Source organism: Aquarana catesbeiana, linkage group LG02 (genome assembly GCF_042186555.1).
Source record: "Aquarana catesbeiana isolate 2022-GZ linkage group LG02, ASM4218655v1, whole genome shotgun sequence".
Classification (NCBI taxonomy): domain Eukaryota; kingdom Metazoa; phylum Chordata; class Amphibia; order Anura; family Ranidae; genus Aquarana; species Aquarana catesbeiana.
In genome coordinates this window covers 180,954,942-181,019,751 of record NC_133325.1, presented here as the reverse complement: position 1 = coordinate 181,019,751, position 64,810 = coordinate 180,954,942, and the positions used below count along the sequence as shown (strand labels likewise).

Sequence of the window (64,810 nt, the reverse complement as noted above, 5' to 3'; positions counted from 1 at the left end):
GCTCCTCCAGGGTTACCTTAGCTCTCTGTGCTGCCTCTCTGATTAATGCCCTCCTTGCCCGGTCCGTGAGTTTTGGTGTGCGGCTGTCTCTTGGCAGGTTTGCTGTTATGCCATGTTCTTTCCATTTGGTTATGATTGATGATCCCTAGGGACACCATCAAATCTAAGATTTGGATTTTTTTTTTATACTAAGACTTGTACTGAACAACATTGTCCCTTACTTGTTTGGAGAGTTCCTTGGTCTTCATGGCAGTGTTTGGTTAGTGATGCCTCTTGCTTAGGTGTTGCAGCCTCTGGGGCCTTTCAAAAAAGGTGTGTATATGTAATGACAGATCATGTGACACTTAGATTGCACACAGGTGGACATAATTTCACTAATTATGTGACTTCTGAAGGTAATTGGTTGCACCAGAGCTTTTTATGAGCTTCATAACAAAGGGGGTGAAATACATACGCACGGCTCTGTTCCTGTGTGTCCCTTCCCTCCAATCAGCTCTGAGCTCTCCTCACTGAGTTCTTCAGAGTATAACTGCAGCTCTCCACTCCCTTTTTTTTCTGAACTCTCAGACAAACTTAGAAAGTCTGCACTTTGAACAGATGCAGAGAAGAGAAGACTGCAGATAGAAAAATACAACTTACAGTATGTAGGATTTGTTAGATCTCTGTATCACCTGTGGTCAGTCCCTTCACTGGGTATATGTAAGGGTTTGCAACCACTTTTATTTACTTTATCTGAAAAAAAAAATTGCCTTTCTTGTATAAATTAGTTTAGCTAGGAGGGTATCAGAATGAACAGCTTTTTTGTGCAAGCCCCCTCCTTTTTACATAAAGATAAGGTGGTTGTGAGAAGAAAAAAAAAAAAAAAAAAAAACTTTTTCTCCAGTAGTAAAAGTAATCTCAATCTTTCAACTTAACTTAAAGATCCATCCATCCCTCTGTTTGGACCCAGACACATGCAACAGAAGCTGCGATAAATATGCTGGATGTGGTGAAGGCCATTAGGATTGGCCATCCTACATAATACTTTGACCTTCAGAAAAACAGGCAACTTGTTTTTAGTCACAGACTGTCCCCCATAAAAGGGATCTGCTACTGTCAACACAGCCTGCCAACAAATGCCCTAAATACAGTCACTGCTAAAAGTGACGTCACCATAAGGCAGTGAACATTCACTCAGTGAGCAGAGCTGCTGCAGCATCCAGGCAGCTTTCAAAAACAGCAGGGCGGGGGGGAACTGGGTGAACCTTTCTGGACTGCACATAGATATAGGATCATCTACAATTCATACAAAAATAAAAATATATTTAACAACATATACTGTATAAAAGGAGGTATGTAATAGGAATTTTTAAAATATTTTAATAATTGACTCAACATACATACAAATATATACTAAAAGCATATACTACATAAAAAAAATCCATCACATAAAATATGTCCATTTATATAACAAGGTGCAGCATAAACTCTGTATATATATTTCGTTTTTTTTTTTGTTTTTTGTTTTTTTAAGGCATGTGCGATTATCAAAAAAAAAAAAAATAATAATAATAAATGTTCCTTCCTCAAGTTGACCAGTTTGTAGTATTTGTAATGGTTTAAAACTTCAGGTAAGGATACCTGTAACTGCCTATGATGGTCCTTGCTGCAGTGCTTTAGTGTGTTTTTTGGGGGGATGACAGTCGTTTTAGGACAAACAAGCCCTGGTTTATATGGACAAGTTTTATTCTTATCAATTTAGTGTAAACCCCTCTCTGAAGAGCATCCTGTTCAGCAAAAATTCACAAAGCACTTGAAGTGTTTCAAGCTCAGCTATTAGGATTGGTATTCAGCACTTCTACAGTGGAGCGGTAGGGTGCTTTAATGAGTTCAAGACAACTCTTTGACCAAAATTTTAAAAAAGCCTGTAAAGGAGGACTTCAAATCTAGAGAATACTTCACAATGCTTTCTGCAGCTCAATCTCACTCTACATTTTCTTCTCATACAATCTGACACAGGACTACAGGCCATGCTAATGAAAACTGATTGATTAAATCTTTAAGTGTATCTGCTGTATAGACAAAAACTTTATGAATACCTGACATGTGGGCAGGCTTAGCTTTTTTCCCACTACAGGGTCACTAAAAAAAAAAAAAAAAAAAAAAAAAAAAAAAAAAAGTTTTGGATAGATTTTGTAAGGCTCCATTCACATTTGTGCAACTTGTCATGCAACTTTGGCCATCAAAGTCCCTTGAAAAGTCACAGCCCATTGTTTTCAATGGCACATGTTTAAATTGGTGCAACTTTGAAAAGGTGCCTGCACTACTTTGGTGCGACTTTGGTCCAGGGAATGTAAAAGTCATATCAAAGTCACACCAAAAGTCACTCCAGAAGTTGCACTGCAAATCAAGAGAGACTTTGGAGATGCGCTAATGTGAACAGAGCCCAATTGTTTTTTGAAATCTGTGCAGTGTTGGGGACTTTATCCTTCACTTGCTTTCCCCAGAGAAAAAAAAAAAAACAAAAGGGAAATTCCCTTAGACAGATTTCGCCAGAACAAATGTCTGTTGGTAGGATTTACCCTCACCTTCTGCGACAACTATCATTTGGGACTTCCCATTGCTTTATCCTGGTGACAATGGTCTACAGCAGTGGTCATCAACCCCATCCTCAGGGCCCACTAACAGGCCAGGTTTTATGTATTACCTTGGGGAGATGCAGACTAGAATACTGCAATCACTGAGCAGCAAATGATATCACCTGTGATGTATTTCAGTTATCTTGCAAACCTGGCCTGTTAGTGGGCCCTGAGGACAGGGTTGATGACCACTGGTCTACAGGACACCAATAGAGGGGGGGGGGACAACACTTCCAAATTAGGACGAAGGCCACAATAAAAATACATGGGTAAGAACTATTCCCCATTTCACCCAAAACTTTCAGATATAGTCTTCGCAAGAATCACAAAAGCTGTGTCTGCGGTCTGCACCTTCTTTGCAGCATTACATTTACTACAAAACACGAGGTCAACTTCAAGAAGGAAAGCTGCACATACACACAGTTTCTTCTGAGTTTATCATTGGACTGAACAGCAGGAGAACACTAACTGCAGGAAATGAGTCACATAGAAATGCAAACAGCCATTGTCCCAGAATCTGACAAATATGCAGTAGCCTTAGACATGTGAACCTCACTCAGACTTCAATATAATAAAACAGGAACCCACATTTTCTCTAAACATGAAAATTCAAAACTACAAGCAAAAATTAAAATAGAAAGATGAGTATGTCTTGTGATTTATCTACAACGTTGGCCCAAAAGATACACAATAAATACAAAAAGAGGACAGCTCTCATAATGGCTACAGTAAATCCAACTCAACTGTGTCATGTAAATATACCCAGAAACGGTAAAAATGACTGTTGGCAAAGCACCAAGTTGGAGAGTTGGATTCCGAGAAGTAGCATAAACTGGTTTTGCCTGATTTTTTTTTCCCCCTAGTAGATTTGGACCAAAGGTGTCTGATCAAAAAATTAAGGTGCTGTACTATGACCACAAACGGAACTTCTAAGTTCACTTGTTTAATATCTTACTCTACCCCACACAGGTATTAAATAGGTCTAAACAGCTTAAATACACTGTGGTATTTATAAAACATTCGCATAGCAATTCGCCCATTGAGAGTGCATGTACATTCATGTGCCAATGGGGCAAAAAAGGATTGGTATTAGGCAGTGTGCGGGTCAAATGTTTTCATCAATATAAAGCTGAACTCCGGGCAAAGTTTTTTGTGCCCGTACGGCACAGTTTAACTGCTGTTTTGTTCTAAGGGCCCTTTCACACTGAGGCGGTTTGCAGGCACTATTGCGCTAATAATAGCGCCTGCAAACCAACCCGAAAGTGCCGCTGCTGTGTCTCCAGTGTGAAAGACCCGAGGGCTTTCACACTGGAATGGTGCGCTAGCAGGACGGGAAAAAAAAAAAAAAAAGTCCTGCTAGCAGCATCTTCGGAGCGGTGAAGGAGCGGAGTATATACCACTCCTTCACCGTCCTGCCCATTGAAATCAATGGGACAGCGCAGCTATACCGCCGGCAAAGCGCCTCTGCAGAGGCACTTTGCGGTGGTATTTAACCCTTTCTCGGCCGCTAGCGGGGGGTAAAATACCGACGGTAAAGCGCTGCTTATAATAGCGGCGCTTTACTACCGACGCCGCCCCCCCGCCCCAGTGTGAAAGGGCCCTAAAGGAGAGGACAGCAGAGATATACTTAACTGATCCAGCGATCCTCCCCACACAAGACCGTTCTGGCACCACTACGGTCTTGAAAAAGGACTGTTCATGACCTCAGCATGCTCCCACACAGAACAGTCCACCACTGGACCGTAGGGGAATGTGGTTTTCCGAAGGATTGGTCGATCAGGCGAGTATGAACGTTGTGCTCACCCCTAGAATAAAACAAGCAGTTCACCCATGCAGTGCAGGCACAGCCCCACTGCATGGAGAAAAAAAAGCATAAATACCACATCTGGCCACTCGATACTTGGAGCTTTCTAGTGGCCAAATGCGGTATTTTCTGTTTTTTAGCCATGAAAAACAAACAAACATTCGCCCCACACAGGTAATAAGCCTTACAACATTTTTTTTTTGCCCCATTCGCACAGAATGACAGTGCACATGCACTGTCATTGGGCAAACTGTTATGTACATTTTTTTTTCTTTTTACAAATACACCCAATGTCCCCAGGGCAATGAAGTTTGTGGTACATTACATTTTTACAGTGCAGCGCTGTTACAAGTTAGTTTACACAAATAAAATGCACAGAGTTTTAGGAACAATAAAAAGTCTGTATTGCTCAAATATAGGAAACAACATGAAAAACAGTTGGAAGTGGGAAGGGGCATATTAGCAGTGTCCAAAATACCTTGTCAATCTTCTGTACAAAAATCTGTCCTTCCAATGGCCGTTTGGATGGAGACTGCAGCATAGGGTAATAAATAGCAGGGCATGACACACTGTAACATTCAAATTAAGTCTTGTTTTACATGTCGAAGCAACCAATGCCTTGCCATTACATCATTTTTTTTTTTTTTTTTATATGCCATTAGTCTAATTAAGGTGTGGAGCAGGCCTGCTGACATCACGGAAGAAAGGATGTGATAGGGCAGCCTTAGCAGAGATCCGCTTATTGGAATCATATTGGAGCATTTGCTAAAAAGAGAAAGAGAAAAAAAAAAAAAAAAAAAGCGATATTTAGAAAACAAGCCACATTTTAGAGGACCATACACTACTTATTACTTAAAAGGGAGGGGGGGGTCCAGCCTGGGTGAAAAAAAATAAATAAAACTCAGCAGCTACAAATACTGTAGCTGCCAACTTTTAATATTAGGTCACTTACCTGTCCAGGGAGCCCGCAATGTCAGCACCCCAGCCGATCTTTGGATCGGCTCCCGTTGTCACTAAAAGCGCAACAAAACAGGGCCACACACACACACACACACACCCCAGTCAGACTATAGACACTAGCCAAGCCTCTCAGATAGTAATCAGCGCTAAAGAGCAGAGCAGACCTTAGGTCCAGGAAAATACATGTGTACATCAGGGACAATGCTGAAATTGACCGCGCAGTCACCTGAATCACAGTGTCTGTGTATTGGGCTTTTAGTGACAATGTTGTCATTATTGGGCTTTTAATATTTCGGGCGTTTGGAGGGTAAAGACCATTATTTCCACATATTTTGCCAAATATGGCTTGTTTTTGAATAAAGCTTTACCGTGGTTGGTCCTCCTTATACATCTCTTTATTGGGGCAGTCCAGCCGATTCCCCTCGATGCTGCTTTTTTGTAATATTGTTCAGTTGTGGAGGCACCCATTCGACAGACGAATCGGTAACTGCACTGCCAATTAAGAATATCCCCAGATTATGGGTTTAGGCCCCTCTTTATTTTTTATACTATACAGTTTCTTTTGGTGGAATTTGATCACCTCTGCAGTTTTTATTTTTTGCACTATAAACAAAAAAAGACCAATTTTGAAAAAAAAATATTTTTTTACTTTCTGCTATAAAACATAGCCAATAAATAAAAAAAAAAAATCTAACATTAACACTAATTTATAAAATTTAGGCCAATATGTATTCTGCTACATATTTTTGGTATAAAAAAAAATAAAATAAAATCCCAATAAGCATATATTGATTGGTTTGTGCAAAAGTTAGTGTCTACAAACTATGCAATATATTTATGGATTTTTTTTTTTTTAAACTAGTAATGGCGGTGATCAGGGACATAGCAGGACTGACATTGCGGTGGACAAAATCGGACACCAAGCCCAGTTTCACACTTGTGGGAACACAGACATCACATGCGAGATTCGTACCCGCATTGCAGGGCCGATTGCATGCAATGTCTGTGCAATGCAAGCTTAGCCATACAGTTGTATGGCTGAACTCGCATTGGATTTGCAGTAAAATGGTGCAGGGGGACACCCCCCCCCCCCCCCCTAGTATCGGACCGCATGGGTGTTCTCACCCATGCGATCCGATTCCTGTGCGAGTTCACAGTTCGCACTGCGATCTGTGAACTGATCTGCGGGTGTCATTAACATTGTATTGACACCCGCAGAGGGCAACGTGAACTGCTTGCGGGAGAGATGTGATGCTAGAAGCGCATTGGTTCCCGCATCGCATATATGTGTACCTAGGCTTAGTGACACCAATACATGGATCAGTAATAAAAAACATGAACTGTTACTGTACTAAAGACACTGGCAGGGAAGGGGTTCATATCAGGGGCAATCAAAGGGTTAAATGTGTGCCTAAAATTGTGCTGTGGGGGAGGTGCTTGTACTATTGGAAGGCAGAGATCAGTGTTCCTGCTTTGCAGAAACAGAGTATCACTACCTTCCCTACTGACAGAACAACGGTCAGCCTTGTTTACATAGGCAGACTGCAGTTCTGCTTCTTTCCCAAATGATCGGTGGGTCCCGGCAGACAGAGTCCGCCGGACCCGCTGATTGGCTCCCACTGTTTCCAATCAACCGTCGGTGCGCATGTGCCCCAGACCCAGAGGTGTCAGATTACATACTAGGTACGTGATCTGGCACTGAACGGCTGCCCTGACACAGTAAATGTACATAGGGCAGCCGCTAAGCGATTAAATAAAAGACATACATGAACAATAAATGGCACAATGGAGAGAATGCATTTAGCAACCCACTGGAGTGGACATCAATGTACTTTGTTCTACAAAAGCAGCAGAGGTATATACTGAGACATCCCTAGTGATAAGCCATATTTGTACAGCGATATTACACATTTTCTGGGAATGATTTCTGAAGTATTTGAAGTTTCTGCAATGATAACTAAAATACTTCAGCAACAGATAGTAAATTAGCACTCACACTAGAAAAGAAACAATTGCATTTTGTAGAACATGATAATGGCTTTTGGCACTTACAGCTAAAAGATCTCTGCCATCTTCATCCAACGGTGGAACCACTTTGCTGAAGTCTTGTCGAGCCCACTTGGGGAAAGTGGATTTATAATCTGGCATAGAAGTAACGCCTGGCCAGGAAGCCTCATCTGGAGTTCCCAGTGTGCGAAAAATACGGAAAAGCTGGTCAATTTCTGAGTCCCCTGGGAACAAAGCTCTTTTGGTGATCTACAACACAAAAGCAGATCTACTTAAAATTTGGAGTGGCACTGCTGTATTCCAAACGCAGGTCAATTTGCCAAAGCATTAATTTTAGCTGTTAAAAAGGTGCTGGAAAGTTAAGCCGCCTTACAAATTTTCATGTCTCCAAGGAATTCTGGTGGTGAGATCGCTACACTGGTTGTAGGATTTTGGTTGAATCAAATACGGGTTGTAGGACTTTTAGCTTAAAGCAGAACTCAAAAAAAAAAAAAAAAAAAAAAAACACCCACTTTTGCCACAATATTCACCTTTAATCCAGAGCTGTCCCCCACAGTGCTCCTTTTAACCAGTGACAGAGCAACTCCAAGATAGGTAGTAACACAGCCAGAACTATGATCTTAGCCTATCAGTACAAACTTTTTTTTAGCAGCACGTAAATAAACTCCTGGATGGTATATTTTTTATAAGCCCTTGTCATATATTTTGTAATAAATACTGAAACTTTTTAAAACTTTTCTGTATTATGCCTATAAAGTTCATCATTCCAAACTTCTTCCCTCGTCATATATGTTTATAAGCCCCTGTCATGTATGTCCCATTGTGGAGATTTCCCTTCACTTACTGACCGATAGCTGAAACAGGAAGCAGAAAGAAATTCATCCAATGTGAGGGAATACCCGGTTTCCAGTGCCATCAATTACCTCTATTACTGTTCAGGACGACAACAAAAAAACTCCGTTAGACGTAACAGTATTTCCATGAATCTTCCAGGACAGCTACTTTAGAGATGATACAGGAAACACAAATCAGACACAATTTAAAAGGCCCTTCCCTCGCCTCTGACCCGTTAGTTGTTTGAAGATCAAGTAAACCTTCACCAAAAGTGTACCAGGCAGAGGAATAACAGAATCTCACTAAAAAAAACACCAGGTTAAATAAGGAGACCAGTAAATAAAGAGTAGGGTTGGAATATAGACACTGTCCTGGAAGACTCATGGAAATACCGTTACATCTAACAGGGATCCCCCCCACATCTTCCAGGACAGCTACTTGAGAGGATACGCAAGATTCTATACCTTAGGGAGGGACGACAGCCTGAAGTACTTTCCTTCCAAAGGAGAGGTCCTGGCTGGAGAGCATCTGGACTCTATAATGCATGAGAGAAGGACCAGACAGTGGCTTTGGATATCTCTTCCCTTGATGCGGCCAGAGATCTAGTAGACTGAGCTCTAATTCTGGTAGAAGGGGTCTGACCCGGCGACCTGTAAACTACACAAATGGCTTCCCTAAGCCATCTGGAGATGGAACCCTTGGAAGCTTTGGACCCCTTTTAGGGGCCACTAAATTAAATTAAGAGTTGGGAGTATTTCCTAAACTCACTAGGCACTTCTAAAAATGTAGAAGACATCTCTTCACATCCAAAAAACTAAATCTTTCCTCCTCTGAATTCTTGGGGGAGGAACAACAACTAGGAAGAACTACCTCCTGGGATCTTAGAAATTTGGATGAGAATAAAGGATGGATCAGGATTAATCACTACCCTGTCCTCTAAAATTCTCAAGAAAAGGTATTTACAAGGGAGAGACTTCACATCAGAAATCCCTCTCCCAGAAATTATGGCCAGAAGAAAGGTAATCTTTTTTTTTTTTTTTTTTTAATTTATTTTTATTAAGATTTTTGAGACAAACAAAACAGTAACACTTGGTTGCTACAGTACATCAACACCACACCTGGTTAGATAGAGCATTTGACAACGTGAGTTGCTAGGTTACATAGCAGTACTATATGTATACAAATGGTCCTCCTTAGAGGGAATTAATCAATTTAATACAGTAACATATACAAGCCTGGAATTGCAGACAGTTGAGCCTAGAAACACGATATTCTAATCAGTATTTTAACCTGAAAATTACTGTAAATCTGTGTTTATTGTGAAATATTCAAAGTTTCCATCCATTTACGCCAGACTTTGTCAAATTTCAAAGGACAACCTCTGTTAGCATATGTGTCTTTGTATAGCGGGAGGTTCTCATTAACTAGACGTTTCCACTGCGTAATTGATGGGGGGTTAGGTTTTTTCCACTGCGTTGCGATATTTTTCCTGGCATAAAAGAGTAGCAAACTGGTCAAAGTGCGTTTGGCTATGGTTGGAACAACATTTTCTAATAAGCCCAGTATACATATCTCCATCAGCAGAGATAGGTTGGTTGAGGCCACCTTGTTAGTTAGATCAAGTACCTCTCTCCAGTATTGTTGTAATCTTGGACAGTGCCAGAAGATGTGTGCGAAGTCCCCTGGAGATGAGCCACATCTCCAGCATTCCAAAGAATGCTGAGGGTTCATCAAGTGTAATCTATGTGGGGTAAAATAGGCCCTATGGACAATTTTAAATTGTACCACTCTGTCTCTTATGGAAACGAGTGACCTGAAGGGAAAATACCAGACGTCGTCCCAGTCATCGTCATCCAACGCAGGGATATCGCGTTGCCAACGGGACCAGAGCCCATCCAGAGGTGGTAAGGACACAAATATCAGATGCGCGTACAAACGCGAAGTAGGTTTTTCAGCGCAACCAGATCGGAGCGTCCTCTCCAGCTCGGATTGAGTCAGGATGCAAGAGGAGTGAGGAAATTGGGCAGCAAATGCATGTGCTAATTGAAAATAACGGAACTGGTAGTGTTTCGGTAGGTTGTACATTGAGGATAAGAAAGGTAATCTTTAAAAGTAATCAATTTCAAAGAGGCCTCATCTAACGGTTCAAAGGGAGCTCTGGTGAAAACATTCAAAACCAACGATAGATCCCGGGGGGTAACCATTACACAACTAGTCTTATTACCATGAACAGAGACAGGACAGTAACCTGAACCCTAAGGGTGCTGACAGAAAGCTCTCTTTCCACCCCTTGCAGCAAGAACGCCAGTATACAGGTGATAGAAAAGGAATCAACTCCTGCTTTCTTCTGCCAGGAAACAAAAAAAAAAGTCTTCCAAACTTTCCCATAAATCTTTCTAGTGACTTACAGCTATCTAGAATAGTCTCACTAACTTTAGCTGAACACCCCTTTAGTTGTAGGATGCGCCGCTCAGCCTCAAGGCCCTCAAAAAACGGTAAATCTAAAGGGAATGGATGGAGTACTGGCTCTTGACAGAGAAGGTCCCTATGCTCCAGCAGGGGCCAGGGGGGAACTATCGAAAGTGCTCCCAGTGCGGAGAACTCTTCCTGGGCCACCAAATCCTGGGGCAGATCAGGACCACTTCTGCTTGTTCCTGAATAATCTTCCGAATTACCAGGCGCAACAGAGAGAATAGAGGGAAGGCGTAGGCCAGAGTGAAATCCCGCAGGAAAGAGTGCATCTGTCCCTAAGAGCCCTGCCTCTCTCCAGTGAGAAGAAAGCTGGAAGCTTCCTGTTGAGACTGGATGTCCAAAGATCCACCTTGGAAACACCCCACTCCAAAATGATCTCCTGGAAAGTTTCTTGGCACAGTTCCCAATTGCTGCAGCAGATACTTATTCTGCTCAGAAAGACTGTCATAACATTTGCAGTCCCATTGATGTGAACTGCCCTGACCGAAGAAACATTGTTTTCTGTTAAGGTAAGGATCTGCTGGCTCAACAATAGAAGCCTATCCGAGTGAGGGCCCCCATGCTCATTGAGGTATGCCTTGGTTTTGGCAGTGTCTGAAAAAAACAAAAAAACACACACCGCCACACTCAGGTTTCTTGCATTGGCCCTCACCTTCAGAGCTACTAAATCCTTCCCCATGGTGAAAGAATATCTGAAGTTTGACGACTGGGCTGCCGCCTCTGGCAGCCAGGAGCCCTGAGCCTGCCAGTCTTCTGAATTAGTTCCCCACCCCCACAGGCTGGCATCTGTGGTAATTTATATTGGGGAATGCTGTGCCCAAGTTTTCCCTCCCTGCAGATGTTCTGGCCGCTCCCACCAGGACAGATTGAGAAAATCTTCTCCTGGAAATTGAACAAGCTGATTCAAGGAGTCTTTCCTGCAATCCCAATGATGCAGAAGACACGCCTGAAGGGCCTGGAATGCAACTGGGCCCGTGGCACCACTGGAATTGCCACAGACATAAAGCTCAATAACTGCATTATTTGATGAAGGGATGCCTGCGGGAGTAACCCGAAACTCTGCACGGAGTGAAGAATGTTTCCCATCTTTTCCCCCTGAAGAAAAAAAAAACCTTTGGGCGATTGAGTTTATCAGATAACCAAAAAAGAGAGAACATTCTGGGAGGGAAGCAAGCAAGACTTCTTCAGATTGACCTTCCAGCCCAACTTCCGAAAGGTCTGCTAAATCAAGTGTAGATCCTGTAAAAGGTGAAGATCAAAAAATCGTCCAGATACGGAACGATTGAGATCTTTTGTAACCGAAAATAGACCATGCTCTTGGCCATGATTTTCGTGAAAATTCTCAGGGCTGCTGAGAGACCAAAAGGAAGGGCTCTAAAACTGGCAGTGTTGTGGTCCGTTCTCCGTGAGGATCGTAAATCTCAGAAATTACTGCAGATTCCAGTAGATTGGGATATGAAGATAAGCGTTCTGAAGATCCAGAGTTACCATGAACACTCCTGGAAGCAACAGATATCTGACTGAGTAAATACTTTCCATTCGGAATTGTCTGTAAACTAAGAACTTGTTTGGGATGCCTAAATTGATGACCATTCGAAAGCCGCCAGACATCGGTCTTAAAATTAGCTTTGTTTTTGAAGCTATGAAAAGTCCTCTTACCCTGAGGCCTTCCAGAAAACGGGAACCGTTTACTCTTCTCTGAGGAACGAGCCAAGACTTCCTCCAAGGTGGAATCGAACGAAAGCTTGCCCTCAAAGGAAATCCCACATTTTATCCTTGGAGGTTAGATTCCCCCCTCCCAGGTTTACAACCAGATGACTTGTCTTGTGCAATTAATGAGTGCTGACTAACTGTAGCTGCTTCTGCATCAGCCAGAAATGCGACCGACTTGGCAATAAGGGGGAGAGACTCCCTGACCTCCCCCACAGGAGTGTCGGAGAAAAGAAGTCCATCCAGCCTTTGAACCCACACCTCCAGATTCCTAGCAACACAAGTGGACACTAGGGCTGAACCAAGAGAAAAGGCTGAGGCATCCCAGGCTTTACGTTCTTTGAGAGTAAATATGTACTGGAAAAGACCTAGGTTTTACGTCCCTGCCGACCCGTACATTTTATCCTGAACAGACGGAGTCTGTTGGGGCATCTCAATCTGATCAGAAGTATAAACTGCTTCTAACAGATCATCAATATCTTCAGTAGGAAAAAAGATATCTAGCTGAGCTAACAGTCTCTTCTACATCCAACAAACTCCTCGTCAGATGCTCATACTGAATTCTCTCCCTATTCCAGGTCAGAAACAGGCTGTGAACTAAAGGTTCCTGATACTAAAGGGAGGTAGAGACCCAGCCGAGACGGAAGGCTTCTGAATTACAGTAACAGACTTTGACGTGGAAGGACCTGGGGCTGCTAACATATTGTTAAAGAACTGAAAAGAAGCCATCGATTCCTTTAAAGAGGCAACAGCTTGCACAGAAAAGCTTCTTACAGCTATCAGGAAGCCTAGACCTACAGTTCCCAAACTTTCTTAGGAGGATTGTCAGCCAAGGAAAAAACAGTGAAGGAAAAGCATATAAAAAAAAGGAGATTACTTTTTCACCGAATGTAATAAAACAACCAAATATCCCCTGCTCTGTTAGCGCTCATATATGGTAAACAGGAGAGACACATACCTTAGGAGTAGCATTGGAATTGGATCCAGCTGCTGGATCAATCTGAGCGGGTGCTCCATCTGCAGGGATGTCCTCAGCAGCCATGAGGGAAAACCCTTAGCAGACAGGGAAGGATGCTGTAAACAAGCAGCGCCGATCCCTTGTGCCATGCTGCTAGGCCAAGAGCTTGCCTGTGTGTAGCAGCAAAGCTCCCTGTGCCTCTAGCAGCGGTCCCCCGGACAGCTTGTCCTCGCATGGCTACTCGGCGTCCAGAAATGCTTCCTGCCACTTCCGGAATCATTTTCCATGTCGCCGCAAGTGTGTCATTCAGCGTCATATTGGTACACCCGGTGAGGAGAATCGACACTAGGAAATCAACTCTCGCTCAACTTCATCACCTTAGTCCACCCTGGCAGGACATACTTCAGATCCAAGGATGCTGGGGAGTGGGAGTCGCCGTTTTAAAGTAAAAACGTCATGTAACCCAAAATAAAACAGAAAAAAGGGAACCCTTTTGGTAAAAGAAAAACATATAGCAGACATAGCCACAACTTAGTCCAGCCATTTACCAAAAGTGGGTCCGCCAACCACAGTTACTAGACCAATGGAAAAAAAAAAAACAACCGTTTTGGTGCTCATTCCTGGAGGGTCTGGAAACACAAAACAACTGAGGGTCAGAGGCAAGGGAGGGGCCTTTAAAATTGTGTCCGATTTGTGCTTCCTGTAGAGGGCGGAGCCAATCATCTCTGGAGTAGCTGTCCTGGAAGATGAAGGGGGAAATTTGGGATTTTCTTTTGCTTTCAATGACAACGGTGGGGAGAGGGAGAGAGTGAGAATCTTCCTAACGTGGGTACAGACAACAATAAAAACTGACAGGTGTTCTAATCCATCTTCACCTTATCCAAAAGTTAAAAAAAAAAAAAAAAAAAAAAATGCCTTTAGTTATACTTTAAGCTATACAGTGCATTATAAAATATATCAAATTGAGCTTGTGACTATAAAAACAAGACCAATGCAAACAAAGACAACAATGCAAGGCCGGAACACTGCATACAAAGCCTCTAATTCCTGCACTACAGACAGAGTTTCTTGAGGGGGGGGGGGGAATTATGAGGGGTGTTTCCCAACGCTGGCAACTTTCTGAGAGAATGTTTGGACAATACACATGAGGTCAGCAGACACACTGTCATAGCCCTAAACTTCCCCCATATTTACACACAACAAAACATACCACCTGATGCCCCAGAGCTCATAGGATGTGGGTTGAATGACTCTGGGCAAGAACAGCAATGGATTGGTGAGGGAGAAAGATTGGGGGCACAGAGCTGTAGGCAGAGCAAGTATAGCAGTTGGAGTTGCTGTACTTTATTTGAGCTGCTGGAAAGCGATTTTTTAAATGAATGTATACAACCTACAGGCTTTTCTAAATATACGGTGCCTAAAGCAGTCAAGAAAAATGTAATATCCTTATAATATACACCAAGAACTAAATTTTTCCATGAAAACCAAAGAATACCATCTGTACTGTACAACCACAGGTTACCTGCACTATTCATAGCTCGCAACCAGTGAAAATTACACAGCCTTAAATTGGCTGTAAACACGATTCATGAAATTTAGGCTGGGCACATAGCCCTGTAGTGTTTTCTTATCTCTCTTCAAAGCACTATGTTCCATAGCTTTCTCCTGATTAGTAGCTTTGTTATCAGCCTGATAACTTCCGACAAGTTCTCAGAGACTGCAGCCTGAAGTGTGTTAATTAAATATACTAATGCGCAAACAAAGTGACTATAAATATAAATAAAACTGGAGTAGCTGCCAACATGAATGGAGTGTTCCCACACAGTGACAATTTGAATAGAAAAATCTTCAACTAAATTATGTGAAAAATATATAAGGTGACATTGCATCAAATACATAATAAACACGGACCATAAAAAGTGCCACAGTGTTCAAAGTGGCAATGCGATTTAAAAAGTGCTTAAAACAAAGAAAGTCCATAAAGTGCTGCAATCTTCAAAGTGATAATGCGATATGAAAAAAGTGCCAGAAGAAAGTTCATAAATAAAGTGCTTGTGTGAAGAAAAATTGAATCCAATTAATCCAGAACAAGGTTTCCACTATCCGTAGTGCGCCTGTGGTTTAACCCAGCCTCTTACCTCAGGTAAAGACACCTACAGGTCTATTTGGGCTTGTTACACAATAAGTGCGTGTCTTCAAGATCCAGACAATGGGCATTCCTGGGGCTTCCAATCAGATGGGACACGATTTCCACGAACACCACCAATATCTCTAAGCAGGTCCCTGCATGTAATGTTCACATGCAACATAAAAGGAAACTCCATGGTGTAGTAGTCCAAAAAATATTTAATAAAAAAAGCAGCAGACTTACAGTTTAAAATCTGAAAAACAGCTTCACATGTAGTACTTCCGGTCTCGGCCATGACCAAAAGTGACGTCACCTGGCTCCTCCCGACGCGTTGCGTCACTGATCACGTGACCTCATCAAGGGTATGGAGTCAGGTAAACGATGTCAGGCTTTTATACAGTGCCACTGTCATAGCAACATCAGTGGTCATTAGAACATTTCATATATGTTTCAAAGTCCTCTCCAAATCTCCAAAAAAAGGGGGCATCACATATACTGGCATCCCATTAAAAAAACTCAAATATATAATAATAATCTAATACAGCACCATCTGTTGATTAATAATCTAAATGGCATATAGCAATGGAAGTGTTCAGGGTGACATCTAGTGGACAAAAATGCGAAATGCACCTTTTCAATATAAACTAGATACTCTATATCGGGCCAAATAGCACAATCTAATGGTTAAAAGTAATATCTACAAAAATAAACTAGAAAATAAAGCGACATCTAGTGGATAGATAAAATAATCTATAAGAATTAAAAATTAGATAAAAAAACAGTTAAGATCAAAAATTCTACGTTGTGTCCCAGAGGGGTTTAAGTAATTCATGGGTCTATCTTGATGCCGCCAGACTGAGTTTAATCATTTTCTTATAACTCCTCCAATGTGGTTTATAGTTTTCTATACCACAAACTATCAGCAATGAGGGATCTTTATTGTGAACCTGAGTATAGTGCCTACCCTGTTTCCCCGAAAATAAGACCTAGCGTGATTGTCGGTGATGGCTGCAATATAAGCCCTACCCCGTTTCCCTGAAAATAAGACCTACAATGACTCTAACTAGGGCTTATATTTCAGCCATCACCGACAATCACGCTAGGTCTTATTTTCGGGGAAACAGGGTAGATAGGCTGTGTTAAATAAATATATATATATATATATATATATATATATATATATATATATATATTTTTTTTTTTTTTAATGTTTTGTGCGTGCTCTCTCAATCTCTTCCATAATGGTCTTTTGGTCCTCCCCACATACTGGATGCAACGCTGTATACTGGCCTAGGCCAACACTTTGCAGGGGGGGCAGCACAGAAAGAGTCCCTGTCGGCTTGCGCTACACTGTTAGCGTAGCACCAGTCTTATGGGGCGGACTGGGCTGACTGTCTTCTCATCCTGGACCACAAACCTATCTCACACAGCTATATGTTTTCTGCTGCACCATTGGCATGGTTATATCTTCTTAGTCCTCTCCATAAAATTATCAGAAATTTGTGCTTAAAGTGGAACTATAGGCAACAAATTTTTTTTTCATTTTGGATAAAGTAAGGGAGGGTTATAGCCCCTGTCAGTTTATTTTTTACCATCCCTGTGCCATTGCAGAGATTTCCCTTCACTTAATGCCCCATAGCCAAACAGGAAGTGAGAGGAATCCATTGCCCCCCCCCCCCCCCCAGGCCCTCAGAACTAGTGTCCCCACGCGAAAATTTCAGGGTGGGTCTTAAACAGCAAGGGGTGTGGCCTTGACAAGAACGGGTGGGTCATATTTAAATTAGGGGGTGCAGGAGTTTAGTGAGGCCTAGGGCAGCACAAAACCTAAATACACCACTGACTGGATGTGGCAAGGACACTCTAAAAGGTAAACCACGCCCTCAGACTTGTACGATATGAAATCAATTACGTATTCTTTCCCTGTTACTACAGATTTAAATCCAGTTTTCTTTTGTATAGTGTTTTTCTACCGGTGTATCAGTTTTTACATGGGTAATCTAACTGTTGCCACTATGCACCCTGGCTCACAAACATACCGAAAGGTCAATTAATTAGATTGAGGAGAAATTGTACGAGAGATAGAGTTTGGAGAACAGGCCAACAGACGACACAAGAAGTAGCAGAAATGGAGAGAGAAAAAAAAATAATCCAGGATTCAATAAAAAAAAAAAAATGAACAGAAATATACTATTCCCTTGGTAATGGACTATAATATCCAACATAAACAGGTTAAGCAAATCTTAAAGAAATACTGGAATATAATAAAAGCAGACCGTCATCTGGGAACAATTTTAATCGGAAATGCCAAGATTCACATATATGAGAGCACCCACTCTGAGACCGGATTGATAAGAATGTACGTGACCCTCCATATAAACCTAAATTTTGTTTTTTTGAGGCAAAAGGCTATTACCCATGTAAAAACTGCTACACCTGTAGACATACAAAACAAAAAAAAAAAAAAAAAAAAAAAAAAAAAGAAGAAAACTGGATTTAAATCTATAGTAACAGGGAAAGAGTACGTAATTGAAGATTTCATATCATGCAAGACTGAGGGTGTGGTTTACCTTTTAGAGTGTCCTTGCCACATCCAGTATGTGGGGAGGACCAAAAGACCATTATGGAAGAGATTGAGAGAGCATGCACAAAACATAAAAAAATGTTTTTTTTGAAACACAGCCCATCTAGGCACTATACTCAGGTTCACAATAAAGATCCCTCCTCGCTGCTAGTTTGTGGTATAGAAAAGTATAAACCACATTGGAGGGGTGATAAGAACATTATTAAACATGAATTACTTAAACACCTCTGGGACACAATGTAGAATTTGATCTTAAAGCGGAGTTCCACCCAAAAGTGGAACTTCTGCTCATCTGATTCCTCCCCTCTCCGGTGCCACAATTGGCACCTTTCAGGGGGGGAGGGGGGTGCGGATACCTGTATAAGACAGGTATCTGCACCCACTTCCGGGAACAGACTCCTGCGGGAGTCACGCCCCCTCCCTCACCCCCCCCGGCTGTCTCCTGGGAAACACACAGGTCCCAGGAGATAGCGGGGACCACTTAGAACGCGCAGCGTGACTCACGCATGTGTAGTAGGGAACCGGCAAGTGAAGCCGCAATGCTTCACTTCCTTATTCCCTCACCGAGAATGGCGGCGGTAGCAGCCGAGAGCTGAGCTATTGCTCGGCTTTGGCTGCCGACATCGGTGAACTCCTGGACAGGTAAGTGTCCGTTTATTAAAAGTCAGCAGCTGCAGTATTTGTAGCTGCTGGCGTTTAATAATTTTTTTTCAGGTGGACTCCCTTTTTAACTGTTTTGAGGGGCAGATGTGAATATTATAGATTTATTGCCATTTTATATATCCACTAGATGTCGTTTATTTTTATGGATATTACTTTTAACCGTTAGGTGCTATTTGGCCCGATATTGAGTATCTAGTTTATATGGAAAAGGTGCATTTCTCATTTTTGTCCACTAGATGTCACCCTGAACACTTCCATCGCTATATGCCATTTAGATTATTAATCAACAGATGGCGCTGTATTAGATTATATAGAACAAATGTATATTATTATATTTGAGTTTTTTAATTGGATGCCAGTATATGTGATGCCCCTTTTTTGTAGATTTGGAGAGGCCTTTGAAACATACATGAAATGTTCTAATGACCGCTGATGTTGCGATGACAGTGGCGCTGTGTATAAAAGCCTGACATCGTTCACCTGACCCCATACCCTTTTTGAAGTCACGTGATCAGTGACGCAACGCACCGGGAGGAGCCAGGTGGCGTCACTTCCAGTCGCGGCCGAGACCAGAAGTACTATATGTGAAGCTGTTTGTTCAGATTTTAAACTAAGTCTACTGCTTTTTTTATTAAATATTTTTTGGACTACTACACCATGGAGTTTCCTTTATGTTGCATGCGAACATTACATGGAGGGACCTGCTTGGAGATATTGGTGGTGTTCGTGGAAATCGTGTCCCATCTGACTGGAAGCCCCAGGAATAGAAGCCCATTGTCTGGATCTTGGAGACACTTATTGTGTAACAAGCCCAATTAGACCTGTAGGCCTGTCTTTACCTGAGGTAAGAGGCTGGGTTAAACCACAGGTTCTGGATTCATTGGATTCAATTTTTCTTCACACAAGCACTTTATGAACTTTCTTCTGGCATTTTTTTCATATCGCATTATCATTTTGAAAATTGCAGCACCTTATGGACTTTCTTTGTTTAAGTACTTTTTAAATTGCATTGCCACTTTGAACACCATGGCACCTTTATGGTGCGTGTTTATTACATATTTGATGCACTGTCACTTTATACATTTTTCACATAATTAGCTGAAGATTTTTCGATTATGATGTTTCATTGAGTGAGCGATACATTCATTTCTATTCAGCCTGAAGCGTGTGTTGTGGGAAGTTGCTATAAATAGATTAGCAGTCAGCTTGCCTTCTCACAGCAGAGCTCTGCACAATCCTTTTTTCCTTTGCCAATGTGAAGTTGGGGGTGTGTGTGCGCCTTTCCTCCAATCAGTCATCTGTCTTGGCTGTATATCAATAATCCACTCCCAGTGCTAACCAGGAAGAGAAAATCTGTAACACTTTGTGCACTTTCTAAAGGATAAATACAGCTGAAGACAGCAGATATACAGGTAAAAGCCAGTAAATTAGAATATTTTGAAAAACTTGATTTATTTCAGTAATTGCATTCAAAAGGTGTAACTTGTACATTATATTTATTCATTGCACACAGACTGATGCATTCAAATGTTTATTTCATTTAATTTTGATGATTTGAAGTGGCAACAAATGAAAATCCAAAATTCCGTGTGTCACAAAATTAGAATATTACTTAAGGCTAATACAAAAAAGGGATTTTTTAGAAATGTTGGCCAACTGAAAAGTATGAAAATTAAAAATATGAGCATGTACAATACTCAATACTTGGTTGGAGCTCCTTTTGCCTCAATTACTGCATTAATGCGGCGTGGCATGGAGTCGATGAGTTTCTGGCACTGCTCAGGTGTTATGAGAGCCCAGGTTGCTCTGATAGTGGCCTTCAACTCTTCTGCGTTGTTGGGTCTGGCATTCTGCATCTTCCTTTTCACAATACCCCACAGATTTTCTATGGGGCTAAGGTCAGGGGAGTTGGCTGGCCAATTTAGAACAGAAATACCATGGTCCGTAAACCAGGCACGGGTAGATTTTGCGCTGTGTGCAGGCGCCAAGTCCTGTTGGAACCTGAAATCTCCATCTCCATAGAGCAGGTCAGCAGCAGGAAGCATGAAGTGCTCTAAAACTTGCTGGTAGACGGCTGCGTTGACCCTGGATCTCAGGAAACAGAGTGGACCGACACCAGCAGATGACATGGCACCCCAAACCATCACTGATGGTGGAAACTTTACACTAGACTTCAGGCAACGTGGATCCTGTGCCTCTGTCTTCCTCCAGACTCTGGGACCTCGATTTCCAAAGGAAATGCAAAATTTGCTTTCGTCAGAAAACATGACTTTGGACCACTCAGCAGCAGTCCAGCTCTTTTATTCCTTAGCCCAGGTGAGACGGTTTTCGCGATGTTTCTTGGTCAACAGTGGCTTGACACGAGGTATGCGGCAGTTGAAACCCATGTCTTTCAAGCGTCTCTTGGTGGTGGATCTTGAAGCACTGACTCCAGCAGCTGTCCACTCCTTGTGAATCTCCCCCACATTTTTGAATGGGTTTTTTTTTCACAATCTTGACTAGGGCGCGGTGATCCCTATCGCTTGTACACTTTTTCTGACCACAGTTATTCCTTCCCTTTGCCTCTCTATTAATGTGTTTGGACACAGAGCTCTGAGAACAGCCAGCCTCTTCAGCAATAACCTTTTGTGTCTTTCCCTCCTTGTGCAATGTGTCGATGGTCGCCTTTTGGACAGCTGTCAAATCTGAAGTCTTCCCCATGTTTGTGTAGGCTTCAGAACTGGACTGAGAGACCATTTAAAGCCCTTTGCAGGTGTTTTGAGTTAATCAGCTGATTAGTTTGTGGCACCAGGTGTCTTCAAAATTTAACCCTTACACAATATTCTAATTTTGTGACACACGGAATTTTGGATTTTCATTTGTTGCCACTTCAAATCATCAAAATTAAATGAAATAAACATTTGAATGCATCAGTCTGTGTGCAATGAATAAATATAATGTACAAGTTACACCTTTTGAATGCAATTACTGAAATAAATCAAGTTTTTCAAAATATTCTAATTTACTGGCTTTTACCTGTACATGTAAACCTTCTCTAGGGAGATTTGTTTCATCCCTGTGCATCATCTGAGGCTGTTCACTTCACTGGGTACATGTGAGGGCTTACATCCACTTTAAGGCAATCATATCCTCTGTGTAAAACAGAGTAATGAAAGCTAGTTATACATCACCCAATGCATGCAAACAATTAGTGGACAGTGTATGGGATCAACTTACCCTCATCCTAAACCAGGGGTAGGCAACCCCCGGCACTTGAAGCTTCTTTTGACGGCACTCGACTCCCTCCCCATCAGCAGAGCAGTGCAGAAAAGTGTCAGTGAGACACTAATGCACTCCAATTTCAGAGTTCCCCCACGCCACACCTGCACTGAGGGGGAGGCACTGTGCCCTCACACATTGTAAAAGATGGGGAAACTTTGCTGTAGCTGTGATCATCAGCTTTTGTGATGGGGAAGAGATTGGATGGAATTCTGCTGGGGGGGGCGGTCCGTGTTTTCAGGAGGAGGACTGTCTTGGCCACTGCTAAAGCCAATCACAGTCCTGCTAGCCCTGTCCACCATCTGGAGGAAGATGACTCGCTTGGTTGCCGCTACCAATCTCAGAAAGAAAGGATTTCACTGTGATTGGGAAAACCACAAACAGGTCACAGTTTGTGGAATTGCTGTTGAGCTTCTGGGAACTTTGTTGAAATTATTCCTAAACCTTTGCGCCACTTACTACTGAACCCCTGCGCTCTGTGTCCCTTTAAACAGGGTGGGGCAGAAGGTGGGACAGAAAAGCAAGGGGGTTAGGTTACAGCGGTGGGACAGAAAAGCAAGGGGGTTAGGTTACAGCGGTGGGACAGAAAAGAAAGGGGGTTAGGTTACAGCGGTGGGACAGAAAAGCAAGGGGGTTAGGTTACAGCGGTGGGACAGAAAAGCAAGGGGGTTAGGATACAGCGGTGGGACAGAAAAGCAAGGGGGTTAGGATACAGCGGTGGGACAGAAAAGCAAGGGGGTTAGGATACAGCGGTGGGACAGAAAAGCAAGGGGGTTAGGATACAGCGGTGGGACAGAAAAGCAAGGGGGTTAGGTTACAGCGGTGGGACAGAAAAGCAAGGGGGTTAGGTTACAGCGGTGGGACAGAAAAGCAAGGGGGTTACAGCGGTGGGACAGAAAAGTGATCTGAGGCGTGAGTGCAGGGTGTTAATTTCTCACTACTAAAGTAATTTACAGCATTTACTTTATAAAAAGTCCTTTTTTTGATCGAGAGTGTGAAGTTGACTTTTTTTGGTATAAAATCGACATGCTCAATTTCTTTGAAAACATTTTTCGGCACACTGTGCTCAAAAAGGTTGCCTACCCCTGTCCTAAACTAATAGGAAGCTTTTTTGTTTTTTGTAACAACACATAATCAGGATACATTTAGGCATTTATCAATGGCAACAAAGGACAATAGACTTCCTGCTGAAGCTGATGACACAATTGCAAATTTATGGCCTACTTATCTATCTTGACAATGTAAAATATTTAGTATGCCATATTTCATTGCAGCCACAAGACTGCCCATTAAAATGATTTCACAAAATCATAAGACACTATCCTTTAAGGTGCATCACAACTGCCTGCTACAGGCACATTCCTTTATCAGCAGAGCTTAGTACGAAAGCTTGATCACAGTCGGGTGAGCCCTCCCAACCCTTAGGCAAAGGAAACATTGGGTCACTGCTAGAATATAAAAGCCACATTCTAGTCACACTATGTGGAACAGACAAGGCCTTCATTCTGTACCAACATCTTTCAAATCTCAGCAGATTGCAGTCCTGCGTTTTTTCATCCATGGTGATCAAATATTTGCCTAATTTTAGATCCATCAGCTGCTCATTTGTAAAGCGTTGACATGAAGTATAAAAGCCAATAAGTACATACTGCTATAAGATTTTTATTATAGAAATCAATTCATGTGACACTTGGGGTTGTCAGGTCACTAGCAACCATATAACTAAACATGATGAATTGTGACAAATATGGACAAAACCTTTTAAAAATACAATTTGTACATTTATATGAAGTCATATCTTATCCATCGAAGAGAAGCTCAAGTGCTTCAAAACATAGTACACTGTAGTACAGCAATGAAGCTGTGGCCTAATCAGCTAACCACTATACAGCTCTTTCATTGCTTTAATACAGGGTTATATTCTCTAAGGCATTAGCACACAGAAAGTCACCTACACAGAATGGAGACTCTCGTAAAGGTATAAAAGCACTGGAGAAGCAATTTTGCAATAGAAAGGGGAGGATTTGGAAACATACATACCATTTCTGCAAATATACAACCCAGACTCCATATATCTACAGCTGTTGAGTAGTACTTGCAGCCAAGAAGAATTTCTGGAGCTCTGTACCAGAGCGTGACCACCTGATAAAAAGGACAATTGACAGTCATTTCCACAAGTACAATTTAAATAGCATTGAAGATGTGAACAGGCAGGCTTTTTAATACAGAAGAGACATACTGTACAATGTCTTCTGTTTTAAAGTGTTCCAAACCTGGGAACATACACTCAAGTTTTTTGTTTTTGTTTTTTTTTTGTTAAACCCAGCACGCTAAAAACAAAAATCCCCCCCAAAAAACTGACAAATCACCATACTAACACAAACAATGTTAGTGTGGCAATCTCCCCCGCTGTGCCCCCCACCAGAACACACCGATCAGCACTGGTTTTCCAGCATGCCTGTTTAACAGTAGCTGGTTGTAAGACTGCAGCTGTACGCACTGACTGAATGTTAGCCAGATAAACAGGTTTGTGTGTACCCAGCTTTACCTGCCTGTTCAGACTTTACATTGAGCTGTGCACTCATTAAAGCCTATGTAAAGTTCATCATCTCTCCCTAGACCAGGGATATGCAATTAGCGGACCTCCAGCTGTTGCAAAACTACAAGTCCCATCATGCCTCTGCCTCGGTGTGTCATGCTTGTGGCTATCAGAGTCTTGCTATGCCTCATGAGACTTGTAGTTCTGCAACAGCTGGAGGTCCGCTAATTGCATATCCCTGCCCTAGACTGACATCAGAGAGTGGAGTACACAAGTGCTGTTTCAAGCCTATTAAAATAAAGGAAAGTAATGTAACAAATACATCACATTTTTGTTCTTGTTACTGCTACTAAGTTACAAACTGCTCCACAGAAAACCTGCGCAAAAACAAAAGCCTGCGAACCAATTCTCTTTAGGTAAAAGAAAATAGATTTTCTCTATATGGCACTGTGGTCATAAATAGTATCTGAATAGTAGAGGTAGTATTAGATCAATTTTCTAATCTTCTGATGAACCTTCTTAGACAAAGGATAAACAGTACTTACCTCATGTGTGTAGGTTCTCACAGGCACCCCAAAGGCCCGGGCAAGGCCAAAGTCTGCAAGCTTTATAGCGCCATCTGAATTGATTAATAAGTTTTGCGGCTTCAAGTCACGGTGTAGAACACGGTGTGAATGGCAGAATGCCAAGCCTTGCAATAACTGGAACAGGTAACTCTGAAAACATCATAAACATTTCAGAATAGAAAGCAAAAACATACCAAATCAATTGTAATCCTAACTAAAGAAAACTTGCAGGCAGTGCAATAAAAGTAGACCTAAACCCTTTTACTATGAAAAACTGGTCATGCCAGCAATTTAGTACAAGGCCCAGCTTTCATGTCCTTTTTCTGGAAATGTTTAAATTACATGGAGTCACTAACCAAGAACTAGCATGTAGCCACTGATTTCCCTAGATACCCAAGAGGGCATATACACACACACACACACACACACACACACACACACACACACACCAAGATCTTGATTCCTAGAGCATTATGGGTTTTTAAAGCTACCACAGTAGATGTTTCATGTCTTGGGAATCAGTTTGTCAGACCAGAAGCTTGAATGGAGCAGTCTAATAAGGGATCACTCCCTCCTTAATTTTATATACACACAGTACATGTGTGTACATTACAGTAGAAACCCTTATACATTTCCTAAAAAAATATGTAAGTGGTCCGTTAATAATGGAGAGGGGATACCACTATTTGCTGACAAAATGCAAGCCACCATGTAGAGTAAGGTGTCCTACGGAGATTTCTCCAGAGGCGCGCTGTCACCGATGAAGGCGCTTCCATCTTCACCTGGTCTTCTTTCTGGGTTTGCGTCCTCCGGCCGTCTGATTGGACGCGCTGCAATGATGTCACTCCTGTGCATGCGCGCAGGAGTCATGGACTGCGCCACGGAGCTCTGGAGGAACGGCATGTGTATGCCGTCCCTTCAGAGAGCATGCGCAGGTGACGTCACCGCCTGCATGCAGTGTGAATATCTGTGCAATATAACTGTGCAGGTTTAGGAGATATTCACTTTACCTACAGGTAAGCCTCATTATAGGCACATGTTAAAAACTTAAAAAACTTATGACAGAAACTAAGAAAAACATTTTGGTCTTTATTAGTTGGTTTAGCAAAAAATAAAAATCCCAGGAGGTGATCAATTACCACCAAAAGAAAGCTCTATTTGAGGGAAGAAAATGATACAAAATTTAGTTTGGGTACAGTGTTGCATGACCACACAAATGTCAAAGTGCGACAACACTGAAAGTTGAATATTGTCCTGGGCAGGAAGGGGTTAAAGTGCCTCATATTGAAGTGGTTAACCACTGGTTTTTTATTTTTTGATAAATAAAAACAAATACCCGAAAATTAAAAAAAAAAAAAAAAAAAAAAAAAAAAAAACCCCGCACACACACCCCACACACTTTCATCATTTGTTATAAAATTTTGCAAACAGATACATTTTACTTCTTCACTGATGTGCGCAGATGAGGCTGCACTGATGGGTACTAATGAGGCAGCACTGATTATGAGGCATGGTGGGCATTGATTGGCAGCACTGGTGGGCACTATGGGGACTGCACGGATAATCAGTGCCCTGCTTCAGTGTAAATGTCCCTTTTACACAAGCCGATTATCGGCTCTTCTCCTCTCACTGTCAGCATGAGGAAAAGAGTGCTGATAAGCAGCTTCTGTTTACATCCCTGATCAGTTGTGATTGGAGCTGATCACGTGGTAAAGAGTCGCTGATCGGCTCTTTACCTCAATCTGTAATCAGCAGTGTCCAGAGCACACTGATGACAGAGCGTGCCGCTCACGCCCTGCAGCAGGTGCGATCACGGGAGGCTGCGATCATATGACGGCCTCCCAGAACTAGCCAGACACACTGTAGCAACAGCCGGCAAGTGGTAAAGACTTATCAATAAAAAAAAATTTATAGAAATTTTTTTTTTTTTTTTTTTAAAGTGCGGATATACATTTCAAGCTCATTTTCAAAACTAAAATTTTGTCACATCTTTCACGTAAACTTAATATTAACTTCTGAGCGTGTAACACACACACACACACACACACACACACACAATATCTTTATATGCTCCTTACACTATGTTCCTTTCACTTGATATTAGGAGTTGACTCCATGATCCTCAACCTACTTTGGGCAACAGAAAACAATAGCCAGATCACTGTATAAATGTCACTGGGAAGGGGTTAACACTAAAGGGCGATCAATGGGTTAAGTGTTCCCTAGGGAGGTGTGTCTAACTGTGGGGGCAGTGTACGGAATAAGAGGAGGAGAGAGATCGTTGTTCCTGATCACTAAGAACAGCAGATCTCTCTACTCCTATTGGAATGGGGATCATTCTGGCTCTGAGGAACGTTCACGGGTGGCTGGCAGAGATCGCGAGCAAGCGCCCTGTATCGCTCTTAAAGCGGCCGACGTACACCTACTTCGATTTGTGCAGCCGTGGCAACCTGCCACAGTATAATGACGATGGCTGGTCAACAAGCAGTTAAAAACGCCTGTAAACGAAACATGGCTAAAAGCGAGTTACCGCGTTTAAAAGCTGTTACGGGCATTTGGCATTTCAAATGCCTCTGAACATCCGTCCTGAACGCATTTTTTTGCTTTCCAAAAAATGCTTCTAAACTCAACTGCCTAGAAATGACTGTGTACATGTACTGATAAATAACAGAGGAAAGTTCAGAGTCAGCTGAAAAAAACTCCCAACTGCTCCTAAGGCCTCATGTACACTGCTGCTGGCAAATTGACGTGTAGGCTCGGTTCACACTGGGGCGACTTGGGATCCGACTTGTACGTCCTCAAGTCGCCCCAAGTCGCTCCAGAAATAGTTTCAATGGGAGTTAACGCTAGCGTCTTAATAGACACTACTGAAGTCGCTCCGACTTCAGAGTGTACTCCCTGTACTACTTTGATCCGACTTTGATCCGACTTCAGCCTATTGACTATCATTGAAGTCGGATCGCCATCTCGCATGATCCGACTTCGGCATGCGACTTGTGCTCAAATGATCTTGAGGGGAACTCCGCGCCAAATTTTAAATAAAAATCCGGCATGGGTTCCCCCTCCAGGGCCCTTGGGTCTGGTATGGACCTTGAGGAGAACCCCCTACGCCAAAAAAACGGCGTGGGGGTCCCCCCCAATCCATACCAGACCCTTATCCGAGCACGCAGCCCGGCCGGACAGGAACGGGGGTGGGGACGAGCGAGCGCCCCCCCCCCCTCCTGAACCGTACCAGGCCGCATGCCCTCAACATGGGGGGTTTGGTGCCTTGGGGGAGGGGGGCGCGCTGCGCCCCCCCCACCCCAAGGCACCTTGTCCCCATGTTGATGAGGACAAGGGCCTCTTCCCGACAACCCTGGCCGTTGGTTGTCGGGGTCTGCGGGCGGGGGGCTTATCGGAATCTGGGAGTCCCCTTTAATAAGGGGGCCCCCAGATCCCGGCCCCCCACCCTATGTGAATAGGTATGGGGTACATGGTACCCCTACCCATTCACCTAGGGAAAAAAGCGTCAATAAAAAACACAGTACACAGGTATTTAAAATAATTTATTAGGCAGCTCCGGGATCTTCTTCCGACTCCGGGGGTCTCTCCGGCGTCTTCTCCCGGTGTCCGCATCTTCTGCCGGCTCCACCGCTATCTTCTGGCGCTCTTTTGCCAGCGGTGGTCCGGACCTCTGGATCATCTTCTTCCCTCTTCTCTTCCAGAGATGTTGACACGACGCTCTCCCCAGCCAGAATGGTTTCTGTGCGCTCTGCAAGGGACTTATATAGGCGGTGACCCCGCCCCCTTATGCCGTCACAGTCCCTGGGCATGCTGGGTCTATGACGTTTTAGGAGGCGTGGTCACCGGGTGATGACCACGCCCCCTTATGACGGCACAGCCCCAGCATGCCCTGGGACAGTGACCTCATAAGGGGGCGGGGTCACCGCCTATATAAGTCCGTTGCGGAGCGTTCAGAGACCATTCCAGCTGGAGAGAGCGTCGTGTCAACATCTCTGGAAGAAAAGAAGAAGGCAGAGGTCCGGACCACCGCTAGCAATTGAGCTGCAGAAGATAGCGGAGGAGCCGGCAGAAGATGCGGACACCGGGAGGAGACGGCGGAGAGACCCCCGAAGTCGGAAGAAGATCCCGGAGCTGCCTAATAAATTATTTTAAAAAACCTGTGTACTGTTTGTTTTATTGACGCTTTTTTCCCCTAGGTGAATGGGTAGGGGTACCATGTACCCCATACTCATTCACATAGGGTGGGGGGCCGGGATCTGGGGGCCCCCTTATTAAAGGGGGCTCCCAGATTCCGATAAGCCCCCCGCCCGCAGACCCCGACAACGGCCAGGGTTGTCGGGAAGAGGCCCTTGTCCTCATCAACATGGGGACAAGGTGCTTTGGGGTGGGGGGGCCGCAGCGCGCCCCCCTCCCCCAAGGCACCAACCCCCCCATGTTGAGGGCATGCGGCCTGGTACGGTTCAGGAGGGGGGGGGGCGCTCGCTCGTCCCCACCCCCATTCCTGTCCGGCCGGGCTGCGTGCTCGGATAAGGGTCTGGTATGGATTGGGGGGACCCCCCACGCCGTCCTTTCGGCGTAGGGGGGTTCCCCTCAAGATCCATACCGGACCCAAGGGCCTGGTATGCCCCTGGGGGGGGAACCCATGCCGGATTTTTATTTAAAATTTGGCGCGGAGTTCCCCCTAAAGATTCATACCAAACACAGTGGCGGGGATCCAAGTCGGATCCCCGTTCATTGAAAGTCGGATCCACAAGTCGTGTTGAAGTCGGGTTGAAGTCGCGTTGCAAAGTCGCGTTGAAGTCGTGTTGCCCCTGTGTGAATCGAGCCTTAGGCTCCATGCACACTGAAGCTCATAAACGGCCGTTTTTGGGAGTTTGGGCATTTTAACAGCCCATAAACTCCCCTCTATGTTATCCTATGTGTCCATGCACACATGGATGCTTTTAGACGTTAATCAGCAGTGGAGTTCATGGGCTGTTTTCTGAACGCTATAAAATCGCATTCAAAGTCGTTTTTCTGACTTACAAAAAACGCCACACACTCAAAAACGTGGTTCACTAGCGTTTAACGTTTTTTGATCCACTGAAAAAGAAAAAAAAAAAAAAAGCTGACGTGGAAAAACGCTAATAAACGCTATTGCAAAAAATGTCCAGTGTGCATGGAGCCTTAGCCCCGGTTCACACAGGGGCGGCACGACTTGCAGGTCGCCTCACCGAGGCGACCTGCACACGACTGCCACGGTGACTTGCAAAACGACTTCTGTATAGAAGTCTATGCAAGTCGCCCCCAAAGTAGTACAGGAACCTTTTTCTAAGTCGGAGCGACTTGCGTCGCTCCTATTAGAACGGTTCCATTGTACAGAACGGGAGGCGACTTGTCAGGCGGCTAGGTCACCTGACAAGTCGCCCCTGTGTGAACCGGCACTTAGGAGCAGTTAGGCATTTTTTTCAAACTGCCCCTGAACTCTCCTGTAGGTTATCTTATCAGTACATGTACACAGGGTCGTTTACAGTAGTTTCTAGGCAGTTGAGTTTAGAGGCTTTTTTTTTTGGAACACCAAAAAAATAAATAAATAATTAGGTTCAGAAGCAGAGTTTAGAGGCATTTCAAGCGCCAAACGCTTCTAAACGTGGCTAAACATGCTAACTCGCGTTTAGCCATGTTTCGTTTACAGACATTTTTCTTTTTTTTGCTATTTTGAAAAAAATAAATAAATAACTTAATTTTTTTTAAAAGCTTATAAAAACGCAAATGTGGCAAAACTGACCTTTTAAACGTGGGTTACTATCTGTCAAGTTAAATTGTTCAGGAGAGGTTGTAAAAACGTCCCATGTACATGAAGCCTAAACGTCCGTTTACCAGCAGCATTGTACATGAAGCCTTAGGAATATGTCAGACAATAAACCACATTGGTCTTTAGTTTTAGTAGAAGAAAACTCACTTTAACAAGAGCCAGTGGGATTCCTGTGATAGTAGAGCCATCCATAAACTTCTTCAAATCTTGGTTGAGAAACTCAAATACAAGGTAGAGTTTATTTTCTGTGTGAATTACATCCAATAGCCTAAAAATCATATCAATAACAAAGTCAAACACAGAAAGACGAAATACACTTTATTTGCCATATGTTCTATCTGATATCATCCTGTAGTAATGGCTCACAGGTACAGAAAAACACATTTAGCTCACTTTAAATATCAGGTTCAAGGGCACACACAGAGGAAAAAAAAATACATAAAATGCTAGTTTACATAGAAGAAAAGAACAATACTGTGAAACTTGTGCAATGTCATCTAGCAGTTAATAATTCCAATAGAATTACATGTAGCATTCTACCCTTAGAATTTTTTTTTTAACACAACGATTAACTTTCAAGCTATATCTGCTTACAACAACATTTTATCTGTTACTGGTCCAGTAAAATACCACAGAATTCTAGAACTGGTAAGGCATTTCGTCTGTCAGGCTTTTGGTGTTGCTCTGTAAACTGGAATGGTTTTCTCCATCTCACCTTACAGCCACTGGTGATGTTAGGAGTGAAATATGACAGGTAGAGGTGTACTGAAATGAAAATTTTGGTGCCGAAACCAAAAATGAGTTTTTAAAAAATATATATACAGGCGCATCTCAAAAAATTTGAATACCATCAAAAAAAGTTCATTTATTTCAGTAATTCAATTGAATAAGTAAAACCCATTTTATATAGATTCATTACACACAGAGTGATATATTTCAAGCATTTCTTTCTTTTAATTTTGATGATTATGGCTTACAGCTAGTGAAAACCCAAAATTCAGTATCTCAGAAAATTAGATTGTGAAAAAGGTCAATATTATAGAGACTGATAGTAATGAGTCAATAAGTAATCAGCCAATTAAAGCGGATTTCCGCCTGGGGAAAAAAAATAAAAAATTACAAATACTGTAGCTGCTGACTTTTAATATATGGACACTTATCTAGCCAATTTTCGGATCGGCTGTCGGGTCCTGTTGCCGCCATCTCCACTAAGGGGAAACTCGGAAATAAAGCCTTCTGGCTTCACAGCCGGTTCCCTACTGCGCATGCACAAAGTGTGCTGGGCTTTCTAACTGGCCCGGCGGCTGAGGAAGGGGGAGGTGGGCTGAACTTCCAAGGAACGGAGGTTCTACTTTTGGATAGAACTCCACATTAACTCAAAACACCTGTAAAGATTTCCTAGGCCTTTAAATGGTCTCTCAGTCTGGTTCAGTAGGTTACACAATAATGGGGAAGACCGACAACTTGACAGTTGTCCAGAAGACAGTCACTGACACCTTCCACAAGGAGGGCAAGTCACAAAGCGTCAGTGCCGTATCCAAGCATATTCAGGGAAAGTTGAGTGAAAGGAAATAAAGTGTGATAGAAAAAGGTGCACAAGCAACAGGGATAACAGCAGTCTTGAAAGGATTGTGAAGCTAAGTCCATTCAAGAAATTGGGGGAGATTCACAAGGAGTGGACTACAGCAAGAGCCACCACACACACATATCCAGGACATGGGCTACAACTGTCGTATTCCTTGTGTTAAGCTACTCCTAAACCAGAGACAACGTCAGAAGAATCTTTCCTGGGCAAAGGAGGACTGGACTGTTGCTCAAGGGTCCAAAGTCCTCTTTTCAGGGAAAGTAAATTTTGCATTTTATTTGGAAAACAAGGTCCCAGAGTCAGAAGAAGAGTGGAGAGGCACAGAATCAAAGTTGTATGAGGTCCAGTATGAATTTTCCACAGTCAGTGATGAGTTGGGGAGCCATGTTATCTGCTGGTGTTGGTCCACTATGTTTTATCAAGTCCAAAGTCAGCGCAGCCCTCTATCAGGAAATTCTAGAGCACTTCATGCTTCTGTCTGCTGACCAGCTTTATGGAGATGCTGATTTCATTTTCCAGCAGGACTTGGCACCTGCCCACACTGCCAAAAGTACCAATACCTGGTTTAATGATCATGGTATCACTGTGCTTGATTGGCCAGCAAACTCGTCTGACCTAAATCCCATAGAGAACATTGATTGCATGCTAATTAGAAAGAGATAATATAACATACTACAGAATTCTAACAGAGTAGTTCATGCGTCACCCTGTTAGCAGGGCTCAAAATTTAAATTCCTGAGCTACTAGCTAGGCTTTAAGGGTTACTTGCCACCAGTTGCCCCACCCAACCCCTACCTTGCCCCTAAACACGCCCTCATAAATTATCTCATAAAACATGACACTTAAAGGTTTTATGCAGAATTAAGTTGCAAAAATAAATATTAACAACTTTATCAGTGCCCCTCAGCACAGCCTTACCTGTGCCCACCATTGCAGCCACGCTGTGCCCACTGCCAACTATTGCAGCCTCACCTGGGCAGAGGAAGAGTGGGCGGCGAGTTCATGACTGGAGGAAGAAGAGAGCCGTGGGATCAGAGCACAAATAGCACGCTCTGCTCGCTGTCACACACAGCCCCGCCTTCTCCTGACCCGGAGCCTTAATAGGCAGAACGTGGGTCCAATGCTGGGATGCGTTGTCCATCACAGGCTCCGGGTCAGGAGGAGGCAGGGCTGAGTGTGACAGTGATCAGAGTGGAGGTAGTTGTAATGTAAGCTGTAACAGCGTGCCATCTGTGATCCCGCGGCTCTCCTCTTCCTCCATGCTCTCTTCCCTTCTTCCCTGGGGGGGAAATCGCTGGCAGAACGCCTCCTGATCCACCCCACCCGTCGGTGGTGCTTCCCCCCCCCCCCCCACTCCCAGGCAGCCCAGCTCCTCGCCAGTAAGAAATTAAGGATGGAAGGGTCTGGGGATGGAGGAATCCATGAATAGAGAATGGAGGGCCCGGAGGAGTCTGGAGATAGGAACTGAAGGATGGAAGGGTATGGGGATGGAGATGGAGGAATGCATGGATAGGAACAGAAGGATGGAAGAGTTCAAAGATAAAAATGGTGGTGGTGAGGGGGGGACCGCTCATGTGACTGCTCGGCCCGCCTCGGCCCGTCTCTCATCTCTTCCGATGTCAGCAGGGAATTCTCAGCCCCGCCCGCTGACTGTAGCCATCAGATCACAAGAGAGGCAGGCGGGGCTGAGAATTCCCCGCTGACGCCAGGAGAGACGCAAGAGAAGAGAGGCAGGCCGGCAGTCACATGAGCGGCGTGTACACACACTGAAAATGCGGTATGTAGCTCCAGATTTTATAAAAAGCACATACAGCGGGGCACTTAATGGATTGCAACAACTATACGCCCGGAGAGCTCTCCCGGGAGGGGCCGTGCAAGTTGGCATGACGTCACCCGCCAATCGATTTTTCAGGTCATATGCATCGAGGACACACGAATGCATGCATGGAATGCATGGATGCTGCGATTGATTTCAATACCCCTAGTAACCGGATTCCTACTCAAAAGAAGGGTGTCGAATACTCTCTCAGAACTTCCACGTTTTCGCAGGCTCTCCCTTTCAAGAGCCAAGCTGTCAGCCTGAAGAAGCCAGGATCTGGGTGGCAGACTGGGCCCTGAAGGAGAAGGTCCTGCCACTCCGGGAGGCGCTGAGGGGGAGATACAGACCAAATTTCCCAGGGAGGGGAACCAGGTTCTCTTGGGCCACCATTCCCAGGGAAGGGAACCAGGTTCTCTTGGGCCACCATGGGGCGATCGGAATCAGTCTGCCCTCTGAGAGACTCAGCTTCTGCAGTATCCTCGGGATCAGAACTAAGGGGGAAAGGCATATGCCAAGCGGAAGTCCCAAACTCGGGCGAGCTCGTCTACCCCCTCTGAACCCCTCTCTAGAGTGAGAAGAATTTCTTAACTTTACTGTTCCCTCTGCGGGCAAAGGGATCAATCTCTGAGCTGCCGAAGTGTCGGCATACGAGGGAGAACACTTCAGGGTTCAACTCCCACTCCCCCTGGTGAATTGGCTGCCCCCTTTATATGCACTGCTGAGATAGAGCCTCTCTGCTCTGCCCACTCCAGGAGTTCCAGAGCCAGGGTCAGAAGAGTGCAAGATCTGGTGCCTCCCAGATGATTCAGGAAGGCCACTGCGGTTGCATTGTCAGAAAGGATCTGGACCTCCTAGCCCTTGATTCTTTCCTTGAAGGCCCTTCAAGCCTCTGTGACTGCCAAGAGTTCCCGGAAGAGTTCCCTTAGGCTCAAAGTTCCTCTAGGTGGGCCCCCCAACCCCAAGCACTTGCATCCGTTGTCACCCTGAGAGGTTGGAGTTGGGCCCAAAGGTGGCCCTCCCGCAACCTCTGAGAATTGGGCCATCACTGCAAAGACTTCTTCACCCCTCCTGGAATGGAAACCCTGTTGTCTAGCATTCCTCTTTTCCCGTCCCAGGAGGAATTGCTGGAGAGTCCTGGAATGGAGCTGACCCTTTGGGACCGCAGGGATACAGGATGTCATCAACCCGAGAACTCTCATAACCTTTCTGTAAGAGACCTCTTCTATTTCTAGAAGGGATGCTACTGCCCCAGGGGAAAGGTCCTCTACCTTCCCCTGGGGCAAAACAAGCTTCTGTGCTGTTGAATCCACCAGGAATCCTAAATAGACCTTGGTCTGATCAGGAACCAGCGAGGACTTTTCCTGGCTGATTATCCACCCCAGGCCAGGTCGGAAAGAAGGAGATCTCGACTCTGGTTGTAAACCAGTATGTCGTCAAAATAGGGGATCAATGCTACCTCTTGGAGATGGAGGTATGCAACCACCTCTGCCAGGATTTTTGTAAACACTCTCGGACTGGCTGCCAGTCCAAAGGGTGGGGCAGAAAACGGCCAGTGCTGCACTCCCTGTTCCGAGAGGATCGCAAACCTTGGAAGGGCCTGGTGCTCTGGAAAAATACGTGAAGATAGGCATCTTTCAAGTCTATCGTGACCATAAATATGTCCTTCAGAAGGTGCTTCCTGAGAGTATAGACGATTTCCGTGTGGAGCTTTTTATACTGCAGAAACCTGTTTAACCTTTTTAGATTTATTATGAGGCAGTACTTTCCCGAGGGCTTTGGGACTACAAAGATGTGGTACTAAAATCCCTGCCTGCATTGTTCTGCTGGGACTGGCACTATGACCCCCTGCTCCGCCAGTTGTCTGACACTCTGTAAAAGACCCACTGCTTTCTGAGGCTCCCTGGGTAAGTGGGTTTAAATGAAACTTGGGGGAGGCGAGGAGAGAAACTCCTATCTGTAGCCATCTCTTACTATCTGAAGGATGTGGGGACTCTGAGTAATCCTTTCCCACTGAGAGACAAAGTGGCAAAGTCTCCCCCCCACCCTGACGTCACTTGGTATCCTTGTCGGCAGACTTCTGGCTGGGGAAGAGGAGATCTCCCTTCTGCTTTCCCTTACAGACCGACCCCCCAGCGCCTGGTAACACTACCTTCCTTTTTATCTCTAAACCGGTTTTTAGCCTGGGGGCCTCGAAAAAAAAAAAAAACCTTCAAAAAGTTTTCCTTCAGGTTCCTTCCACTCCCTCAAAATGATATCCTTAAGGGCCTGGTGGATCGGGAGGACTTTGAATTGGGGCTTAACCAAGCCTCTATACATCCTGTCTTGCGTAGACACCTGTGCTGCGGCTTCCTTGATCTCCTCTGAAGCATACACTGCCCTAAGAAGGCCCTCCATATCATCAGCGGCAAAGATATATGTCTGCCTGGTCTGGAGTTCTCCTCCTCTTGACTGTCCTCAATGCCCTCGTCAGAACAACTCTGATCAGGGGGATTCAGCCTCCTCCTCAGAATCCTGAGAGGGAAGAGGTCTTAGGGGTTCCGGATGCCTATGTCTGCTACCTTCTGCCCTGTTAGAGGGGCCCTCCTGGGAGGAAGAACCCTCCCTACTAGTATGGGGTTCAGGGTCCCTAGCTTTAAAGGGTTGCTTGGAAAGCTTTAAGGGTTGTCAGGTTCTCCGTCTGTACAGAGAGAAAGTCTTTTATAACCCGAGAGATTTCTTTCCCCGCTAGCTTGTGGATACACTTGTAGCAAAAGGGTTTAGAGTGATCCTGTGGCAATTTATCATTACAATATCCGCATCTCTTTCTCTTAGAGCGGGAAGGAGCTTTAGGACAGGTGGCAACCACCTGGGCAGTAACGTCCTCCCCTATAAGAGACACATATGCAAGTTAACCAAAGCAACGCTCCCCTTGCTGTGTCCCGCAGGATCAAGAGTTGGGGTCCCCCTCCCCATCATTACCCCTGCCAGCTAGGCTGACTCACCCCCCAGTGGTCTCCTCTAATGCTGCAGCCGCTGCAGGCCTCTCCTCTCTTTCCATATCGTCACCAGTCTTTGACCCCTTGCTGAGACTGGTGCTGATGATCTGGTAAGAGCAGGATGTGGACACCTGCTCCACCATCGGTCAGACCTCTGCTCCTGGCTCAGAACTCCGCCATTTTGCTGGGGACTCGCGACTGGAAGTGACCCAGGGAGGCGCAGCGACGTAAATTTCTGGCGCTAGGGAGGAAGCCGTGTCATTCCGATCGGCGCCATCCCCTCAACCAGGAGTCGGGGGCATGCCGCACACAGCACCCGCCAGCTCCCCCCGCTGAACGGACACCCGCCAGGTAAGGGGGGGCGAAGGAGCAGGGGAAAAAAAAAAGGGGGGGGGGGGGGGGGGGACAGGAATAGTTCTTTTTTTTTTAAAAAATGAAAACATTTGGGATGTTTCTATAATTATTAGATTTACCTACTTGACTATGTTAGGATGACTGAGCTCTTTAAGGAGTGAAATTTCTCGAATAGCTGTGCTTGGGACTCCTTCTGTCTCCCTAGAGGAGGAAAAACAAAGGTGTTAAAAACTTGAAGAACCTCAATATAAATGTCAGATTAAAATTGGCCTGTGCTTTTACATTAGTTATTAAACATTTACGACATTCTTGCTCTCATGAGTAAATATGCAAATCAGCAGATCTACACCATTACAAACACATTTAGCATCTCTTTAACACACACATGCCTCAGAATGAGTGACAGCAGCTCGGTTAAAGGGGTTGTAAAGGCAGGGGTTTTTTTTTTTTATCTTAAAAGCGGAGTTCCACCCAAAAGTGGAACTCTCGCTTATATGCTTTCTCCCCCCCTTTTGGCACCGTTCGGGGGGGGGGGGAACCCGTTTTTGACTGGTCCCCTTCCCCACTTCCGGAAACAGGTTGCGGCCCGACCTCCCGGAAGTTCCCCCCCCCCCCTCCTTTCCCCGCTGCCGGGCCCAATTAGAAAGCGCAGCATGCTTTGTACATGTGCAGTAGGGAACCAGTAGTGAAGCCGAAAGTTTTCACTGCCTGGTTCCCTTACCAGAAATGGCAGCGGCAGCACCAGGAAATCCAAAGATCGGATGGGGTGACGACATCACGGGCTCCCTGGACAGGTAAGTGCCCTAATATTAAAAGTCAGCAGCTACAGTATTTGTGTAGAGAGGGGGCAGGGCCGAGTCAGGGCTCCGTGTCTGAATGGACATATGGAGCTGTGACTCGGCTCGGGTGCCCCCATAGCAAGCTGCTTGCTGTGGGGGGCACTTTTTACAGGGAAAAAAAAAAAGAGCCTTTACAATCACTCAGGGCTGATAATTTTCAGGTAATTGCTGCTTGAGCGATTACATGTGATAGGCCATAAATAGCTGTGAAGTCCACCACCTATTGCTTTCAATGGGGCTTCCGCAGCTAGTCGCAGGGACCCCTATGGGTCTCCTTCAGCTTAACACAAATGGCCCCAATCCCAAGTGTGAATGGGGCCTTACACACATTCTGGATTCTGCATTCAGAAAGCAACAGATGTCCAGGGTCATTGGGGTTCATTTACTAAAGAAATAAAGGCTGTTTGCAAAGAGAAAAGCACAAGGTGAAAGTGTTTGAGTATATATATCTCAAGAAAATGTCATCACTGGTCCAGGCCTATGTGAACATTACAATGTTGTTATCTCATCTGTGGGCACCCTACCCACAGACAAGGACAGAAACAAGGAAGGTACCCGCTTCATATACAGGTTTAATTCATTATCAGTGCCAGGGGCAATAACCAGTTATTTCCATGCTGCACTGCACTCATGTAATGAGAGGTGATCAGAAACTGCAAGAAGCAGGCGTGCTATATATGGGTTTATCTGAGCCTTACTGGACCACCCCCTCCCAAATCCCACATGACTCCAGACCTGCAATTGTCTAAGTCAGAAGCAATTTTACAGATCTTCTTAAAGTGGAGTTCCACACAAAATGGTCCCAGCTCCCACCGTCCTCCCGGCGCACCGCGGCACCAGAAGGGAGATCACCTCTCCCTCTCGGCAATCATCTGGGACACGTCACAGGTCCCGGATGATTGCCCGGCCAGTCATGGCGCGGCTCGCGCATGTGCAATGGTGCCTGGCTGTGAAGCCACAGCCGAGCGCCCACAGTTACAATGCCGGCGCCCAGAGAGGAGGAGGGGGGGGAGAAGGGGGGGGGGGGGGGGGGGGGGGAGACGTGTGGGGCTTCGTACACCCACACCGCTGGACCCTGGGACAGGTTAGTGTTCGATTATTAAAAGTCAGCAGCTGCAGTATTTGTAGCTGCTGACTTTTTTTTTTTTTTTTTTTTTTTTTTAGCAGAACTCCGGTCTAGAAATATGTGCGCTCTACACTGTAGCAATTCTCCATCAAAGCTGAACTCCAGTCTAACAGCTCAGTACAAAGATCAAATGCATGATTTTTCTCTGCTGCAGTTCATTAAACATGTTTTTAAGTGCATTGGTGTGATGCAGTGCTGATCATTCTGAATGGTTCCCCAACACATCAGCTTACAGACATTTATTGCACTGCCAAAAAGTTAACCACAAACACTGGGTACCCCATGACTAGAGAGTGAAAGGAGAAGCAGCTCATCTCTCGGCTATCTCTTCCCATCAACATGATCTTGCACTGCAAAAACAGATTGGCTCCTTGTGCTGCTTCCCTCTATGAGATCTACTGTACAGGAACTAGAACAGATTGCTACCAAGTTAAAGGATAGGTGCACCTTTTGAACTTTAACTTTACCACCCGTAACATGTTCCAGCATCTGAATCTTTACACCCCCCACCTTCTCCTGGTGACAGAAGGCAGATGGTCTTCTCCCCACACTCAATGTTACAATTTGAAAACCACATGGCTGTGCGGGGCTCTGCTCACATGGCCATGTCATTCATTCACTTCCTCGTAGTTCATTGATCTTCTGGCTGTCAAGTAACTGCCTGCTCATATCGGAGGCATAGGCAGACAGCTATCCTAAGAGTCTGCAGGAGCTGGACATTTGATTAAAAGGCCGCGCTTAGGAAAAATAGCTATTAAAAGGGCTGCAGCCTCCCCTTAATTCCTATTTAGGAGTTAATTGAAAGTATGTAATAAAGAGATGTGGGGAATTGGCGCTGCCCTATTGACACTAATGCCGCGTACACACGGTCGGACTTTTCGTCTACAAAAGTCCGACAGCCTGTCCGACAGACTTCCTGCGGACTTTCGGCGGACTTGCAGCAGACTTTCTAACGAACGGACTTGCCTACACACGACCACACAAAAGTCCGACGGATTAGTACGTGATGACGTACACCGGACTAAAATAAGGAAGTTCATAGCCAGTAGCCAATAGCTGCCCTAGCATGGGTTTTTGTCCGTCGGACTAGCACACAGACGAGCGGATTTCGGGGTCCGTCGTAGTTACGACGTAAAGATTTGAAGCATGTTTCAAATCTAAAGTCCGTCGGATTTGAGGCTGAAAAAGTCTGCTGAAAGTCCGGAGAAGCCCACACACGATCGGATTACCAGCCAGCTTTAGTCCGTCGGCGTCCGTTGGACTTTTGTAGACGAAAAGTCCGACCGTGTGTACGCGGCATAAGTATTGCTTAGAGGTCAGAAAAATAAATAAATAAGTGAATATATAGAAATAGTGACAAAAATTGTGTATATGCAAGGAAAGGAATACATGTGTGTTCCTTAAGTGAATGTCCCCCTATAAATGCACCAAAAATGAATGAAATAATTAATTTATATAGTATAAAATCCTAAAAAGTGAATGTGCACATCTTCTGTATTGTGTAAATAAATATTTCAGTAAGTGGGTTGAGTTTACACTTGCTCCACTTCCAGTGTGAACCTTTGCATATGCAATAAACCAAACAAGACAAAAAAATAATAAAAATAGAAATATAAAATTTTTTTTTTGTTGAAATTAGTGAGTAGCGGTCTCTAATATGAGTGTTAATTGTCTGGACTCCTATCTTTTTATATATGAAATTTGAGGAAATTTAATATACTGTAACATAGAGGTTTTTTGCACTTTGGTTTCACTTTATTCACCATATTTATTGGGGATATGTGGTAACCTCATACGGTTACCGTTAGCCCCCAAACAGTGTGCTTTCTCACGGACCCCGAATATTTTTAAAAAAGGTGGCTACTCACTAATTTCAACAAAAAATTTTTTTTATATTTCTATTTTTATTATTTTTTTGTCTTCTTTGGTTTATTGCATATGCAAAGGTTCACACTGGAAGTGGAGCAAGTGTAAACTCAACCCACTTACTGAAATATTTATTTACACAATACAGAAGATGTGCACATTCACTTTTTAGGATTTTATACTATATAAATTAATTATTTCATTCATTTTTGGTGCATTTATAGGGGGACATTCACTTAAGGAACACACATGTATTCCTTTCCTTGCATATACACAATTTTTGTCACTATTTCTATATATTCACTTATTTATTTATTTTTCTGACCTCTAAGCAATAGGAGCTGGACATTGCTCCCATGATCTATTGATCGCAGGTGCAATGCTCTGCAGGTTCCTAAGAAAATAAATAAATGCACATTTTTTTACCTGCAAATAATGCGCATTTATTTTTATTAATTTTTAAAAAAGGTTAACTTATGCTTTAAGCACTTCAATACCAGGCAATTTTAAATCGTGACATCTCACATGTGGTATCATCATACTCAGGAGTAGCAGAATGTGTTTTGGGGGGTAGTTGCAAGTATGCCTATGCTGAGTGTGAGAAATGACTTAATATGACATTTTTGGGGGGGGGATTTGAATTTCCTAATTTTCCAAAGCATTGTGAGGAAAAAAAAATTACAACTTATAAAACTTGCCATACCTCTTACTAAATACCTTGGTCTGTTTACTTTCCAAAAACTGGTAATTTGGAGGGTATTTGTACTGTCTTGGCATGTTAGGGCCTCAAGAAGTGAAATTTTCAATGATTGGTACCATAGCTTGTAGACTAACTTTCACACAGACCAAATAATATACACGAATTTGGGTTATTTATACCAAAGAAATGTAGCCGTATAAATTTTGGGTAAAATTTATGAAGAAAAATTAGTTAGCCGAGAAAAGCCGAGGACACTCGGGTATGCGTATCTCAGCTCCGACGAGTCCCTGCAGTCTCGGCGCCATATTTGAATTTACACACGGCTGCGTATGTCGGCGGCAATCACACAAGGCTGCACTGGGGCAAGGCTGCAGATGGACACGATAACGCTGCATTGATGGGCATTTTCATGTAAGTTTTTCTTCCTTAAACTTTACTCCTAAAAGTTTTTTTCCTTAAAATTCCCTCCTAAACTTGGGGTGCGTGTTATACGCCGCGCGTGTTGTACGCCGATAAATACGGTATTTGCAAAATTTTATAACAGAAATGAGGAAAAACGTAAATTTTTTCAAAATAATTGGGTCTTTATTTGTAGCGCAAAAAGTAAAAAAAAAACAGTGGTGATTAAATACCACCAAAAGAAAGCTCTATTTGTGTTAAAAAAAAAAAAATCATAGGACAGTGTTGCATAATAGAGTAATTATCATTCAAAGCGCAAAAGCACTGAAAGCTGAAAATTGGCCTGGGTAGGAAGGGGGTGAAAGTGCCCAGTATTGAGGTGGTTAATCACCACTGGGGTTTTTTTTTTATTTTTTGCTAAACAAATAATAGAAAAAAAAAAAAAAAAAAAAAAAGTTTAGTTTCAAATAAGCAATTTTTCTCCTTCACTGATGTGTGCTGATCAGGCTGCACTGATGATCAGTGCCATGATTATGTGTACATGTCCCCCATCACACTTGCCAGCTCTCCTCTCCTCATGCTGTGACAGCGCGTGAGGAAAGGAATGCTGATAACTGGCAAGTGTGTTTACATGTGGTCAGCTGTGATTGGACACAGCTGATCACATGGTAAAGTGGCGCTGTGACTGGACTTTTACCGCAATCAACTGTGTTAGGACAGGGGACGCACGAGGGGTGTGGTTCTGAGATTACGTAAATTAATTAAATGCTCTCCAGGAACAAAAGAGCCGTGCTGTAGCCGTTTTTCGGCCACAGTGCGGGTCTGAAGCGGTTAAAGTACGGTACCTACACTAATTGTATTTAAAGCAGTAGTAAACTTTATTTCTACCAGGGTCGCCTGCAGTTTTATGCTATAATGGGCTAGTATGCACCACATTATGATGGACTCGTCTATCAAAGAAAGACCTCCAAGCACTGTGCTTTCTTCTATCTACTCCCAGTCTTCCTTTTGGGGTCGCTCTATTCGACTGCTTGAATGTCCGGGCCACAATAACGTCACTCTGCAAGTGCACACAGGAGTCACATCCCCATAGCACAAAGCAGGTGCCATAATGAACTGCATGTGCACAGCTTGGTGTACATTACTGCTGACAGGCAGGAGGAAGAACTAGGATCTCTTCTGTCATAAAAACCCTGCCTGTCAGCGATATTTTTATATTTCAGTTTAAAGTGGAATTCCACCATAACACTTATATTCTCCCCTGCAATTATTAATGTGAGCTAAGTTCAGCCTTATGTCGCAATGAAAAAAAATCTCACTTTTTTCTACCTTTATTTTGCAGTATCGTCACATGACTTCAATTTTACTTCCTTCTGAGAATAAAATCAGACAGTGGGTGTTTACTGAAAGCTAATTACATCACTTCCTGGGAGGGACACTGTTCCTGTGTAACCAGTGGGCGTACACAGGATGGGAGGAGCTGATCATAGGTTCCCGCCCAGTGTCCTCTCATTGTACATCCCAATTCATGGGAAAATTAGGGAATAAAAAGCCTCATCCACACAGGGAGGATGGGAGGTGCAGTGCACATATACAGCATTGGTATGCGCCTGTGCAAAGGTACCTGCAATTCTTTGATGCAACTTTGATCCAGAGAGTGTAAAGTTGGATCAAATTTGCACTCATAGTCACATCAAAGTCACACTCTAAATTGCGCAAACATAGACTAAGGCTCAGTTTCCACTAGTATGATTTGTCATGCAACTTTGGACACAAACTGCTGGCCAAAACGGGGCAACGAAGACAGGAGGAGATCTGTGAAGGAGAGAATGAATAGGGCTGGGCTGGTCAAAACAGGGGAGATTAGAATGAACAGTAGGCCTGTGTAGAAGAGAAGGACAATGTTTCCAGGAAGAGAGAGGCCCCCATGCAGAATTCAGAAATAAGTAAATAAGATTGTCCCAGAAGAACAGGAAGAAGCTGATTGTCTGCCTTTGATTAGACTTTCTAGGCTTGGCAGCCAGCTATACAGAAAATGAAAAAATGTCAAAGATAAAAGATATTTTACATATAATATGAATAGAAACATTTTCAATTGTGACTGGACTTCCACTTTAACCACTTGCCGACCGTGCCATAGCCAAATGATGGCTCCAGCCAGTTCTGGGAGGTCATCATATGACGTCCTCCCGTGATGGTGCGCTCCGATTGCTGCGTCCTCCGGAGACAGCTGATCACAGATCGGGCTAAAGTGCCAATAAGCGGCTCTGTACCAGGTTATCAGCTGTGTCCAATCACAGCTGATCAAGGGTGTAAACACAAACTGTTTATTGGCATTTCCCTTCCTCATGCTGACAGGAGAGCAGATAACCAGCTTGTGTGAAATTATCAGTGCAGTCCCAACAGTACTGCCAATCAGTGCTGCCTACCAGTGAAGGAGAAAAATTATCTGTTTGCAAAATTTTATAATAAAACCTAAAAAAAAAAAAAAAAAAAAAAATAATAATAATAATAATAATAATAATTTTGGTCTTTTTTTCATTTATTAAGCAAAAAATAGAAAACCCTGTGGTGATTAAAAACCACCAAAAGAAAGCTCTATTCGTGTGAAACAAATTATAAAAATGTCATATGGGTACAGCGTTGCATGACCGCGTAATTGTCAAAGTGTGACAGCGCTGAAATCTGAGGGCTCATTCACACCACAACACATTGTGGTGCATTTTTTGTAATGTGTTGTAAGGCATTGGCGTGCATTTTACATGTGTTGCATTTGGTTTTCCCCTTCATCTTCCAGGACAGCTACTTGAGAGATGATTGGCTCCGCCTTCTACAGGAAACACAAATCAGATACAATTTAAAAGGCCCCCATCCTAACCCCTGACCCTCAGTTGTTTTGTGTTTCCAGACCTCCAGGAGTACGCACCGTCATGTTTGTTTCTTTCCTTTGGTCTGGTGACTGTAGTTAGCGGACCCCCCCCCCCTGTTCAGAATACTCAGACCGGTTATGGCCATGTCTGCAGTATTTTCTGCTGTTTTTAAGCAGTCCGAGAAGGGTTCCCCCTGTTTTTCTGGTGGTTACTTGCATTAGGGAATCTTTTGCAACTTCTACCCCCAGCGTCCTGATCCGCCTTGGTACACCCAGAGAGCGCTTCCTTGCATCCTTTTCACCATTTTAGGTGTACCAAGATGGCGGCGAGTGCACTTTGGGTCTTACCAGTGGAAGTGATGCACTTTCGGACGCCGAGTCTCTTTATGTTTGAAAAGGACCGGCTCAGGCACACACACTGCTGGGGATGTTTTGCTGGCTGTACAGCAGACGGACAGCATCCAAGTTTATTAGACCGCTCTCCTACCTGGTCCTTCTCATTTAGGAGGTTAAGGACACCCCTGAGGATTGTGTATCCAGGGGCAAATGTTTTAGAAAGGGTAATGGGTATGCCTTTCTTACTGTGGTTCTTTTTTTTCCTAGGTTGACAAACCTGTGAAGAGAAAAATGTGGAAATTGTAGACCCAAGCTTCCTGATAGCTGTAGGAAACTGTTAATGCGAGACATGCATTTCTTCAGTGGCAGGGGCCGAGTCTGCTTCTAACCTAAAGGAATTGATGGTTTCTATGAAGGAAGTAGCTTTCTCCTTTCAAGCCTTTAATGATAGGTTAGCTGGGTTGGGCCCTTCCACGTCTGTAGCAGTGACAGTACCCCAGGTTCCTTTCGATCTTGTCGAGATCTCTACCCCCTTTGGTGTTGGAGACCGTTAGTTCCCGTGTGGTCTCTGACACAGAGGAGGGGGAGAACTCAGATTCCTCATCTGACAAGGAACCCGTGTCAGAGATTGGAGGAAACTGTTAATACAGCTAGATACCTATTTCCAGTCAAAGATATTGAACTGTTGAAAGCGTTTTTTACTTCTGAACAGATTGAGCCGCCACAGAAATCTCAATCGGTTCAGGATAGAATGTATAGGGGTCTTCGGGGGCGTAAGCCCAAGTGTTTTCTGTTCACTTAAAGATATGGTCCTGTCAGAATGGAAATAGCCTAAGAAAAGGTTGTTCCAGTCCAGGGGACATAAGCGGAGATTCCCCTTTCAGTCTGACATTGAGGAGATGTTATTCAAGTGTCCCAGACTAGATGCTCCTATGTCTCAAGTGTCTAAAAGATCTGATTTTTCATTTTGAAGACTCTGGGATGCTTAAGGACCAGATGGATAGGAAAGATGACGCTTTGCTCCGTAAGGCCTGGGAGGCTTCAGCCTTCCCTCTAGGGCCAGCCCTGGCATCCACCTGCTTAGCTAGAAATCTAGATGTTTGGGTCCAGAGGCTAGATGACCTGCTCTCCACCGACACACCTGTAGAAGAGATCAAAGAATCTCTCCCCCTGATTGCCAAATCAGTGGCTTTCTTGGCAGACGCAGCGGAAGACTCGGTTAGATCAGTGGCCTTGATCAATTGCTCTAGACCAGTGTTTCTCAACTCCAGTCCTCAAGGCGCACCAACAGGTCATGTTTTCAGGCTCTCCATTATTTTTCACAGGTGATTTGATCAGTTTCATTGCCTTAGCAATTACCACAGCCGTTTCATCCGAGGGAAATCCTGAAAACATGACCTGTTGGGGTGCCTTGAGGACTGGAGTTGAGAAACACTGCTCTGGACGAGCAATCTGGTTAAAATCCTGGGATAGGGATCTGACCTCCAAGAATAATCTCTGCGGTATTCCCTTTGAAGGCAAACTATTGTTTGGTTCAGCTTTAGAGGAAGTACTAGCTTGGTCCTCGGAAAAGGGTAAACGCTTCCCATCTCGGAAGGTTAAACCTCAAAGTAAGAGGCCCTTTCGTAGTTTTCGGGGCAAAGTTAACTTCAAACCAGGGGGTCAGCAGGCAAAGAAAAAAAAAAAATGGTCGTTTAGCAAAGACAAGGCTAAAGGGTCTCTCTTTACTCCTTCAACCCAGGCAAAAAGCTCTCAGTGATGCCAGGTCAGGGGTAGGAGGAAGACTGACCTTTTTCAGCGAGGAAGGGACAAAGGTAACAGAAAACAGAGTTAGGTACCTGGTAACTCTTTTTCTAAGAAGTCTTCCAGGGCAGCATCCGAGAGATAGGCTCCTCCTCCCTAAAACAGGAAACACATTAGTCCACAATTATAAATTTCACAGTCTTACCTGTCTGCCTCAGTTATGTTAAAGCACCGAAGGAATTCCCTGTAAGCTTCAAGCTCCCCCGCTGTACCTGGTTTTTGTTATTTCAAGGGTGGGAACTAGTGCTGCCCTGGAAGACTTCTTAGAAAAAGTTACCAGGTACCTAACTCTGTTTTCTCGAATCGTCTTCCAGGGCAGCATCCGAGAGGATATATCAAGCAATACTTACTAGGGTGGGGTTAGAGACTGGAGCACTTTACGACCAAATGCTTGGTCTTGGTCAGACAGCTGGTCTATGCGGTAGTGCTTAGCGAAAGTACTGAAGCTCGACCATGTCGCTGCCCTGCAGATCTGCTCCGGAGTTGCCCCTGCTTTCTCTGCGGCCGAGGTTGCCCAGGCTCTAGTTGAGTGCGCTCTGATTTCACTAGGTGGAGTGAGATTCTGTGCCTTATAGGTAATCTGTATGGCCATCCTTATCCATCTACTGATGGTGCTTTTTTGAAGCTTGTTTCCCTCTGTTGATTCCTGCATAGAGGATGAAGAGGGAGGTCGTTCTACGCCATTCCTTTGTTCTTTCGAGATACGTTATGAGCGTGTTCCTTACATCAAGTTTGCTGTAAATGTCTCTTTTCCTACTATCCATGGTTGTTGGAAGTGAGGGTATGACGATGTTTTGGGTTCTGTGGAATGTAGAAGAGACCTTGGGTACAAAGGCCGGATCTGGAGAGAGAATTATCTTGTCCAGATGTATTAGACAGTATGGTTCTATTGTAGATAGAGCTTGGATCTCACTCACTCTTCTGGCGGATACTAAGGCCAGAAGGAGCGCAGTTTTTAACGTGAGGTTTTTGTCTGAGCTGTCCTCGATAGGTTCAAACGGAGGGGAAAGAAAGCCCTTAAGTACCGTGCCCATGTTCCAGGTGGGAGTTTTGTACAATTTGGCTGGTTTGGATCTTTTAATAGCTATGAGGAATCGTCTTATCAGCGGGTCCTCCGCTAGTCTAGTATCCGTGACCGAGGAAAGTGCTGCAACTTGTACTTTCAGGGTACTAGGTGATACGTTTTTGTCTGCACCATCTTGTAGGAAGTCCAAAACTATTGGAATTATCCCACCGTTGGAGGTTGGTCTGTCTTCGTACCAAGAAACAAATGTTTTCCTTATTTTCTCATAGATAGCTCTCGTTATCGGCTTTCTGCTGTTTAAGATGGTGTTGATTACTCTGTCTGACAGGCCTTTGTTCTGGGAGTTTTACCCTCTCAGTAACCAAGCCGAGAGCTTCAAGATTTTGTGGTTCGGATGGTTGACTGGGCCTTGTGACAGTAGATCCGGGCGGTCAGTCAGTGTCAGCTGAGGTTGTATGCTGAGATTTTTTAAATGACTGAACCATGCTCTCTGGGGCCAGTGTGGTGCTATTAGTATCACTGTTGTTTTCTCTGCCTTGATTTTTTTGGATTACTTTTGGGATTATGGCAGTTGGAGGGAATGCATAGCACAGATGCCATTTCCAGTTTTGGTTGAAAGCATCCACCCCGCTGTTGCCATCTGTAGGGTCCAGGGAGAAAAATATCGGAGATTTTGCGTTCGCCCTGGAAGCGAATAGGTCTACTTCGGGTATTCCCCACTTTTGGGTGATTTGAGTGAAGGTTGTTTGGTTTAGCGACCATTCCGTGTGTTTTATCGTTTTCCGGCTCAGGAAATCTGCCACTGTATTGTCTGTTCCTTTTAGATGAATACCGGATATCGATCTTATGTTTGCTTCTGTCCACAGTAGGATAGATGGTGTCAGTCTCATCAGTTTTTGGGATTTTGTGCCACCTTGTCTGTTTAGGTATGCGACTGTCGTTGCGTTGTCTGATTGTATCTTTACATCCTTCCCCTGTAATGCTGGCTTGAAGGCTTTTAGCGCTTCCCCCACAGCTTTCAGCTCTCTCAAGTTTGAGGAGGCTTGTGACCATTTGGGTGTCCATTTCCCTTGCGAGAACAGCCCTTCCATGTGGGCTCCCCATCCTAGGGCGCTTGCATCGGTGGTGATGCTGACTGGATTGACTTGAGCCCATCTGCGCCCCTCGATGACCCGAAGTGGGTTGAGCCACCAGTAGAGTGTTTGTTTGACTGTGGCGGGGACAGGAATGGATTTGTCTAGGGATGCTTGCCTGCCATCCCACTGGGACAGAATGTAGTTCTGTAAGGGTCGCATGTGAATTTGTGCCCAGGTGATGGCTGGAATGGAAGACGACATTCCGTGCCTGATCGTTGTGGAATGGTTCCTTAGCAGGGACGTAATTGCTTGTGTAATTTTTACGTCCTTTTCCTTTGTTAGGAAAATGTTTGACAGTCTGGAGTCCAGCACGTATCCCAGGTACACTACTCTCTGGCTTGGGGTCATTTGAGATTTCTCTGCGTTTATTAACCATCCCAGGTTTTGCAGATAGGTCATACTCGTGCGCAGGTTGTTTTCTAGGATTGCTGCTGAGTCCGCAAAGAACAGGAGGTCGTCTAAGTATGGTATTATTCCAATACCCTGCTGTCTTAGACCTTTTAGCGCTTCCGCCATTATTTTTGAGACTATTCTTGGTGCTGAGGAGAGTCCGAAGGGGAGAGCTGTGTACTGTAGGTGCAGCGTAGCTGCTGGCTCCTGGATTGCGAACCTTAGGGACTTTTGGTGATCCTTCCTTATGGGGACATGTAGGTAGGCATCCTGTAAATCTAGTGTTGCCATGAATGTCTCCCGCGGTAGGATGTTCCTGATTGAATAGATTCCATTCTGAATCTCTTGTATCTTATCCCTCGGTTGAGTGGTTTGAGGTTTAGTATCAGCCTTAGTTTGCCTGATGGTTTTCTTTTTGCGAAGATGTGTGAGTAGAAGCCCTTTTGTTCCTCCTCTTGGGGAACGTGACAAATCACCTTCTGATCTAATAGTTTCTGTAGGGATTCTAAACACTTTTGCTTGATTGCTGTCCTTGGGTAGCATGGTCGCTAGGTATTTGGTTGGGGGGCGGTTGGAGAATTCTATTGCGTAACCGTCCGCTATGGTGCGCAATATGAATTTGTTTTCTGTTATCTCCTCCCATTGGTGGGAGAAAGCCGCCAATCTGCCCCCCACCTGAAGGCAGTCATTGTTTTTTGTTCTTTTGGGTATTAGGCTTGAGGATGAATTCACCTTTGCCTTTCTTGTTTTGTTGACCCCAGCGCTTTTTTGCCCCTGGCTTATTGAATTTCTTGAAATGCCGAAAGGGCGCCTTCCCTTGTCTCTTCTTGGTTTGAGGGAACCCCTTATTTTTTGCTGCAGTCCTATCCAGGACTGTTTCTAGCTCGGGACCAAACAGTAGGTCTCCAGTGAATGGTATACCACATAAACGGTTCTTGGAAGGTGCACCCCCCCCCCCCCCCAAGATTTTAACCACAGGGCTCTGCGGGCCGAGTTTAGTAGTGCCGTGGTCCTAGAGGATATTCTGACAGTTTCTGCAGAAGCATCTGCCAAGAAAGCTGCCGCTCTAGTTAGTGTGGGGATGGTTTTAATTAGTTCCTCCCTGGGCGTGTCGTTTTCCAGTAGATCTTGCAGCTGGGTTAGCCAGATTAGCAAGGTTCGGGCTGTGCAGGTGGAAGCAATAGCCGGATTTAGGTTTGCCGCCCCTGCTTCCCATGCCCTTTTCAGGAGGGCTTCTATTTTCTTGTCCATGGGGTCGCTGAGGGTACCTGCGTCATCAAAAGCCATGTCCGATTTGTTCGTGATTTTTGCCAGAGAGGCATCCACCTTGGGGCATTTAGCCCAGGTTTTGATGTCTGCTTCCGCAAACAGGTATCTGCATTTGATCGTGGCGGGGATGAAAAGCTTTTTCTCTGGGTCTTCCCATTCTTTTTTGACTATGTCTTTAAGTGTTTGGTGTACCGGGAACGTTCTTGGTTTCTTGGGCTGGAGCCCTTTGTACATTCTGTCATGTATAGTGAGCTCTGCGGTTTTCTGTTCTTTAATGCCTAGAGTGTCAGTGATGGCTTTGAGAAGACTGTCTGTGTCCTCAGAAGGAAACAGGTTGCAGTCTGTCGTGTCATCTTCCTCCTCTGAGTCTGAACAGATACCGTCTTCTGATTCAGATTGTTCAGATTCATCTGAATACACCTCTTGTTCTGCCTGTACCTTGTTCTCCCTCGGAATGTGTGTTCTGCTGGTAGATGGGATACTGGCCTAAGCGACACTTGCTGGCGTTTCTAATTTTTCGATAGCTGAGCGCAGTGGTGCCATGGTGCTCTGAATTTCTTTCTTAAAAGAATTGAGCAAGTCTTTCAAAAATCCCTGTGATTCTTTTGCCACCATTTTGTCTAAACATTTCTGACACAGGGGCTTTTTCCAATCTGGGGAAAGCCTGTGGCTGCATGAGGCACATGTTTTGCCTTTAGCCTTCCTTTCCTCAGGGGTCTTTGCCTGCAAGCAAGCATAGAGAACAAAAAACCCCGTGAGATAGGTGGTCAAAAAAACTGCCTGTAGGTAGGCAGTTTTGTAAGGAGGTTAAGACAGAGATAATTCAAGAGTATTCTGGCTTACCTTGGAGCTGTCCTGACTTGCAGGATCTGCAGGGCAGGGTGGGGAAGCGTCAGACATGATCAGCCACCAGGATCCTCTGCTTAGAGGCCTTTTTATCTGCTTCCTGCATAAGCTCCGGCCCCGCCCCCGGCTGACCCCGTGCAGGTTGGTGGACACACCTGCACATGCCACTGTATTGTAGAGTAACCGTGCTGGTAGTAAAGGGTAGCATTGAACAAATTTGCTATTTGTATTCTGATCTTTGTTTTCTTTCTCCTTTTTTTTTTTTTTTTTTTTTTTTAAATTCCCGCCCCTAGGTGTCCTGTACGACCTGCTCTATCTCCGCAGTAGATAGGCTACGGGAAAATGGCCGCCAACCCGGAAGCGGAACCTCCTCGGCGCCATCTTGGTACACCCCCGGCTTCCTGTAGCGGCCTGTGGCGGTGAGGACGCCGCTGCGCCGCCCGGAGAGCGGCGGATTCGTTTGGGGAGACAGCCGCGGCCACCAGGGACCTGATTAGAAGGTACAATACCCTCCCTCCTAGATCCTCTGCTGCTGAGGTTTTCGGCGGCGGCCGGCGGCAAGGGGGGGGGGCGCCCGTCTGTGCATGTATCCATCCCCCCTGGCAGGCTCCAGATTCTGCGGAAAGCCAGAGGGGGGTGCTTGCAGAAGCATACACAGGCCTAAACAGCAGCATGGGGTGGGGATGACAGAGTTCTCCTGCAGCCTGAGGGGATGATTGCAGACCCCTCAGTAGGGGCGAAATCTCAGGCTTTGAGCAATGTTGCCCAGTGCTGCGCCTGCTTGCCCTCCCAAAGCCCCTTGGGCTGTATGGGATGCTGGCAGGGGGTCTCCTGCAACAAGCACAGAGACAGGTGAAAATAAAATAAACGTTTTTGCAGCTCCTGTGGGTCCGGAGGAAACACAAAACAACTGAGGCACACAGGTAAGACTGTGAAATTTATAATGGTGGACTGTGTTTCCTGTTTTAGGGAGGAGGAGCCTATCTCTCGGATGCTGCCCTGGAAGACGATTCGAGAAAAACCCTTTTGTTCTCAAGGTCATAAGAGAGGGTTTCAGGCTGGAATTCAATCCCCCTCCTCCACAGAGATTTTTCCTCACTCATCTGCCGAGAGACCAAGAGAAACGGCAGGGCATGTTAGATCTGATTTCTCTTTGGGAATCAAAAGGGTTTATTTCCCCCATTCGGGAGGATCAAAAATGCCAAGCATTTTATTTTTCCTGGTAAGAAAAGCATCAGGAGGATTTCAGATGGTCATCGATCTGAGCCTCCTGAACAGTTTCTCGGTTTACAGGCGTTTCTGAATGGAAAGCATTTAATCAGAAATCTGTTATTGCCAGAGGTATTCATGGTAACCCTGGATCTTTAGGATCCTTACCTCCATGTTGCAATATACCAGGATCATCAGAAGTTTCTAAGGTTTGCGATCCTCTCGTAAAACAGCTTAAGTCATTGGCAGCTCAGAGCTCTTCCTTTTGGTCTCTCGGCAGCCCCGAGAATCTTTACGAAGGTCATGGCCGAGGTCACTGAAATTTTTTGCAAACGAAAAAAGGCCAACGTCCCCTACTTGGACGACTTTTTGATCTTTGCCCAGGACAAAGAGGACCTGGGTCAGAATCTGCAAGTAGTTCTGCAGACCTTCCAAAGATTGGGTTGGAAAGTCAGTCTAGTCTGTATAAATCTGCACTGCTTCCCTCCCAGAGCTGTCTTTTTTTGGGCTACCTGATAGACTCAGCCGCCCAAAGAATTTTCTTACCGTAAGAAAATAATCTCCAAGATCCTCCGTTCTGTGCAGAAATTCACGTGCGGTCCCCAGGCATCCCTGCGTCAGATAATGCAGCTGTTGGGCTTGATGACTGCAGCAATTCCGGGAGTGCCCTGGGCCCAATTGCATTCCAGATCCCTACAAGTATTTCTTCTGTGTTGTTGGGAATCGCAGAAAGGCCTCTCTAGACCAGGTTGTGCAGCTTCCAGGAGACGATTCTCTTAATCTGTCCTGGTGGGTACGTCTGGAGCATTTGCAGTTGGGGAAGGCTTGGGCCCAGCGTTTCCCGCTAAAGATTACCTCAGACGCCAGCTTGTGGGGTTGGGGGGCGCACTCAGAGTATTGGCAGGCTCAGGGTGCCTGGCAGCCAGAGGAGGCAGCCCAATCCTCAAACTACAGGGAACTGTCAGCAGTAGGAAAAGCTTTGGTCAATTTGAAAGCCAGGTTTCATGCAAGGGACCTGTTGATTTTTTTGGACAATGCCACGACAGTGGCTTACCTCAACAAGCAGGGGGGTAATCGCTCAGACAGCCTGCTAGTATTGAGTCAGGAGATCCTTTCCTGGGAAGAGGACAATGTTTCCTCAATTGGGGCAGTCCACATCAGTGGGTTGGCAAATATACTGGCAGATTATCTGAGCAGAGTAACGGTCACTTCCAGCAGTTGGGAGCTGAACCAGGAAATCTTCCGGGAGTTAGTGGTCAGGTGGGGTATGCCCAAAGTGGATCTTTTTGCGTCCACCCACAACAGAAAGCTTCCAGTTTATCTTTCCCCGGAGAGAGAAGCAAATTCCCTAGGGACGCATGCGCTCTCTTCCAGTGGAATTTTCCCCTGGCCTACGCTTTTCCTCCAATTCCGCTATTGCCTCTGGTGGTCCGAAAGATTGTGCAGGAACAAGCAGAAGTGATTCTGATTGCTCCATGGTGGCCCAGGAGGAGCTGGTTCTCCGCACTGAGAGCACTCTGAGTAGAGTCCCCCTGACCCCTGCCAGAGAAGAGACCTTCTACACCAGGGCCCAATGCTACATTTACCGTCTGACGGCTTGGAGGCTGAGCGGTATAGCCTACAATTGAAAGGATGTTCAGCTAGGGTTATTGAGACTATTCTAGACAGCCATAAAATAGTCACAAGGAAAATTTATGGCAAAGTTTGGAGGACCTTTGTAGCCTGGCAAAAAAGGGCTGGTGTAGACTCATTTTCTATTCCCTATGTTCTGGACTTTTTACAGAGCGGAGTGGAAAAGGGGCTTGCTGTCAGCACTCTTAGGGTTCAAGTTCCTGCCCTATCTCTGTTTATAGAGAAAAGACTGGCAGAGGAGCCTTTAATTAAGAGATTCCTCCTAGCTAGGGCTAGACGTCCACCCAGAGTAGTCAAGCAGGTTCCCCTCTGGGACTTGTCATTGGTGTTGAACGCCCTTACCACACACCCTTTTGAGCCACTGCATGAGGCCTCTTTGAAATTAGTCACCTTAAAGATGGTTTTCCTTTTGGCGATAACGTCAGGGAGAAGGGTTTCTGATTTAGGTTTTTTCTTGTGTAAAGATCCTTTCTTAACGATTTTAGATGACAGAGTAGTGATCAGGCCTGACCGTTTGTATTTGCCCAAATTTTCGTCTGACTTCCATAGATCCCAGGAAGTAGTTCTTCCTAGCTTTTGTTCCTCCCCCAGGAATCCAGAGGAAGAAAGATTTGTTTTTGTTTTTTTTAGATGTAAGAAGATGTCTTCTACACTACTTAGAAGTTAATAGTGAATTTAGGAAAGATTCACAGTTACTGATTACTTTTAGTGGCCCCAAAAAGGGTTCCAAGGCTTCTAGGGGTTCAATTTCCAGATGGCTTAGAGAAGCTATATGTGAGGCCTACAAGTCTTCAGGACAATTCCCTCCTTAAAGAGTTAGGGCTCACTCCACTAGGTCGCTAGCTGCATCTTGGGCAGAAAGAGCGGGTGCATCATGGGAAGATTATTCCAAAGCTGCTGTCTGGTCCTCCTCTCATGCATTTGTCAGGCATTATAGACTCCAGATGCTTTCCAGCAAAGACATCTCCTTTGGAAGGAAAGTACTTCAGGCTGTTGTCCCTCCCTAAGGTATAGAATCTTGCTTATCCTCTCAAGCAGCTGTCCTGGAAGATGAAGGGGGCAAAACCCCCGTTAGACTTACCGGTAACTGTATTTCCATGACTCTTCCAAGACATTGTCTATATTCCCACTCTATTCTTTATTCACTGGTCCCCTTAATTTAACCAGGTGGTGGTGTGTTAATGAGTTTCTATTATTCCTCTTCCGAGTTTACTTTTGGTGGAGGTTTACTTGATCTTCATACAACTGAGGGTCAGGGGAGAGGCCTTTTAAATTGTGTCTGATTTGTGTTTCGTGTAGAAGGCGGAGCCAATCATCTCTCAAGTAGCTGTCCTGGAAGATTCATGGAAATACCATTACCAGTAAGTCTAACGGGGGGTTTTTGCCTGTATACGCTTTGCGTGCATTTGAACCCAAAAAAAGTTATGCATGTCATATTTTTTTCAGCTCTGAGCAATCGCAAAGCAGCATGCTGGTGTGAACTGCATTTAGACCCCCTTCACACTGCCAGCTTTTTTCAGGCGCTACAGTGCTAAAAATAGCGCCTGATAAAAGCGGCTCCTTTCACTCCAGTGAAAAAGCCAGAGGGCTTTCACACTGGAGCGGTGCGCTGGCAGGGTGTCACAAAAAGTCCTGCCAGCAGCTTCTTTGGAGCGGTGAACTCACCGCTCCTCCCCATTGAAATCAATGGGGCAGCGCTGCGATACCGGCGGCACTTTGAGGGCGGACTTAACTCCTTTTCGCCCGCGTTAGCGGGTGGGGGTTAAAACCCCCGCTAGCGGCCCAATAGCGCCACTAAAACAACGGTTAAGCCTTCGCTAAAAATAGCGCGCTTTACTGCCAACGCCCCCTGCGGCTCGGTGTGAAAGGGCTCTTACAGGGAATTATTTTTTTTGGTTGCCATGTGTCGTGAATGAACCCTAAGGGTCCACAAAATGTGTGTTGATGTGCGTCTGCATGCTGCATTTTAACATGCAATGCTTTATTTTATAAAACTTCACTAAGCTTTCATGCATGAATTAATCTACATGTGTTGCACTAAATGAAAATTGAAAAAAAAAAAAAACGGAAAAAAGGAGCCTGTTGTGTTCTCCAGTTAATCGATGCTCTGGCTGGTATGATCTGCTCCCATTAGGCTACATTGTGGGAACTTGGGAAAACTGGAGCAGGCAGAAGCTGGAACAGCCATGCATGGCAACCAATCAGCTTCTATCTTTTATTTACAAAGTTTAACTGCACCAGTTGAGAGAAGCTGATTGGTTGGCATGCACAGCTACTCCAGAAGTGCAGTCTGCTCCAGCTTCGATCCATTCCCTCTGATTTACATTGTACAGCAGCCCTCAGTCACAGGGATCCGAGGACAAACAGAGCCTGTCCCCCCCCGCACTCACGTGTCCAGGCGGATCTTCTTCAGCGCCACCACCTCTCCGGTCTCCCGGTTCCGAGCTTTGTACACCACCCCGTACGTGCCTTCCCCGATCTTCTCCACCTTCTGGAAGTTGTCCATGACGGGGGACCGCCACTACCGGAGCCACCAGTACTCTGACCGACGAGTCTTCCCTACAATACAGCACCCCGAAAACTTCCCGCCACCGGCGCCCGGCCACGCCTCCCTAACTCACGATTGGTCCGCAGGCACAAAAAAAAAAAAAAAATACAAGCGGCGCCGAGTGACGTCACGTAGAGGACACCGGAGACAACACAAAGTTCCTGGACAGAGCTGAGAGCCGTTGGGATGCAACGGGATCTGTCTGTGTGTGTGTACGTACGAGGGGCCCGCCTCACACATGGCTGTACTGTGTGTATAGGAACCAACTACTACTGTCTGATCCCATAAGTGTGTACAATCCAGATCTACACAACATGGCTGTACTGTGTGTATAGGAACCTACTGTACACTGCATGACTACTAGGTACAAGGAGACCCCTCTCATACATGGAAGTGCTGTGTACTTCAATAGTTCTCAGTCACCAGGTTATGGTCCACTGCTGGGCTCCAGCATCCTTCACTTCCTCTAACCTCCCATATTTGTCCACAGTGCAGTCCTTGAAGCACACTCCAGTCTACCACAAAGCTCCCATCCCCCACAGTTGCCCCCAGTCCCCTACATATTCCCCGAACCCCCACAGTGGCACCAAGCCCTCTCCAGGGCCCTTTAGCATTTCACCCCATCCCCCCACAGTTACCCCCAGTCCCCCACAGAGCCACCAAGTCTGCTGTAGAGTCCCCAAACCCCCTTCCAAACCTGCATACCCCCATAGTGGCACCAAGCCCTCTCCAGGGCCTTCTAGCATTTCACCCCATCCCCCACAGTTGCCCCTAGTCCCCTACAGAGCCCCCAAGTCTGCTGCAAAGTCCCCATACCCCCACAGTGACACTGAGCCCTCTAGCATTTTACCCCATAGCCCACAGTTACCCCCAGTCCCCTACAGAGCCCCCAAGTCTGCTGCAGAGTCCCCATACCACCACAGTGGCACCAAGCCCTCTGCAGGGCCTTCCAGCATTTCATCCCATCTCCACAGTTGCCCACAGTCACCCACAGAGCCACTAAGTCTGCTGTAGAGTCCCCAAACCCCCTTCCAAACCTGCATACCCCCATAGTGGCACCAAGCCCTCCCCAGGGCCTTCTAGCATTTCACCCCATCCCCCACAGTTGCCCCTAGTCCCCTACAGAGCCCCAAAGTCTGCTGCAAAGTCCCCATACCCCCACAGTGACACTAAGCCCTCTAGCATTTTACCCCATAGCCCACAGTTGCCCCCAGTCCCCTACAGAGCCCCCAAGTCTTCTGCAGAATCCCCATACCCCCACAGAGGCACCAAGCCCTCTGCAGGGCCTTCTAGCATTTTACCCCATCCCCACAGTTGCCCACAGTCCCCCACAGAGCCACAAAGTCTGCTGTAGAGTCCCCAAACCCCCTTCCAAACCTGCATACCCCCATAGTGGCACCAAGCCCTCTCCAGGGCCTTCTAGCATTTCACCCCATCCCCCACGGTTGCCCCTAGTCCCCTACAGAGCCCCCGAGTCTGCTGCAAAGTCCCCATACCCCCACAGTGACACTGAGCCCTCTAGCATTTTACCCCATCGCCCACAGTTGCCCCCAGTCCCCTACAGAGCCCCCAAGTCTTTTGCAGAGTCCCCATACCCCCACAGTGGCAACAAGCCCTCTGCAGGGCCTTCTAGCATTTCACCCCATGCCCACAGTTGCCCCCAGTCCCCCACAGAGCCACCAAGTCTGCTGTAGAGTCCCCAAACCCCCTTCCAAACCTGCATACCCCCATAGTGGCACCAAGCCCTCTCCAGGTCCTTCTAGCATTTCACCCCATCCCTCACAGTTGACCCTAGTCCCCTACAGAGCCCCCAAGTCTGCTGCAAAGTCCCCATACCCCCACAGTGACACTGAGCCCTCTAGCATTTTACCCCATAGCCCACAGTTGCCCCCAGTCCCCTACAGAGCCACCAAGTCTGCTGCAGAGTCCCCATACCCCCACAGTGGCACCACGCCCTCTGCAGGGCCTTCCAGCATTTCACCCCATCCCCACAGCTGCCCCCAGTCCCCCCACAGAGCCACCAAGTCTGCTGTAGAGTCCCCAAACCCCCTTCCAAACCTGCATACCCCCATAGTGGCACCAAGCCCTCTCCAGGTCCTTCTAGCATTTCACCCCATCCCTCACAGTTGACCCTAGTCCCCTACAGAGCCCCCAAGTCTGCTGCAAAGTCCCCATACCCCCACAATGACACTGAGCCCTCTAGCATTTTACCCCATAGCCCACAGTTGCCCCCAGTCCCCTACAGAGCCACCAAGTCTGTTGCAGAGTCCCCATACCCCCACAGTGGCAACAAGCCCTCTGCAGGGCCTTCTAGCATTTCACCCCATCCCCACAGTTGCCCCCAGTCCCCCACAGAGCCACCAAGTCTGCTGTAGAGTCCCCAAACCCCCTTCCAAACCTGGATATCCCCATAGTGGCACCAAGCCCTCTCCAGGTCCTTCTAGCATTTCACCTCATCCCTCACAGTTGACCCCAGCTCCTTAGGGCTCCTTAGGTTACTTTCACACTGGGGCATTGGGGGCGTCAGCGGTAAAGCACCGCTATTTTTTGCGGCACTTTTCGGCCACTAGCGGGGTGCTTTTAACCCCTGCTAATGGCCAAAAAAGTGCAGTGGCGCTTTGCCAGATCTTCGGTGGCGCTGCCCATTGATTTCAATGGGCAGGGGCGCTGTAGGAGCGCCTCAAAGATGTGGCTTGCAGGACTTTTTTTTGGCGTCCTGCCAGCGCACTGCTCCAGTGTGAAAGCATCCAAGCTTTACATTGGATTGAGAGAGGCTCTTTACAGGTGCTATTTTTAGCGCTATAGCCCCTGTAAATCGCCTCAGTGAGAAAGCAGCCTTATACTTGCTTCAACTTCAACACACATAAAGTGCCTACTGCTTCAACATGCTTTTTTGATGCTTCTGTAATGCTTCAGAGGTGCTTTAACCACTTCAATACAGGGCACTTATACACCTTCCTGCCCAGACTAATTTTCAGCTTTCAGCGCTGTCGCAGTTTGAATGACAATTGCGCGGTCATCCATCACTGTACCCAAACGAAATTTTTATCATTTTGTTCCCACAAATAGAGCTTTCTTTTGGTGGTATTTGATTACCTCTGGGGTTTTTATTTTTTGCTAAACAAATAAAAAAAGACCGAAAAGTTTGAAAAAAATAAAAGTTTTGCTTTTGTTTCTGTTATAAAATTTTGTAAATAAGTACGTTTTCTCTTTCACTGATGGGCACTGATAAGGCGGCACTGACAGGCACTGATAAGGCAGCACCGATGAGGTGGCACCAATGAGCGGGCACTGATATGCGGCACTGATGGGCACTGGTAGGCAGCACTGATGGGTGGCACTGATATGCAGCACTGATGGGCATTGATAGGCGGCACTGATGGTCACTCATGGGTGGCACTGATGGGCACTGAAAGGCTGCAAAGATGGGTTCTTATGGGTGGCACTGATAGGCGGCACTGATAGGTGGCACTGCTGGGCACTGATAGGCGGCACTGATGGGCATTGATACGTGGCACTGATAGGCATCCCTGGTGGCACTGGCAGTGGTAGGCATTGTGAGTTGGCACTGATTGGCAGCTGCCTGGGCATTGATTGGCAGCTGCCTGGGCTCAGATTGGTATTTCCCTGGGGGTCTAGGGGGGGCATACCTGGTGGTCTAGTGTGGATGGCCTTCCTGGTGGTCCTGGGTGGCATGATGGTGGTCCTGAGCGGGATCCGAGGATGGGCTGTGCTGATAAACAATCAGCACAGACCCCCCCCTGTCAGGAGAGTAGCCGATCGGCTCTCCTCTACTCGCGTCTGTCAGACGCGAGTGAGGAAAAGCCGATCACCGGCTCTTCCTATTTACATCGTGATCAACCATGATTGGACATGGCTGATCAAGTGGTAAAGAGTCTCCGTCAGAGACTCTTTACCTAGATCTGTGATGCGGGGTGTCAGACTGACACCCCGCAACAACAATTGCCGCGATGCGTGCCCCCGAGGGGGTGCCCCCGTCATGTGACCCCCAGTCAGTATATTTAAACCACTTTGCTGCCATCATTCTGCTATATGGCGGGCGGCAAGTGGTTAATGATGCTTCGTGATGCTTTTTTGAATCTTTATTGAAGCTTGACAGATGCCCTGTGAGTGTGTGGATATCTCATACCTGCTATACCTCCAAAGCAAAGGTAAAGCTGAATAAAAGCCTCTCAAATGCTGCAGGTTCTGTAAGCAAGCTTTGTCATAGACTTCTATAGAAGGTTCTGAGACGCTTTGAAACACCACTAAAGTGACATGGAGTATAATTTTTGAAGCAAAGCAAACGCAACATGTGAACAGGACTGTAAGCTAACCATTTTATTTAGTGACAGGTTCTTTGACTGGCGTTCAGAGCACGTTAAAAAAAGCATGTCCGAAGCCATGTTTTGAAGCAAGTGTAAACATGCCCTTACAGTGCCAACAAGTGTTCTGCAGAGTCCTCAAACCCCCATCTCCCCACAGTGACACCAAGTCCCCTCCAAAGCCTCGTACCATTTCAATACATATTTTTGACTACCATACCTCTATAGTGAATATCATTTTTGTGTACTCTTGGGGGCATGGACGGTTTTGGAAAAATTTACTGGGCCGCATAGTAGTATTTTAAGTGGTCCAGAAACCTGAGACCGCCCCTCTCTTTCATAGGGCCAGAAGTCCGTAAGTGATCCACTTTGTTTTATGACCCCAAAGAAGATGAAAGAATCCCGCTTTTGTCGGCAGGAGGAATGATGGAGGTATAGTCACGGGGAGGGTCTGCAGAAGATACAATAACATACCTCCCAACTTTTTGAGATGGGAACGAGGGACACCTATTAGCAAAAGTATGTAGGCATGGGACACACCCCCTTAAAGATAAATTATACATAAAAATGATTAGTTAAACCCACAAGTGCTTTTTTACCACTACTGTTCCCTTATATTGGCTTTTGAAATTTACAAATGCAGCAATTTTAGAACTTGGATGAAAGGTTTAGCACTAGGAAACATACATTTTTACAACTATATAGATCAGACCAAAATGGAGAGGAAAGAGGGATTTCCAAATTAGAGAAAGTTGGGAGCTATGCAATAGTTTAGGGAAGTACTGTTATTTTTAGAATACTGTTTCTCCTGAACCACGTGAATGTTTGTTGGTGCCACTGTTTCAGATCAGCCCTAGTTAGGCAACCACTGACGAAAACTTTCCTTCGATATCTCTGAAATATGCCTCATAATAATAATCAATATTCAGTGCTTCCTATTTATGCACAATGAGTATAGTTTGAAACTTCAGTGTATGTGCATCATGTTCGTAAAAGATTAGGGATAGTTATGTCAGGGCTTGTAATGAAAAAAAGCAAGCCATCAGCGTATGTGATTACTTTATTATGAGCACTCAAGCTTTTCAAACCCCTAATGTCCAGATTTGTTTCTTCTCCGGGACAACAGTGGCTTGAAAACCAATACAAATATGATGAGAGATAAGGGGTACCACTGTCTTGTTCCATTGCTCAGGGAAAATTCAATTGAAAGTACGTCATTAGCTCTAACTGTCAGTGTAGGGTGGGAGTAAATTTTTGTAAAAATCTTAAGACCAACAAATTTAATAAAAAGATGGGCCATTAGTTGCACAGTTTGTACCATCTCTACCCTCCTTGGGCAAAAGAGTAATGTGTGTCTGGAGAGTGGCTTTGGGTAGGGGCACACCCTCTAGCAGAGTGTTACCAGCCTGGACCAGATGCAGTACAAGATGGGAGGATAAAAGACAATAGTAGAGAATCGGGTCCAGTGGCCCATCCTGTTTCCATGTCTTTTGCATCACCTTCATCACTTTGGATTCCCCCCTACAATGACACCAAGCCCCCTCCAGAGCCTTCTAGCATTTCAATACACTTTCATTGTGTGAATATAAACTTTTTTTTTTTACTCTTAGGGCATGGAAGGTTTTGGAAAAAGTTACTGGGACCTGGCCTCAATAAGGTTGAGATCCACTGGATCTCTGTGCAGAGACTTCCTGACACCTCTCATAAATGGCTGTACTGTGTATAGGAACCACCTGTAGCATGACTGCTACTCTGAACTTACCGTGTTTATACTCTGTACTGTAGAATTCTTTTTTTTTTTTTTTTTTTAATGTATTTATGCTAAGGGTGCACCAAATAGAAATTTTGGAACCGAAAATGAAAATGCAGGATGCACTGTGCCGAAAACTGAAACCGAAAATGACAGCTTTAAAAAATATATATATTTTTATATATAATTGTATTATATTCAACTTTTTAATTTAATATCAATTTAAATTAATATGAATGTATTGTTGGCCATTATTGTCACCTTTTAGTGCAAGAAAAGCTCAAGAAAAATGCAGTCTGCAGTCTCTAACCATTTTTTGTATCATGTCCTCAGTCTCTAACCATCTCTTGTATCTTGTCCACAGACTCTAATCATCTCTTGTATAATGTCCACAGTCTCTAATTTCCCTTGTATCATGTCCACAGTCTCTAACCATCTTTTGTATCATGTCCACAGTCTCTAACCATCCCTTGTATCATGTCTGCAATCTTTAACCCTCTATTGTATCATGTCTGCAATCTCTAACCATCTCTTGTATCATGTCTGCAATCTCTTACTTAAACTTAAACACACTGCTAATAGTATTAGCAAAACTTCCATTTGGTGCACCTCTAGCAGATATGATACAGGAGATGGTCAGAGACTGCAGACATGATACATGCATGTCGGATGCAGCCTCGCCAGTGCATGTCAGATGCAGCCTCGCCAGTGCCTGCTGGATGCAGTCTTGCCAGTGCCTGTGGGATGCAGCCTGCCTGTGCCCGTCAGATGCAGCCTCCCCAGTGCCTGTCGATGCAGCTTGCCTGTGCCCATCGGATACAGCCTCTCACCAGTGCCTGTGGATGCAGTCTGCCAGTGCCTGTCAGATGCAGCCTCTCACCAGTGCCCATCAGATGCAGCCTCTCACCAGTGCCCGTTAGATGCAGCCTCTCACCAGTGCCTGTCAAATGCAGCCTGACTGTGCCCAGATCAGAGCGGTGATCTCCCGCTGTGTCACGGAGCTGGATTTGAATTGCCCGGGCCGCAGTAACAATGTCCCACCTCCTTTGATCACGTTACAATGATTCAGTGTCCCGACATTGGATCAGTGTGCCGCCTATCACAGGAGGCAGGAC

General features: G+C 45.2%; 1 protein-coding gene across 2 annotated transcripts; it reads right to left on the bottom strand.

Annotated features, from left to right (window-relative positions):
- Positions 1–4,699: 4,699 nt before the first annotated feature.
- Positions 4,700–57,709, bottom strand: CDK2 (cyclin dependent kinase 2). Of its 2 annotated transcripts, XM_073613959.1 has the most exons (7): positions 57,463–57,709; positions 37,752–37,829; positions 31,043–31,163; positions 25,078–25,248; positions 24,034–24,135; positions 7,435–7,638; positions 4,700–5,187 (listed from the first exon to the last, which is right to left on the bottom strand). In XM_073613959.1, the coding sequence occupies exons 1-7, from the start codon at positions 57,576–57,578 to the stop codon at positions 5,086–5,088; spliced, it is 894 nt and encodes a 297-aa protein (XP_073470060.1). In that variant the 5' UTR covers positions 57,579–57,709; the 3' UTR covers positions 4,700–5,085. The 2 variants fall into 2 exon arrangements, with proteins under 2 accessions (XP_073470060.1, XP_073470061.1); XM_073613960.1 differs by lacking the exon at positions 37,752–37,829.
- Between the last annotated feature and the right edge of the window lie 7,101 nt (positions 57,710–64,810).

Coding starts and splice junctions, on each gene's coding strand:
- CDK2 (XM_073613959.1), bottom strand. CDS start 57,578: ATGGACAACTTCCAGAAGGTGGAGAAGATCGGGGAAGGCACGTACGGG. Junction 24,136..25,077: donor TGAGAACCTACACACATGAG/GTAAGTACTGTT, acceptor CCTTTTTATCAG/GTGGTCACGCTCTGGTACAG. Junction 7,639..24,033: donor GTTGTATATTTGCAGAAATG/GTATGTATGTTT, acceptor TTTGTGTTGTAG/ATCACCAAAAGAGCTTTGTT.